The sequence below is a fragment of the Mobula birostris genome, chromosome 2 (genome assembly GCF_030028105.1).
Source record: "Mobula birostris isolate sMobBir1 chromosome 2, sMobBir1.hap1, whole genome shotgun sequence".
NCBI classification, from domain to species: Eukaryota; Metazoa; Chordata; class Chondrichthyes; order Myliobatiformes; family Myliobatidae; genus Mobula; species Mobula birostris.
The window spans coordinates 243,361,281-243,433,369 of record NC_092371.1 but is presented as its reverse complement, the minus strand read 5'-3'; positions in this window follow the sequence as shown (position 1 = coordinate 243,433,369).

Below are 72,089 nucleotides of genomic sequence, written 5' to 3'. Positions count from 1 at the left end.
TTGTGCCTTGACAGGAAGATAGTGTGAACCAACAATAGCCTTTAACAAGAATAAGAGAACAATCTAGATTAAGATTCCCCTCTCTCTGACCCTTTCCCACTCTCAGTCCACAATGGAGACCCATATCAAAATCAGGTTTATCATCACCCAAATATGTCATGAATTTATTTTTCACAGCAGCAGTACAGTGCAATACGTAAAATTACTGCAGTACAGTGCTAAAGTCTGAGGCACCCTAGCTATACATGTTTGTGTGTGTATGCTTAAGTCTTTAGCACAGTACTGTATTTGAGCAGACAGAATTTGTCTCCACCGGAGCAGACCATGCTGGGGAAGCAACTTCTCTTAAATAATCAGTCAAAATCAAATGACCATAAGAACATAAAACCATAAGACCTAAAAGCAGAATTAGCCCATTCATCCCATCTAGTCTGCTCCATCATTCCATCTGTTAGACTTGTTATCCCTCTCAAAACCATTCTCTGCCTTCTCCCTGTAACCTTTGATGTGCTGATAAATCAAGAATCTATCAATCTCCACTTTAAATATGCCCAATGATGTGGCCTCCACAGCCGTCCGTGGCAGTGAATTCTACAGATTCACCACCCTCTGGCTAAAGAAATTCCTCCTCATCTCTTTCTAAAGGGATGTCCCACACTTCTGACGCTGCGCCCTCTGGTGGAGCAGGGTCAACGTGCTGAGCGGCCTCATTCCTCTCCCAATGATCTTAAGAATCCATTCCCCCTCTAAACTGTTCCTCCGTGAAATTTGTGCTATAGTGTCTTCTTCTTAGTTTATTTCTTATTGCCTCAAATCACCTGAAAGCTCAGAATGGGTTAGTGTCAAGCTGGCAGCATGAAAGCCCAGCAATTCGCGCAGTGCTTGACAGCACCAGTGATTACTGATTGTGCTTCAATTCACGAGGCTCTCTGTGAGCAGATTGTACCTTCTCCCCTTGACCATGATTGCTTCCTCTGTAGGGCCCTTTTTCCAAAGATATATAGGTTAGGGTTAGTAAGTTGTGGGCATGCTATGTTGGCACCAGAGGCATGGTGACTCTTGCAGCTGACCCAATATAGTTCTGAAACTGTGTTGGTCCTTGATGCAAACAATTTATTCCACTGTACATTTCGATATTTTGATGTACATGTGACAAAAACTGTGAATCTTTCTTTTTTTCTAAATCTTGTGGATGATGTGGGAAAGTCAGTGCTGTCATGATGATTGGGCGTTCATTGTATCTGATGATAACATTTGGAACCTGTGCAGGATAGTTTTTAATGTAGAAAAATATTACATTGTATGCCGTGGAAGGGAACAGAAGAGACAATTGCAGTACTGTTACTGCTGTACTGAGAGTATGAAATGCTGATGGACAGTCTGCTAATGAGATTCTCTTTAATATCCCACACTGCTGATGGTTTTCAAACTGATAAGACCAAAAAATGTTTTACTAAATTTTGAAAAATGAAATCATCCAATGAAGACACCGAAAAAGTGAAGAAATCATAAATATGAGCAGATGATTTAGAGGATGTGTCCTGTGAGATATCTGAAAGGTTTAATATTAAGATGAAGATGAAGATCATCAGGACTCCCTCCACTCAGGTGACTCTCTCTTCTCACTGCTGCTATCAGGACGGTACAGGAGCCTCAGGGCTCATGCCACCAGTTTCAAGAACAGTTATTACTCCTCTTGACTTCACTTCATCATTCAACTATGATGATTAACTTTATTTGTCACACGTATATTGAAACATTCGAACACACATTGTTCGCACCAAAGATGTGCTGGGACAGCTTACAATTGCCTCCACACTTCCAGTGCCAACATAACATGCCCACACAAAATTCTCGAATTTTTGTGGGCATGTGGCCAAGTGGTTAAGGCATTCGACTAGCCACCTGAAGGTCGTGAGTTCGAGCCCCAGCCGAGGCCGCGTGTTGTGTCCTTGAGCAAGGCACTTAACCACACATTGCTCTGCGACGACACCGGTGCCAAGCTGTATCATCCCTTGCCCTTCCCTTGGACAACATCAGTGTCGTGGAGAGGGGAGACTTGCAGCATGGGCAACTGTTGGTCTTCTGTACAACCTTGCCCAGGCTTGCACCCTGGAGAGTGAAGACTTTCCAGGCGCTGATCCGTGGTCTTGCAAGACTAACGGATGCCTTACATGCCAACAACTTACTAACTCTAACTCGTGTCTCTTTGGAATGTTGCAGGAAAATGGAGCACTCAGAGATGGCTCGCACAGTCATGGGGAGAATGTATAAACTCCTTACAGGCAGCAGTGAGAACTGAACCCCAGTCTTTCAGCTGGTCCTATAAAGCATTGCACTAACTATGATGCTATCATGCTGTCTCTTCATACGTGATTTACTAAGAGGTTGATTAATTGTAAGGAGACTGGACAAGGGAAAGAAAGCAGGTTGTCCTTCTGAAACAACACACACAAAATGCTGGAGAAACTCAGTAGGTCAGGCAGCATCCATGTAAACAAATAAACAGTTAATGACAGGATCAAAATGTCAATTGTTTATTCGTTTCCATAGACACTGCCTTACCTACTGAGTTCCTCCAGCATTTTGTGTGTGTTACTCTGAATTTCCAGCATCTGCGAATCTCCTGTGTGCATGTTATGCTCCTGGAGTAGAGAAATTTGTTTCCTCCGGTCACTTGCAAGTCTAGCTTTCTGATTTGGCAACCCTAGATGAGACAAACGATTTTGTCCAGGTTAGAAGGGGAGTCAGGCGCCCTCCCCCTCCCACTTTCAAATCTCTTACTAGCTCTCCTTTTAGTTAGTCTTGATGAAGGGTCTCGGCCCGAAACGTCGACTGTACCTCTTCCAATAGATGCTGCCTGGCCTGCTGTGTTCCACCAGCAATTTTTAAGTGTGTTGCGGAGTCAGGCGAGGTTGTGTTCTCTTGCCCAACCTACTCAACCTTTATGGTGGGAAGATTCTAAGAGAAATTAACAGTATTCCAGATTTGATAGTGGGTGGATACAATCTGAGCAATCTATGATATGCAGACAACACAGTGCTGATAGTTACTTCTAAAGAGGGGCTTCAGGAAAGATGTTGAAGTCATTGAAGAACGTGCAAAGAGAGGATTGACCATCAACTGCAAGAAGATCGATTGGATGGTTATCACAAAGAAGATAGAAATACAGAAATGCAAACTGAAAGAGGGCAACAAAACAATTGAACAAACATGGAAGTTCAACTACTTGGGGAGCATGATAACATCTGATGGTAGTGCAGATGTCAGGATTGGAATAGCTAAATGCACGATTGAGCATTTGAACAAGGTACTGTGGAATAATATAGCTTCTATGGGTGACAGCGTTGGAGTGTTGCAGTGCTACGGTCTTTCTACACTAACATATGGGAGCACATGTTGGACAATATCAAATCAAAATGAGGGAAGATCTGAGGCTGCAGAAAGAGGTTTTTGGGAGGAATGGTGAAGATATCATGGAGGGACGGAGTAACAAGCTGAGGAAGTGTTGTGAAAGGCCGGAATAAGAAGAGAACTGGCATCATCAAACAGGAAAAAGCAGCTGGAATTTCTGGGAAATGTACTGAGGAAGGAGAAGCTTGAAAGTCTTGTAGTATCGGGGAAAATAGATGGAACAAAATGTCGCAGTCGACAACGCATGCATTATATTCATGTGTTACATCAAGGGATGGACAGGCAAAAGTTTTGAAGAGCTTATTTGAACTTCTCAGATTAAAAATAAATGGAAGACCATGATCACCCCTGTTACACAACATGGCACATAACGATGATGAATGACGTTTCTGAGATTCCCTCAAAATCCACTTCTCAAATTGAGAAGGATTTTTTCATTCCTAATGATTGCCAAAAGTACCATTTAAGTGCACATTAACATGGAATTTTTGGTAGAATTCTAGATTGCCTAGAAAACTGAGTGTTAACATTGTTTATATTGAAAGGGACCAAAGGACAGTTGACAATCAGCAGGGTCCTTTACATTGAGATGTATGGTAGGCCTTCCATAACACAAAGGGAGAAAAGGAGGGTTGTTATAAACAATCAAGAGTTGAATAACAGAGAACCTATTCAGTCAAGGCTAGGGAAGTGAGAATTCTACTTTCAGTCAGTCAACGTACTTATCGAAGTATGTAGGACGATGACATCTGCCGGACGATGCTGAGGATGTTCTACGAGTCTGTGGTGGCCAGTGCTATCATGTTTGTTGTTGTGTGCTGGGGTAGCAGGCTGACGGTAGCAAACACCAACAGAATCAACAAACTCATTCGTAAGGCCAGTGATGTTGTGGGGATGGAACTGGACTCTCTGACGGTGGTGTCTGAAAAGAGGATGCTGTCTAAGTTGCATGCCATCTTGGACAATGTTTCCCATCCACTACATAATGTACTGGGTGGGCACAGGAGTACATTCAGCCAGAGACTCATTCCACCGAGATGCAGCACAGAGTGTCATAGGAAGTCATTCCTGCCTGTGGCCATCAAACTTTACAACTCCTCCCTTGGAGGGTTAGACAACCTGTGCCGATAGGCTGGTTCTGGACATTTCATAATTTACTGGCATAAGTTACATATTACTATTTAACTATTTATGGTTCTATTACTATTTATTATTTATGGTGCAACTGTGACGAAAACCAATTTCCCCCGGGATCAATAAAGTATGACTATGACTATGACTAATGTACAATCATTGGCCACTTTATTAGGTACCTCCTGTACCTAGTAAAATAGCCTCAGAGTGTATGCTGCTGCCAAACTTCAAAGTTTGAAGTGTTGTGCTCTCAGAGATGTTATTCTGTACACCACTGTTGTAACCCATGTTTACTTAAATTACTGTTGTCTTCCTGTCAACTTGAACCATCTTCCCATTCAACTTTGACCTTTCTCATTCACAAGGTATTTTCGACCATAGAGCTACCACTCACTGAATGTTTTTTTTTTGTATTTCATACTAAATAAAGGCATCCATTAGTCTTGCGAGACCATGGATCTGCGCCTGGAAAGTCTTCACTCTCCAGGGTGCAGGCCTGGGCAAGGTTGTATGGAAGACCAGCAGTTGCCCATGCTGCAAGTCTCCCCTCTCCACGACACCAATGTTGTCCAAGGGAAGGGCATTAGGACCCATACAGCTTGGCACCAGTGTCGTCGCAGAGCAATGTGTGATTAAGTACCTTGCTCGAGGACACAACACGTTTCCTCGGCTGGGGCTCGAACTCACAACCTTCAGGTCGCTAGTCCAATGCCTTAACCACTTGGCCGCATGCCCACACCTTTTCATAGTATTCTCTATAAAATCTAGAGACTGTTGTGCATGAAAACCCCAGGAGATTAGTTTCTCAGATACTCAAACCACCCTGTCTGGCACCAACAAATATTTCACGGTCAAAATCACATTTCTTCCCCATTCTGATATTTGGTCTGAGCAGCAACTGAATCTCCTGACCATGTCTGCGTGTTTTTATGCATTGGGTTGCTGCTATGTGATTAGCTGATTAGATATTGGCATTAATGAGAAGGTGTACAGGTGTATCTAATGAAGTGACGTGAAAAACAAAACATTGAATGTATCTGTAGGAAGAGGTGCAGTCGACGTTTCAGGCCGAGACCCTTCGTAAGGACTGACCCTGAGTCCTGACGAAGGATCTCGGCCTGAAACGTCGACTGCACCTCTTCCTACAGATGCTGCCTGGTCTGCTGCGTTCACCAGCAACTTTGATGTGTGTTGCTTGAATTTCCAGCACCTGCAGAATTCCTGTTGTTTACATTGAATGTATGTTTGTGGTCTTTTGCTGCAGTGGCCCATCCACTTCACGGTTCGACGTGCTGCGTATTCGGAGAAGCTCTTCTGCACGCTATCAATGTAATGCATGGTTATTTGAGTTACTTTTACCTTCCTGTTAGCTTAAACCAGTCTGGCCATTCTCCTCTGACCTCTCTCATTAACAAGGCATTTTCCCCCACAGAACTACCACTAACTAGATGTTTTTTTTTCTGTTTTTCAAACCATTCTCTGTAAACTCTAGAAACTGTTGTGTGTGAAAATCCCAGGAGATCAGTAGTTTCTGAGATACTCAAGCCACCCGTCCATGGTCAAAGTCACTTAGATCACATTTCTTCTCCATCCTAATGTTTGATCTGAACAACAACTGAGTCTCTTGACCATGTCTGCATGCTTTTATGCATTGAGGTGCTGCCACGTGATTGGCTGATTAGATATTTACATTAACGAGCAGGTGCCACAGGTGTATCTAATAAGTGGCCACTCGGTGGATATGTCACCATCTATGTATTCCCTTGCAATTCGGTTTCTCAAAAGCATTTACAGGAAAATAAAGAAACATGTCACCATCTGAAACATGCTCTCTTCTCGTTACTACCATCAGGGAGAGGTTCAAGAGCCTGAAGACCCAAGCTCAATGTTTTAGTAATAGTTTCTTCTTTGTTACCATCAGATTTCTGAACGGTCCATGAAGCCATGAATCCTTCCTCATTTTCTACTACTTTGTTCTGTTTATTATTTGTTGTAATCTATAGATTGTTATGTTGTTACCCTGTAACTCTGCTGTGAAACAACAGATTTCAGGTTATACGTCAGGGAGAATAAATGTGATTCTGATTATACTGAAAATATATTAAATATCTAAATCAACCTCCCCAACCGTCCGGTATTTCCACCTCTCACCTCCCAGGTTCCCAGTTTGTCATCGCCCCTTCCCCACTCAGATAGCTTCATCTATCCTTTTTTTTCTGTTTTGAAGAGCTCATTAGCTTATTAAATACAGATGGAAGACCATGATCGCCCATGTCATATGACACAGCTCATAATGCCAACGATGATGATTGAGATTTCCCAAATAATTAATTATTGATAAATACATGCTAATGATGCCATAGTTTTGTGGACAGTAAAAGCAAGCTATGCTATTGCAGCTTGGGAGATTCTGGAGTTCATTTCTGATGCTGTTCTGAGTCCGTTCGTCTTTCCTGTGAAAAGAGTGGGTTTTCCCTGGGTGCTTTTGTTTTCTCCCACAGTCCAGAGATGTACTGGGTAGAAGGTTAATTGGTCATTGTAAACTGTCCTGTGGTTAGGTTAGGGTTAATCAGGTTTGTTGAGGGTTGCTAGGAAGGAGTGGCTCAAAGGTCTGGAAGGACTTACTCCATGCTGTATCACTAAGGAAATAAATAAGTAAGATTTATCAGCACAAAATGAATGCAGACTATTCCAATATTCTTCAGTGGATGGGTATCAGTAACTGGAGAGTACCTTAGATAAACACAAGAGATCCTGCAGATGCTGGTAACCCAGAGCAACACACACAAACTCCGGACTGGTCAGGCAGTTTCTACAGAGAGGAATTAACCGTTGATGTTTCTGGCCAACAGTCTTCATCAAGTCCCGTTGAAGGGTCTCAGCCTGAAACATCCACTGTTTAATTCCTCTCCATAGATGCTGCCTGACCTGCTGAGGTCCTCCAATGGTTTGTGGGAGAAACCTTTAAGTGTATTAAAAAATGTCTAAAATGTGAGTGGGCATTCCTGTTATTGACCAGATCTTTATTTATCTGAGTGAAACCACCAGTTTGCTATTCTGAGGCCTCTGAGGATCAGGGTAAACCATGGATATTGCATCCTAGCTGCCTAGATACGCAAGCCAGGGCAGTACAATATGGAGAGCAAATTATTTCCCACGAAGCAGGCTTCCTCTCTCGCAAATCTGATGAACCCAAAGGAACGGCAGAGACTAGAAGCATTGCAGGAGTTGCTAGTTAGCTTGGAACTGAATGTAGGACTGCCTTAGGGACTCCAGCTCCAGATTTTTCCCTTGAGGTTTACTCCTGAAGCCTTCCCCATGAGTGGGTATAGTCACAATGCAGTGGAGGTTTGAGATCAGAATTTTCCTTCTCCTAGAAGAGCTTCTCCCGTGGTCAATGAGCCCCATCCTGCCCGAAGCAATCGTTTTTAAGGTGCCAGTAATCCATCTTTACCCCTCCTCCTGTCAGTAGAAATGGTTCCACTGAATTTAGTAGCTAAGCCACATGCAAAGGCCAGGAGCTGGACTTGGTTGTCAGAGGCTACACCATTGGGAATATTTAATAGGTAGTGGGAAATTTTCCCCATTACCACCCCCACACTATAACAACCTTAAGGAACCAGTCTGCTATTAACCGTAATTGGATTACAGGTGGTTTGAAGCTATTAGCCTCCCGCAGCATGAACAACATCAGACTGAAAACTAAGAATGAATCATATAAGGAGATAATAACACAGGTAGCCAAAAGTAGTTCAAAGAGAGAAGTATTGACCAAATATTAAAGAGGTATGGGGTGGGGGAGAGACAGGAAGAATAAGCTTCTGCCAATAGTTAGAGCATGTCCCCAGTAAATTGCAGTGGATAATGAAACAAAGAGCAATTTAATGTTGCTAAAGTTCTTTTCACTGTCAAGACACGGGTCTCACGCCATCAGTGACCTTACCCCCACAAAGAGGAAGGCAGCTATTGCAAATTGACATTGGGACAGCGATCTCCTCCTGCGGCTTGCTAAACAAACGGAGCTGATTAAATGCAACACAGCCTCGGTGACATTGTAATGCAAAATAGCAGAGCATTGTTGATGTATAGAACGCACTCCGTATCAGATTCCCTGGCCTTTCAATTACATTGCTTCACAACACCCATGAAGTGATATTTGCAGATGTTTTAAAAGCGAAAGACAAGCTGTATTTCTCATGTGTATATCGAAACATTTCGTGAAATCTGTTCTTTTGCATCATTGACCAACACAGTCCCAAATGTGCTATTGGCAGCCTGCACGAAGGGTCTCAGAGCAAAACGATGACTGTTAAGTTATTTATTTTTTACTTATTTTATTTATTTAGAAATATAGCTAGGAACAGGTCCTTCTGGTCCACCGAGCTACACTGCCCGGCAGCCAACCAAATTAATCTTAGCCTAATCGCAGGACAATTTACCATGATCAATTAACCTGTTAACTTGTGTGTCTTTGGAATGTGGTGGAAACCAGAGCATTCGGAGGAAACCCACACACATAAGGGAAGAACGTACAAACTCCTAACAGGCGGTGACAGAATTGAAGTAGCATCGTGCCAACCACCATACTACCATGACGTCTTCCTTTCCTATTCCACCCCATAGATGCTGCCTGACCTGCTGAGTTCCTCTAGCATTTCGTATATGTTACTCTGGATTTCCAGCATCTGCAGAATCCCTTGAGCCTGCAGGTGTCCCCATGAATTCTAGTGCCCACAAGGCATGCTCACAACTCATGAATCCTCTCCCATATATTTTTGGAATGTGGAAGGAAACCGGAACACCCAGAGGAAGCAATTGTGGTCACAGGGAGAACTTACAAACTCAGAACAGGCACAGGCAGGAATTGAACCCTGATCTTACAGCTGGCACTGTAAAGAGTTATACTAGCCACGACACTACCTGTCATTTCAAAAATATGACCTTATTATTAATATTACCAAATATAAAATACAGGACATTCAGGTATCGCTGACCTCAATACAAGCCATGTCATTCCATTCATCAGTTAGAGATACAGTGTAGAATGGGCTTCTCCAGTCCAACGAGTCACAATGCCCAGCAACACACCTATTTAACACTAGCCTAAGGCTTTGTGTTGGGCACGTGGCCAAGTGGTTAAGGTGTTCGTCTAGTGATCTGAAGGTCGCTAGTTTGAGCCTCAGCAGTGGCAGCGTGTTTGTGCCCTTGAGCAAGGCACTTAATCACACATTGCTCTAGTGTCTGTGCGAGGGGTGGCGCCCCACACAGACTTCCAATCTGCGCCTTGTAAGGCATGAAAATGCCCGACGCAGGCCTCTCGTGGTCTGAGTTGACGTTCCCTCCCCGCCCCCCCCCCCCCCCCAAGTACAGGACAATTTACAATGACCAATTAATCTACTATCTGGTACGTCTATGATCTGTGGGAGAAAACCCATGCCACTACAGGGAGGAGGTACGGAGCTGGAACTGAATTCTGATCACCCTGAGCTCCAATAGTGTCACACCAACCATGATGCTACCACGGTGCCAATGCGTCAGTACTTTTCTTTCACATTCATTCCATGAGTGATATGGTCTGGTAGTTTTACAAAGATTCTTAAACTGTACTGCTTTCCTCGTAGGACAGGAGTTCCCAACCTTACTATTAACAGGGGTCTGTGGATCCCAGGCCAGGAAACCCTGAAGGAGAGCATTGGGCGAGCCACCCAAACTTCAGTATGGTCCTGGTCATTGGATCATGCTAGATTTCACTTTCAGTACTCGAACACACCGGAGTCCAAAGTACCTCTTTCTCTGAGTTGAGAGTTTTCATCGGCGGTTGGTACTTGAGCTGAAACTGGTGTCCGGTGCTCATCAGACTGCTGACTGACAGTGGATCCGAGCAGACAGAGAGGTTCTCAGCTCTCTAATACTCTCCTCGCTCCTGATGGGCTCTGTAAAGGGCTGGATATGCAGTGAAAAGGATAGAAGAAGAGATAATCTTATTTAAGCAACAGCATTGTATTCTCTGACTGCTGGTAAGTTTTACCCCTCTCTTCGCTCTTCTTCCATTCCACACTCTGGCTCCCTTCTTCCCTCTTCACCTGCCTATCACCTCCTCCCTATGTCCCTCCTCCTCCCTTTCTGCTTTGGTGCACTCTCCCCTCTGATCACCCGTTTTTCTTCAGCCCTTTACCTTTTCCACCCGTCACTTCCCAGCTTCTCTCCTCATCTCTCCCTCCTCCACCCACCTGGCTTCACCTATATTTCAGGTTTTTCCTCCTTCCCCTCCCCCCACTTCCCTATTCTGGTTTTTTCCCTGTTCCTTTCCAGTCCTGATGAAGGGTCTTGGCACAGATCTCCAACTGTTTGTTTATTTCCATAGATGCTACCCGACCTGCTGAGTTCCTCCAGCGTTTCGTGTGTGCTGCTCTGGATTTCCAGCATCTGCAGAATCATTTTGTGCTCATAATCTTACTTAAGTCTAGATTTGATCCAGAAACAATCTGTTTTCCAAACATTGATTGAGTTCGAATTCTTGAAGTTCCTTAAGGTTGTCATAGCCAGGGAAGTGAGGGAGGGGTGGTGGATGGTAATGGGGACGAGCTCCCACTACCTGTTAAATGCTCCCAGTGGCGTGCATCTCAGATAGCCTCTGACAACCAAGTCCAGCTCTTGCCCTTCGCGTGTGTCTTAACTACTAAGCAATAGACAATAGGTGCAGGAGTAGGCCATTTAGCCCTTCGAGCCAGCACCGCCATTCACCGTGATCATGGCCGATCATCCACAATCACTATCCAATTCCTGCTTTATCCCCATAACCTTTGATTCCTGGTGGAACTGTTTCTCCTGACAGGAGAAGAGGTGAAGGTGGGCTACTGGCACCTGAAAACTAGGCACTTCGGGCAGATGGGCTTGTCAGCCGTGGTTAGCAGCTCATCTCGGAGAAGAAAAACTCTGATCTCAAACCACCGCTGCCTTCCAGCTATACCCACTCATGGGGAAGGCTTTGGGGGTAATTCCAGAGGGAAAAATTTGGAGCTGAAGTCCTTAAGGTAGTACTACATTGAGTTCAATGCTGTCTGGCAAGTTCTGCAATGCTGCTGGTGTTAAAGTGTCTCAGTCTCTGCTTTTCTTTGGATTCAGCAGATGCGTAGAGAGGAGCAGCTTGCTACATGGACAACAGCTTGTGCTTCATGTTATAGTGCCCTAGCTTTACAAATCTGGACAGTTAGGACACAACATCCATGGTTGACGCTGGCCAGTGGAGAACCCAACAACTTTATTCTTGATGTCTGTGCAAAACAGTCAAATCCAAAACTCTGTTTGGAGAGCATGTCCTTTATCAGTATTACCTGGGGTGGTGGTGGAAACAGATACGACAGAGGATTTCAATTAGCTCTGGATAGGCACAGGAATGTGCAGAGAATGAAGGGATACGGACCATGTGCAAGGGGTTATGTGTTATTACCTTAACTAGTACAGCACGTATCCCTTGGGCCGAAGGGCCTTCCTTGCACTGTATGTTCTATGCTCTACATGTGAGGATATAGTGTGATTTGTCAACGCAAAGGGCATCAAAGGATATTGAGAGAATTATGGTCATGCTTTAGAATCAGAATCAGGTTTAATATCACCCACATATGCTGTGAAATAAGTTGTTTTGCAGTAGTGGTACATTGCAATACATATTAATAAAAGCTGTAAATTACAGTAAAATACACACACACACACACACACACACACACACACACACACACAGTGATTGATAAGTTCGTGGCCTAAGGTAGAAGGAGATGAGTTATTAACTTCAAACTTTCTGCATTATCACTCAAAGAGTTGAACTTGACGTGCATGTAATGAGAGCTGTGTAACTCATCTCCTTCTACTTTAGGCCACGAACTTATCAATCACCCCTGCTGTGGACCACTTCTGGAGGTCCGAGACACCGACTTCTACAAAGAAGGGACCTGTATGCTCCACGACCGCTGGACTAAGTGTGTAAATGCAGGAAAAATAAATGTGCCAGGTTTTCTAAAATTGACTCTTTCTATCTTAAGCCACGAACTTGTCAATCACCCCTCATGTGTGTGTGTTGTGTGTGTGTGTGTGTGTGTGTGTGTGTGTGTGTGTGTGTGTGTGTGTGTGTTGTGTGTGTGTGTGTGTGTGTGTGTGTGTTGTGTGTGTGTGTGTGTGTGTGTGTGTTGTGTGTGTGTGTGTGTGTTGTGTGTGTGTGTGTGTGTGTGTGTGTGTGTGTGTGTTTGTGAGTGTGTGTGTGTGAGTGTGTAGGCTGTCTTTAAAGAGTGAACCCTCGCAAGGCAGAAGGTCCTGATGGACTACCTGGTGAGGCGCTGAAAACTTGTGCCAACCAACTGGCAGGAGTGTTCAAGGACATTTTCAACTTCTCATTGCCACTGGTGGAAGTTCCCACTTGCTTCAAAAAGGCAACAATTATACCAGTGCCTATAAGGAATAATGTGAGCTGCCTTAATTACTATCACTCAGTGGCACTCACATCTACAGTGACGAAATGCTTCGAGAGGTTGGTCATGACTAGACTGAACTCCTGCCTCAGCAAAGACCTGGACCCATTGCAGTTTGCCTATCGCCACAATAGTTCAATGGCAGACACAATCTCAATGGCTCTTCACACAGCTTTAGATCACCTGGACAACACAAACACCTATGTCAGGGTGCTGCTCATCGACTATAGCTCAGCATTTAACATCATCATTCCCACAATTCTGATTGAGAAGTGGCTGAACCTGGGCCTCTGTACCTCCCTCTGCAATTGGATCCTTGATTTCCTAACCAGAAGACCGCAATTGTGCAGATTGGTGATAACATATTCTCCTCGCTGACGCTGGACACTGGTGCACCTCAGGGGTGTGTGCTTAGCCCCCTGCTCTATACTCTCTATACCCATGACTGTGTGGCTATGTATAGCTCAAATACCATCTATAAATTTGCTGACGATACAACCAATACTAGTAGCATCTCAGGTGGTGATGAGAGGGCGTACAGGAGTGAGATATACCAGCTAGTGGAGTGGTGCCGCAGCAACAACCTGGCACTCAATGTCAGTAAGACGAAAGAGCTGATTGTGGACTTCAGGAAGGGTAAGATGAAGGAACACATACCAATCCTCATAGAGGGATCAGAAGTGGAGAGAGTGAGCAGTTTCAAGTTCCTGGGTGTCAAGATTTCTTAGGACCTAACCTGGTCCAAACAGATCAATGCAGCTATAAAGAAGGCAAGACTGGACTTCATTAGGAATTTGAAGAGATTTGGTACGTTAACAAAAACATTCAAAAACTTTTATAGATGTATTGTGGAGAACATTCTGACAGACTGCATCACTGTCTGGTGGGGGGGGGGGGGGCGGTGAGCGCTACTGCACAGGACCGAAAGAAACTGCAGAGGGACATAAATTTAGTTGGCTCCATCTTGGGTACAAGCCTTCAAAGTACCCAGGGCATCTTCAAGGAGAGTCTATTATTAAGGAACCCAGCACCCAGGGCATGCCTTTTTCTTATTGTTACTAAGTAGGGGTACAGAAGTCTGAAGGCACACACTGAGTGATTCAGGAACAGCTGCTTCCCCTGCCATCCAATTCCTAAATGGACATTGAACCCTTGGACACTACCATACTTTTTAAAATATATATTATTTCTGTTTTTGCACATTTTTAAAAACCTATTCAATATATGTATACCGTGATTTCTTTCTTTCTTCTTCTGGATTATGTACTGCATTGAACTGCTGCTGCTAAGTTAACAAATTTCACGACACATGCCGGCGATGGTAAACCTGATTCTGATTCTGATCATTTGTTTTCTAAAGAGTTCAGTTCATCCCATGTTATCAGTAAAGACCACATTAAATCTTTCAGGAGACAATTGGATCTGTTCCCAGAAAAGGAAGGGATTCAGATCAGTGGCATTGATCTATGAATAGCGAGTCATTAATTTGAAGTTAATAGCATTTTGCTCTTGGTTCTCCTCTCCGAGAATTGGAGTCTGTTTCAGAGTGTATTGTGGTGCTGAGTTATATTACTGACTGCACATTATTAACACCAAATGATAATAAATCTACAGCTTCTTCCTGACAGGAAAGTTCCGACATAACTACATGCATTTTGTAAGGGCATGTCATTTGCAAAATCCCATTGCACCCAAAGCCAAATGTATTGTGCAGTGTAGAACAGGTATAATGGCACCATACAGCACGTAGACAAACTATAGTAGTTGTGGATCATGAGTTGTGGAGATGGGACTGAGTTCGGGAGATCAGTCAAGGTTGCCTGGAGATGTCACAGGACTGCGTTAGGTTGTTGTGGTTAGCTGCTTTGAGAGGGATTGGGTTTGTGATGTGCTTAAAGTTCAAAGTTAATAGTATATTTATTATCTTTGTCACCATTTACAAACTTGAGATTTGTTTTCCTATGGGTATTCTCAATAAATCCAAGAATCATAATAGAATCAATATGTTGGTCATTGAGGTGGGGAGGTAGTATCCCAGAATCACTCAGGTACTGTGGTGAGGGACCTAAAGGGGCATATACTTGCAGATGCTTCCGTGCTCAACTTCATACTCTCAAATTTAGGCAGGATCCTTTTCAATTTCACTGAAGTATCACATTTGAGGTGAAAGTCTGCTTATATCTGAATAACCCATAGTATCTATGAACTCCATACACTCAGTGGCCACCTTATTAGGTACCTCAACCAAGACCTCAACGGTGGAACAGGCGGACCAAGTTACTTCGAACTCAACGGCTGTGAAGGCGGATGATGGCTGCAACAAATCCATCAGCTCCAATCGTCGTGGTTTCCATGCCATTGGAATCAGTTGGTTGATTTGTGAAGTATCGTGTGCTTCTTGGAGTGCAACATCAAGTACACGTTAAACAAATACATGCACAGGTATCTTCACTCTGTGGGCCACTTCTTCAGAACGAAGACCATTATCCTCGACCCAAGGGATAGCCACGACAATTAGGTACATCTGTACATATGGTCGTTAAGACCATAAGACCTAGGAACAGAATTAGGCCATGCAGCCCCTTGAGTCTGCTTTGTCATTCCAACATGGCTGATTTATTTTCCCTCTCAACCACATTCTCCTCCCTTCTCACCGGAACCTTTGATGTCCTGGTTAATCAAGAATCTATCAATTTCAACTTTAAATATACTCAATGACTTGGCCTCCACAGCCGTCTATGGCAACGAGCTCCACAGATTCACCACCCTCTGGCTAAAGAAATTCTAAATGGATGCTCCTCTATTTTGAGCCTGTGCTCTCTGGTCCTAGGCTCACCCACTATAGGAGACACCCTCTCCACATCCACTCTGTCCAGGCCTTTCACTTTTTGATAGGTTTCAATGAGATCCCCCCTCATTCGCTCCAGAGTTTACAGGCCAAGAAACTCAAAAGTTCCTTGTACATTAATTTTTACATTCCCAGAATCATTCACATGTACCTCCTCTGGGCCCTCTCCAATGCCATCACATCTTTAATTAGATAAAGGGCCCAAAACTTTTGGCAATATTTGTAATACTGTCTGACCAGTGTCTTATAACGCCTTGGATTCCAGACCTAATCAGTTCCCCTCTACCACCACTCTGCTCCGTCTAGCGGAATTAGTCCTTACTCTTAATAATTTCTCCTTTGGCTCCTCTCACTTCCTCCAAAATAAAGGTGTAGCTATGGGCATCCGCATGGGTCCTAGCTATGCCTACCTTTTTGTTGGCTTTGTGGAACAATCTATGTTCAGTGCCTATTCTGGTATCTGTCCCCCACTTTTCCTTCGCTACATCGACGACTGCATTGGCGCTGCTTCCTGCACGCATGCAGAGCTCGTTGTCTTTATTAACTTTGCCTCCAACTTTCACCCTGCCCTCAAGTTTACTTGGTCCATTTCCGACAACTCCCTCCTCTTTCTAGATCTTTCTGTCTCTGTCTCTGGAGACAGCTTATCCACTGATGTCTACTATAAGCCTACTGACTCTCACAGCTATCTGGACTATTCCTCTTCTCACCCTGTCTCTTGCAAAAACGCCATCCCCTTCTCGCAATACCTCCGTCTCCGCCGCATCTGCTCTCAGGATGAGGCTTTTCATTCTAGGACGAGGGAGATGTCTTCCTTTTTTAAAGAAAGGGGCTTCCCTTCCTCCACTATCAACTCTGCTCTTAAACGCATCTCCCCCATTTCACGTACATCTGCTCTCACTCCATCCTCCCGCCACCCCACTAGGAATAGGGTTCCCCTGGTCCTCACCTACCACCCCACCAGCCTCCGGGTCCAACATATTATTCTCCGTAACTTCCGCCACTTCCAACGGGATCCCACCACTAAGCACATCTTTCCCTCCCCCCCTCTCTCTGCATTCCGCAGGGATCGCTCCCTACGCAACTCTCTTGTCCATTCGTCCCCCCCATCCCTCCCTACTGATCTCCCTCCTGGCACTTATCCGTGTAAGCGGAACAAGTGCTACACATGCCCTTACACTTTCTCCCTTACCACCATTCAGGGCCCCAGACAGTCCTTCCAGGTGAGGCAACACTTCACCTGTGAGTCGGCTGGGGTGATATACTGTGTCCGGTGCTCCCGATGTGGCCTTTTATATATTGGCGAGACCCGACGCAGACTGGGAGACCGCTTTGCTGAACATCTATGCTCTGTCCGCCAGAGAAAGCAGGATCTCCCAGTGGCCATACATTTTAATTCCACATCCCATTCCCATTCTGACATGTCTATCCACGGCCTCCTGTACTGTAAAGATGAAGCCACACTCAGGTTGGAGGAACAACACCTTATATTCCGTCTGGGTAGCCTCCAACCTGATGGCATGAACATCGACTTCTCTAACTTCCGCTAATGCCCCACCTTCCCCTCGTACCCCATCTGTTACTTATTTTTATACACACATTCTTTCTCTCACTCTCCTTTTTCTCCCTCTGTCCCTCTAAATATACCCCTTGCCCATCCTCGGGGTCCCCTGGACCTCCTGTCCCATGATCCTCTCGTATCCCTTTTGCCTATCACCTGTCCAGCTCTTGGCTCCATCCCTCCCCCTCCTGTCTTCTCCAATCATTTTGGATCTCCCCCTCCCCCTCCAACTTTCAAATCTCTTACTCACTCTTCTTTCAGTTAGTCCTGACGAAGGGTCTCCGCCTGAAACGTCGACTGCACCTCTTCCTAGAGATGCTGCCTGGCCTGCTGCATTCACCAGTAACTTTTATGTGTGTTTCTTATAACGCCTTAGCATTCCGTCTGTGCTCTTGAAATGAATGCTAACATCCCATTTGCCTTCACTGACACTTTATTCCCACTCTCTGCCTCTTGCCAGTCAGTCAATCTTCTATCCATGCTAGTATTTTTCCTGTAATTCAATGGGCTCTTATCTTATCAAAGGTCTTCTAAAAAAGCAATTATACAGTGTACACTGACTCTCTGTTTTTATCTTGTTTGTTATTTCCTCAAAATATTCCAACAGATTTGTCAGGCAAGATTTTCTCTTGAGTAAACCTTGAGTAGACTACGGCCTATTTTATCATGTGCCTCCAAGTACTTCAAACCATATCCTTAACAATTGACGCCAACACCTTACCAACAACTGAAGTCAGACTAACTGGCCTATTATTTCCTTTCTTTTCTCTCTCTCCCTTCTTGAACAGTGGAGTGACATTTGCAATTTTCCAGTCCTCTAGTATCATGCCAATGTCAATTGATTCTTGAAAGACCATTACCAATGCCTCCACAATGTCTTCAGCCACCTCTTTTAGAAGCCTGGGGTGTACACCATCTGGTCCAGGTGACTTATCTACCTTCAGACCTTTCAGTTTTCCAAGTACCTTCTCGATAGTAATGGCAACTTCACTCACTTCTGTCCCATAACAGTCTTAAACTGCCGGAATATTGCTAGTGTCTTCCACAGTGAAGACTGATGTAAAATACTTATTCATCTTGTCCACCATTTCCTTCTCCCCTATTACTACCAACCAGCATCACTTTCCAGTGATCCAATACCTATTCTCGACTCTCTTTTAGTCATAGTCATGGTCAGACTTTATTGATCCTGGGGTAAATTGGTTTTCATTGCAGTTCCTAATCCTCCAACATCCCTTTATTTTCTGCTCTATTATATGCCCTCTTTTTGGATTTTATGTTGGCTTTGACTTATCTTTAGAATACTTCTTCTTCTTTGGGATGTATATATCCTGTGCCTTCCAAAAAGCTGTTCTGCTGTCATCTCTGCTAGTGTTCCCTTCCAGTCAAATTTGGCTAGCTGCTCTCTCACGCTTTTCTAATTCCCTTTACTCCACTGTAATATTGACACATCTGACTTCAGCTTCTTCTCAAATTTCAGGGTGAATTCCATCATATTATGACCACTGACTCCTAAGGATTCATTTACCTTAAGCTCTCTAATCAATTCCAGTTCATTGCACAACACCCAATCCAGAATAGCTGATCCCCTCATGAAATAAGACATGAACTGATTTAAAACAAACATCTCGCAGGTATGCTAGAAATTCCCTCTCTTGTGATCCAGCACTAACTTGATTTTCACAGTTTATGTGCATATTGAAATCCTCCATGACTACTGTATCTCTGCCATTTTGACTGCATTTTCTATCTCCCATTGTAATTTGTGGACACATTTTTATTACTGTTCCAGCGTCTGTATATACAGTATCTCCTATTAGGGATTTTTTAAAAACCCTTGCAGTTCCTTAGCTTTACCCACAAAGGTTCTTCTTTCTAAGGATATGATTTAATTTTTTTACCAACAGAGCCACACCATCCCCTCTGCCTACCTGCCTGTACTTGTGTATCCTTGGATGTTAAGCTCCCAGCTATTATTTTCTTTCAGCCACAATTCATTCATGCCCACACCATCATCCATGCCAACCTGTAACTGTGCTGCAATTTCACCTTCTTTTCTCTGTATACTACGTGCATTCAAATATAACACCTTCAGTCCTGTATTCACCCGTTTCAATTTTGTCCCCCTTTAACATTGCAACTCATCCTGTTGACTGCAATTTTGCACTGTCACTCCAATTCCCATCTCCCTGCTCCAAGTGCCTCCAAGTACCTGAAGCCTTATCCTTAATAATGGACTTGAACAACTCCCCAACCACTGAAGTCAGGCTAACTGGCCTACAGTTTTCTTTCTTTTGCCTCCCTCCCTTCTTAGAGTGGAGTGACATTTGCAATTTTTCAGCCCTCCAGAACCGTTCTGGAATCTAGTGACTTATCTACCTTCAGACCTTTCTGCTTGCCAAGTTCCTTCTCCCGAGTAATAGCTACTGCACCCACTCCTGCCCTCTGATACTCTTGAAGTTCATCTTTGGGATGTATCCATCCTGCAGCTTCCAAATCGCCCCGAGAAACTCCAGCCTTTGCTGCTCTGCCATCATCCCTGCTAGTGTCACCTTCCAATCAAGGCTGTCAGCTTCTCTCTCATGCCTTTATAATTTGCTTTACTCCACTGTGATACTGATCCATCTGACTTTAGCTCCTCCCTCTTAAACTGTGAAGTGAATTCTATCTTAGTATGGTCACTGGCTCCTGAGGGTTCCATTACTTTAAGCTTCCTCATCAAGTCTGGTTCATTACACAACAGCCAATCCAGAATTACCTTTCCTGAGCAGGCTCAACCACAAGCTACTCTAAAAAGCCATCTCACAGGCATTTGACAAATTCTTTATCTTGATATCCAGCACCAACTGGATTTTCCCAATCTATCTGCAAACTGAAATCCCCCATGACTATTGTAACATAGCCCTTTTGGCATGTGTATTCTATCTCCCATTGTAACTTGTAGATCACATCTTTAATACTGTTCGGGCATCTGTATATAACTCAAATCAGGGTTTTTCACCCTTGCAATTCCTTAACTCGACCCACATGAATTCTAAATCTTCTCATCCTACATCAACTCTTTCTAAGGATTTGATTCTATATTTTACCAATAGAGACAGCTGAATCCCCTCTGCCTACCTGTGTATCCTTTTGATACCACATTTATCCTTGGACTTTAGCCTCCTAGCTATGATCTTCTTTCAGCTGCAGCTCAGTGATGCCCACACATCATACCTTCCAACCCCCAAATGCGCTGTAAGATGATCTATTTAATGCAAATATCTAATCAGCCAATCACATGGAAGCAACTCAATGCATAAAAGCATGTAGGCATGGTCACAAGGTTCAGTTATTGCCCAGAACAGACATCAGAATAGGGTAGAAATGTGATCTAAATGCCTTTGACTATGTAATGATTGTTGGTGCCAGACAGAGTGTTTTGAGTATCTCAGAAAATGCTGATCTCCTGGAATTTTCACCAGTCTGTACAATTTATAGAGAATGGTATAAAAAAAAACAAAAATATTCAGCGAGCCACAGTGCTGTGGGCAAAAATATCTTGTTAATGAGAGAGTTCAAAGGAGAATGGCCAGACTGGCTCAAGCTGACAGGAAGGCGATAGGAAGAAGCTGCTCCTGAATCATTGAATGTATCCCTTCAGGCTTCTATACTTCCTTCCTTATGGTACCAGTGAGATTGGGTGTATGGGGTGTCAGGGAGGGGTAGCACCTCTGGTGGGGGAACATGTCGCGTCCTTTTCAGGGTGGTTAGTCCACCTTTGGTCCCCACCTGGCACTCAGCTCTCACCTGTGGCTCCCCGTAGCTGTTTGCATGCGACAGCGGCCACACCCCGGGCAACGGCTTTGACAAGCCGGCTAAACCAGGTGAGGGTAGCCGACAGGTCTGAAACCCTCAGTGAGATAAGGAGTTGTCTATCCCAGCATGTGAAGACAGACTCCGGCTGATTGAGTGGACGAGACCAATGGAAGGTCCAACGGTCAAGAAGGCGGTCTCTGCAAGCGTCGTGGAACGTGTAGAACACGACAAGTCACAGAAGACGTCCTGGTCATCCACTGTGCGTAGTCCCATCTCCAGCCGTCTCGACTCTGTCTTTCTACTGGATCCAGATGGGAATTGGGAAGAGAGAGCGAGGCTGACGCTGCGCAACTCTCCCTCACTGAAATCCAAATCACGCGCTAGTCTCGACACCATCATAATGGTGTCGAGGTCCTCATCAACGTCGACGATGGACAAACACACACGAACTAGTGAGAAAGGAGCATGTCCTGGGCTATGGGGATTGTTAATGACGGATGCCGCCTTTTTGAGGTATCGCTCCTTGAAGATGTCCTGGATACTATGGAGGCTGGTGCCCATGATGGAGCTGACAAAGTCACAAGTATCTGTAGCTCATCTCAATCCCATTCAGTGGCCCCCTCGCCCATAGTAGGTGGTGATGAAGCTTGTTAGAATGCTCTCCACAGTGCATCTATAGAAATTTGCGAGTGCTTTAGTTGACATACCAGATCTCCTCAAACTCATAATGAAATATAGCCACTGTTGTGCCTTCTTTGTTGCTACATTGATATGTTGGGTCCAGGTTAGATCCTCAGAGATATTGACACCCTGGAAATTGAAATTGCTCACTTTTTCCACTTCTGATCCCTCTATGAGGATTGGTGTATGCTCCCTCATCTTACCCTTTCTCAAGTTCACAATCAGCTCTTTGGTCTTGCTGACGCTGAATGCAAAGTTATTGATGCGACACCACTCAATTCGCTGGTCTATCTCACTCCTGTTCACCCTCTCGTCACCATCTGAGATTCTGCCAACAACGGTTGTATTATCAGCAAATTTATAGAAGGCATTTGAGCTATGCTTAGCCACAGAGTCATGGGTGTAGAAGGAGTAGAGCAGTCGGCTAAGCACACATCCCTGAGGTGCACCAGTGTTGATCATAGAAACATAGAAAATAGGTGCAGGAGTAGGCCATTTGGCCCTTCGAGCCTGTACCGCCATTCAGTACGATCATGGCTGATCATCCAACTCAGAACCCTGTACCAGCCTTCCCTCCATACCCTCTGATCCCTTTAACCACAAGGGCCATATCTAACTCGCTCTTAAATATAGCCAATGAACTGGCCTCAACTGTTTCCTGTGGCAGAGAATTCCACAGATTCACCACTCTCGGTGTGAAGAAGTTTTTCCTCATCTCGGTCCTAAAAGGCTTCCCCTTTATCCTCAGACTGTGACCACACATTCTGGACTTCCCCGACATCGGGAACAATCTTCCTACATCTAGCCTATCCAATCCCTTTAGAATTTTATACGTTTCAATAAGATCCCCCCTCAACCTTCTAAATTCCAGAGAGTATAAGCCTAGCCGATCCAGTCTTTCTTCATATGAAAGTCCTGCCATCCCAGGAATCAATCTGGTGATTGTCAGTGTGCTGGAGGACTTATTTCATGTCTGTACAGATTTGACATGTCATCTAACACTTCTATAGATGCACAATTGTGATGATCCTAATTAGATGTGTCATGACCTGGTATAGAAACACCAATGCCCAAGGATGGAAAAGTCTACAAAAAGTGATGGATACAGCCCAGTCCATCACAGGCAAAGCCCTCCATATCATTGAACACTTGTACAAGGAGCATTGCCACAAGGAAGTTGCATCCATCATCAAGGACTTCCACCATCCAGATCATGCTTTCCTCTCACTATTACCATCAGATAGAAGGTGCAGGAGCCTTAAGTCCCATACCTGCAGGCTCAGCAACATCAGGGTCTTCAACCATTGTGGGCAATGTCACTCACCACCACACTAAACTGATTCCACAACCTATAGACTCACTTCCAAGGAATCTAAAACTCAGGTTCTCAGTAATTATTATTTTTTTATTATTTGCATGATTTGTCTTCTTTTGCACTTTGAATGATTGTCGGTCTTGGTTTATGTATTGCTTTTCATAAATTCTATTGTCGTTCTCATTTTTTGTAACTGCAAGAAAATGAACCTCAGGGTAGTGTAAGGTGATGTACAGTATATATACTGTACCTTCATTAACTTGACTTTGACTTTGGTTGCTTCTCAGTTTTTGTGTGTTATTTTTCAGTGACTCTATAGTATTTCTTTGTTTTCCTGTAAGTACCTTCAAGGAAATGAATCTCAGGTAGTACATAGTGAAATATATGAACTTTGATTGAACAAAACTTCATCTTTCCTCAGTGGTCGAACTGCAGATAAAAACAAGCTGTAGATTTCAGGCAGTATTTATATTTGTATGCAGAGACAGGGAAAACTGTCAGCTTTGACCTATTAGTTCACCAAAACACAGGAAGGGAAGAACTTTCCCTTCAAAATTCCCAAAAACACAGTGTCCACTAACCTGTTCCCTATTGAAGGTAGAGATTTGAGACTGGGATCTTGGGGGAAGCTGAGATGCAGCATTTTGATCTCTGATTGGCTGTGTCCAACATGTCATTGGCAATGGCCAACATGTCATTGGCAATGGCCAACATGTTACTGATGAAAGCTACTGAATAAAATTAGCAACCCAGCATCAAGGGCATCTTCAAAAGGCAGCATCCATGATTAAGGATTCCCCATGACTGGGGAAGTGCTCTCTCTTGACATATATACAATTAAATTAAATAAGCAGTGCAAAAAGAGAACAAACAAAATTGCGAAGTGTTGTCAGTGGATTCATTGCCTTTTCAGAAATCTGATGGCAGAGGGGAAAAAGCTGTTCCTAATGTGTCTTCAGGCTCTTACCTTCTCCATGATGGCAGCAATGAGAAGAGGGAATGTTTTGGGTGATGGGGATGCTTAATGATGGATGCTGCCTTTTTGAGAAATTGCCTTTTGAAGATAGCGTTGATGATGGGGAGGCTAATGCCCATGATGGGGCTGAGTTTACAACTTTCTGCGGCTTTCCCTGTGAAGTGGGACCCTCTATACTAGAAGGTGATTTCAACCAGTTAGAATGCTCTACATGGAATATCTCATTAGTTCTGTATATGTCATTAGGAGCTTGAGCAGGTTTGGTTGTCCGCTGAAACTCTTGAAAACTTCTACAGATGTTACTGTGGAGATCATTCTGACAGGCTGTATCACTGTTGGGAGGGGGGTGGTTTGGTCTACTGCACAGGATCAGAAGAAGCTATAAAAATTTGTAAGATTAGTCAGTGCCATTTTGGGTACTAGCCTCTTCAAGGAGCAATGCCTCAGAAAGGCGGCACCCATTATTAAGGACCCCCATCACGCAGGACATTGTTACCGTCAGGCGGGAGGTACAGATGCCTGAAGACTCACACTCAGCGATTCAGAAACAGTTTATTCTTTTCTGTCATCCAATTCCTAAGTGGACATTAGACCCATGAACGCAATCTCACTTTTAAAAAATACACTATTTCTGTTTTTGCACTATTTTAAATTTAGCTATTTAATAAACATATATATATATATACTGTCTGTTATTAATTTAGTTATTTATTTTTTGTTCTACATTATCATGTATTGCATTGTACTGCTGCTGCTAAGTTAACAAATTTCATGACACCTGCCAGTGATAATAAACCTGATTCCGATTCTGATTCTGATATCTGTAGAAATTTGTTAGTCTTTGATGGCATACCAAATCTCCTCAAACTCCTAATGAATTATAGCCACTGTCATACCTTCTTTGTAATTGCAATAATATATTGGGAATATTTTCTAATTGTATTTTATAGTAGTTTTTTTGATATATTGCTGCCACTAAACTACACATTTCATGACATATGTCACTGTGCAAAGGTCTTAGGCACACATTTATAGTTTGGGTGCCGAAGACTTTTGCATAGTACTGTAGTTGTCAACGTGGAGTGGAGAGTGGCTACGTAAATCCAGGAGGAGCACAGAATGCTGGGATGGAGCGCTGTGGGAAGGGCATGATACAGGTGGCAGAGAAGGAATGCCAGGGGCTGGGTGTGGCACAGGTGAGGATACATCCAGTTCTGAGACATCAGACAAGGTCATTTGATCCCAAATAAATGGTTTATTGATCATTAGAGTATGCCTTTCTAGTGCTTCCCACTCCCTCTCCTCTCCCTTCTCCTTTTCCCAACCATGATTCCCCTCCCCCTGTCCCCTTCCCACTCTCAGTCCACAATAGGGACCCATATCAGAATCAGGTTTATCATCACGCACATATGTCATAAAAAATTTTTTTTTGTGTGTGTCAGCAGCACAGTGTAACATAAAGTTACACTGTAGGTAGTAAAAAGTAGTAGGGATAGTCCGGGTAATTACAGACCAGTAAGCCTTACGTCTGTGGTGGGAAAGCTGTTGGAAAAGATTCTTAGAGATAGGATCTATAGGTATTTAGAGAATCATGGTCTGATCAGGGACAGTCAGCATGGCTTTGTGAAGGGCAGATCATGTCTAACAAGCCTGATAGGGTTCTTTAAGGAGGTGTCCAGGCATATAGATGAGGGTAGTGCAGTGGATGTGATCTATATGGATTTTAGTAAGGCATTTGACAAGGTTCCACATGGTAGACTTATTCAGAAGGTCAGAAGGCATGGGATCCAGGGAAGTTTGGCCAGGTGGATTCAGAATTGGCTTACCTGCAGTAGGCAGAAGGTGGTGGTGGAGGGAGTACATTCAAATTGGAGGATTGTAACTAGTGGTGTCCCACAAAGACCTGTTCTGGGACCTCTACTTTTCGTGATTTTTATTGATGACCTGGATATGGGGGTAGAACGGTGGGTTGGCAAGTTTGCAGACAACACAAAGGTTGGTGGTGTTGTAGATAGTGTAGAGGATTGTCAAAGATTGCAGAGAGACATTGATAGGATGCAGAAGTGGGCTGAGAAGTGGCAGATGGAGTTCAACCTGGAGAAGTGTGAGGTGGTACACTTTGGAAGGACAATCTCCAAGGCAGAGTACAAAGTAAATGGCAGGATACTTGGTAGTGTGGAGGAGCAGAGGGATCTCGGGGTACATGTCCACAGATCCCTGAAAGTTGCCTCACGGGTGGATAGGGTAGTTAAGAAAGCTTATGGGGTTTTAGCTTTCATAAGTCGAGGGATAGAGTTTAAGAGTCGCGATTTAATGATGCAGCTCTATAAAACTCTGGTTAGGCCACACTTGGAGTATTGCGTCCAGTTCTGGTCGCCTCACTATAGGAAGATGTGGAAGCATTGGAAAGGGTACAGAGGAGAATTACCAGGATGCTGCCTGGTTTAGAGAGTATGCATTATGATCAGAGATTAAGGGAGCTGGGGCTTTACTCTTTGGAGAGAAGGAGGATGAGAGGAGACATGATAGAGGTGTACAAGATAATAAGAGGAATAGATAGAGTGGATAGCCAGCGCCTCTTCCCCAGGACACCACTGCTCAATACAAGAGGACATGGCTTTAAGGTAAGGGGTGGGAAGTTCAAGGGGGATATTAGAGGAAGGTTTTTTACTCAGAGAGCGGTTGGTGCGTGGAATGCACTGCCTGAGTCAGTGGTGGAGGCAGATACACTAGTGAAATTTAAGAGACTACTAGACAGGTATATGGAGGAATTTAAGGTGGGGGCGTTATATGGGAGGCAGACTTTGAGGGTCGGCACAACATTGTGGGCCGAAGGGCCTGTACTGTGCTGTACTATCCTATGTTCTATGTTCTATGTTAATATGCAAAAGTGTATGTATGTGCCCTAGACATTGGCACAGTTCTGTATGGCAGTGAAAACAAACCCGATTCTTATTCGACTCCTGTAAACTTTGCTCCCGGAGAATCAGTGATTTTCACAATTAGTAGTCCAAGATATCCACTGCAGGAAGTGAATGCTGTAAATTTGGAAAGAGGGAATGTTTTAAATGTCTTTGGTGAAGGTAGTAAACCCCTAAAGTGAAACATCAACACCAGATCGGTTTAGAGACAATCGCATCATTAACTAATGGTTTCAGGTCATTTAGTTGAAAAGTTTAAACTTCAAAATTCATTGAGTTGTGGAAAGTGGCAGTCAATTTGCCTGAGTGCTTCAAGATTCCTTAATTGCTGTTCTTGGCAAGTCTATTACAAGGACAGAAGGGTGACTATCTTGGCTCAGTTAAGCTAATTGCTTTATAACTGTCAGATCTAAATAGATTTTAGCTTGAAATTTTCTATGACACTCAGAGTGTCAGGCAGCCAAATGCAAACTAATTTTAGTAACTCTTATCCTTGATCCTGCCAAACGTCTGAAGGAACTAATCAGCTGGAATTAATAATCCACATAAACACCAGCAATTTTTAAACAATATGGGGAGTAGTTAATAACTAATGCATTTATTTACAATGACTGATGATTGACGTTGGGCGTCACGGTAGAGTAACGGTTAGTATGATGGTATTCCAGCTCAGAGGGCTGGAGTTTGGAATTCAATTTTGACGTCGTCTGTAAGGAGTTTGTACGTTCTACCCATCATATGCATGGGTTTCCTCTGACTGCTCCAGATCCCTCCCACAGTCCAAAGACAAACCGGGTAGAAGGTTAATTGGTCATTGTAAATTGTCCTGTCATGGTGGCTAGGGTTGCTTGGTGCTGTGTCTCATTAGGCCAGAAGGGTCTGTTTCACACAGTGAGACCCTCTGTTGGTAAATGTGTCCTCGCCGTCATACATAAGCCAGTATTCAAGCCACGGCAGTACGATATGGAGAGCAAGCTGATGCCTGTGCAGCAGGCTCCCCGTCTCTACACAGCTGATGAATCCAAAAAATGGCAGAGACTGATACAGTTTGGCACCAGTGGTATCGCAGGAGTCAACCAGTCAACCTTAAACTCAACGTAGGACTGCCTTAGGGATTCCAGCTCCAGATTTATCCTCAGAGTTTACTCCCAAAGCCTTCCACATGAGTGGTGAGGCTTCAAGGCAGCGGAGGTTCCAAGGATTCTCTTTCTCCTGTATGAACTTTCAACCACAGCTAATGAGCCCCATCTGTCCAAAGCCACTGGTTTTAAAGCACCAGTAATCTGTCTTTGCCCCTTCTCCTGTCAGTAGACATGATTCTGCTAGGCTTGGTAGTTAAGCCACATGTGATAGCCAGGAGCTGGATCTATCTAAGAGATTATGTGAGATGCATGCCTTTGGGAGCAGTTAATTGGTAGTGGGAGTTTACCTCCAGAACCACTCCTGGCTATAACAACCTGAAGGAACACCATGTTGTTTCTCCAAATAAATAAATAAAGATTAGGCTAGAAATGAATGAAAGTAACTAAAATAACTTTGAAATGTGTATTATTTTCTTTGAATTATTTAAGAATACATAGAAACACTTCTGTTCAAATTCACTTAATAAAAAAGCCTCAGCGGCCTTTACTAGGTAATTGGCAATTAGGAAATTGTTTGTTACAGTCACAAATACCAAGACACAACGAAAAGTTTTTGTTAGAATATTGTGCTACATTTACAGAGAATGTGAAATGCAGGAAGACAAGTAAGATGGAAGGGCCATGAGAAGATAAATTGAGAGATCAAGGCTTAACCTTTATAGACATGAGAAAGTTTGCTGATGCTGGAAATCCAGGGCAACACACACCAAATGCTGGAGGAACTCAGCAAGTCAGGCAGCAACTATGGAAATGAATAGATGGTTGACATTTTGGGCTGAGACCCATCTTCAAGACTGAGAAGAAAGGAGGAAGATGCCAGAATAAAAAGGTGGGGGCAGGGGACAGGGGCTAGCTGGAAGGTGATAGGTGAAGCCAAGTGATTGGGAAAGGTCAAGGGCTGGAGAAGAAAGAATCTCATACAAGAGGAGAGTGGGCGACAGGAGAAAGGGAAAGAGAAGAGGACCCAGGAAGAAGTAATAAGCCGGTGAGAAGAAGGACAGTATAAGGTCAAAGTGGGAAATGGGGGGGGAGGGGGAATTTGTTCACTGGAAGGAGAAATTGATATCCCTCACAACCCTATTCCCATGCTTCCTCACATAATCTTTGATTCCTTTGCTGATCAAGAACCTATCAAACTCCACTTTAAATATACCCAATGACTTGGCCACAATAGCCCACTGTGGCAATGAATTCCACTGATTCACCACCCTCTGGCTAAAGGCATTTCCTTGTATTCTGAAGCTGTTCCCTCTGTCCCTAGGCTCGGCAAATATTGTAATCACCTCTCCGCATCTACTGTCCACTAGGCCTTTCAATATTTGGTATGTTTCAATGAGAACCACCTTCATTCCTCTAAACTCCAGTCAGAAGAGACTAGAGCCATGAAACGTTCCTCAATATATTAGCCTATTAATTCCTGAGATCATTCTCGTGTGAACTTCCTCTTGACCCTCTCCAATGACAGCACATCCTTTCTTCGATATGGGTCCAAAACTGCTCACAATACTCCAAATGCATTCTGACAATGCCTTATAAAGCATCAGCATTGCATCCTTGCTTTTATATTCTTGTTCGTCCGTTTAAGTTCCGTGTCATAGGACATGATTGATCATGGTCCTGACCATGATTGTTCTGACAAACTTAACCACAGGCTGGTGCCCAGCTCACTGCTCATGAGGTTTACCTGTCTTTGTGCTGACCTGAGGCGGTGGCCTGCAACTGATGGGCTCCTGGTCTGGCTGTGACTGGTTTGTAGCTGTACATTCACATTTTTCAGCTTCAGTTCAGAATGTTATTGTTTGCACGATTTGCTTTTTTCTCTGCACATTGGGTGTTTGACAGTCTTTTTTGATGGATTTTATTGGGTTTCTTTGTTTTGTGGCTGTCGGTAAGGAGATGGATCACGTGGTTGTACAGACTTTGATAATAAATGTACTTTGAACTTTTGAACACAAGCACTGGTTCCTTGTCACTTGCTCCATCTTTCTCCTCGGTCATTGCCTCAGGCTTTAGCTCACAGTTTACAACTTCAATATTGCACTTGGTCCAGCAATCAACTTCTGGTTTTCACTGACCATGCTTAATTCTGGAAGCATCACATGTTCTGCAATATTCAAGTCACCTCTCATCCCCCTTTGCTACAAAGAGAAAGACTCCAGCTTGCTCAACCTGGGCTTCATAAGACATGTCCAGGCAGCATAGTGATAAATCTCCTCTGCACTAAAGCTCACTAAAGCTTTCACATCCTTCCTATATTGAGGTGACTAGAATTGAACACAATATTCCTAGTGTAGTTTAACTAAAGGTTCCTTAAGGTTGTTATAGCCGGGGGTGGTAGTGGGGACAAGTTCCCACCACCTAGTAAATGTTCCAAATGGCATGCATCTCAAATATTGTAGCCTCTGACAACCAAGTCCAGCTCATGGCCTTTGCGTGTGGTTTAGGAACTAAGCCTGGTGGAACCATTTCTGTTGACAGGAGAAGGGGCAAAGGCGGGTTACTGGTGCCTTCAAACTAGTGGCTTCAGGCAGATGGGGCTTGTCAGCCGTGGTTAGTAGCTCATCCAGGGAAAGGAAAATTCTGATCTCAAACCTCTGTTGTCTTGCGGCTGTACCTACTCTTGCAGAGGGCTTCTGGAGTAAACCCCGAGAGAAAAATGCGGAGCTGGAGTCCCTAAGGCAGTCCTAAAGTGAGTTCACTGCTGACTGGCAACTCTTGTGACACTGCTGGTGCCAAACTGTATTGGTCTCTGCTGTTCCCTTGGATTCAGCAGATGTGTGGAGATGGCGAGCTTGTTGAATGGACTCTCCATATCGTACTGCCCTGGCTTGCATACCTAGACCGCTAAAACGCAACATTCGTGGTTGACCCAGACCAGTGGAGGCCTCAGCCTCGGATCTAACCAAAGTTTGATAGAGCTGCAACATTACCTTGTGGCTCTCCAACTCAATACTCCGGCTAATGAAGCCAAATTACTGTACACCTCTTAACAAACTTATTAAAGGTCCATTTATTGTCAAAGTATACAACTGTGAAATTCTTCTTCTCCAGATAGCCATGAAACCAAGAAAGAAAAGAACAACAGCACAGTCATCTCCCTCCCCCCCCCAAAATCCCCCTCCCCGCATACTAAAAAATGTGAAAGATCAGGTGAAAAACGCAAAATATAAAAACTATAAGTCCAAGTCCATACCCAAGATGCAGAAAACCGAGGTAGCATTCTCCAGGCACAGCGGCAGCCTCTCCGTCTCCAGTTGAGCAATCCCACCGGTGATCAAAAAGCAGACTCCCCTCTCTGGTCGCAGAGTGATCAAAGGTCAGGCAGCCAGTATTCACCTTCAGCTTAGATTGTTTTATTTTGTGACAGGTATTTTAAAAAAGGAAGCTGTGCTTTTTCTTAATCTGTATAATGGATGTTAAGAATAATATCCAGGAACAGCTTCTTCCCCTCTGCCATCAATTTCAGAATGGACATTGAACCCATGAACACTATCTCACTACTTTTCTAATATCCTACTTTTTGCACTACTTAATTAATTTAACTATATATATATATATATATATATATTTACTGTCAATCACAGTTTCTTCTCCATATTATCATGTATTGCATTGTACTGCTGCTGTAAAGTTAACAAATTTCATGACATATGCCAATGATGTTAAACCTGGTTCTGATTGTGATTCTGATAATGCAGGGGTGATCTGGCCAGAGATTCTATTCCAGAAGCTATCTGGTTCCAACTGAACAGCATCTCAGAGAGAATTTTATTTTAATCATTTTATTGTGATACATCATGGAATTGCCCCTTCCGGCTTTTTGAGCCACACCACCCAGCAATCCTCCAATTTATTCCTAGCCTAATCATGGGAAATTTACAATGACCAGTTAACCTACCAACTGGTGTGTCTTTGGACAGTGAAAGGAAAGCAGACCAGCCAGAGGAAACCCCTGTGGTCACAGGGAGAACATACAAACTCCGTACTGGCAGTGGTGGGAAATGAACTTGGGTCACCAATACTGTAACGTATTGTGCTAACTGCTATACCACTGTACAGCTTTAGTATGCTTTGGCAGTTATTGTAGTCTGGTATTAATATTATATTAGGTTATATTATGAGGACACAAAGTCCTCTTTTATTGTCATTTAGTAATGCATGCATTAAGAAATGATTCAATGTTTTTTCAGAATGATATCACGGAAACACATGACAAACCGACTTAAAAACTAACAAAAACCACATAATTATAACATACAGTTACAACAGTGCAAAACAATACTGTAATTTGATAAGAACAGACCATGGCACAGTAAAAGTCTCAAAGTCTCTCAAAAGTCCCATCATCTCACGCAGACGGTAAACCTCCAGCGCCGCCAACTTGCCGATGCAGCATTCTGGAGGCATCCGACCACATCCGACTCCGAGTCCATCCGAAAACTCCGAGCCTCTGACCAGCTCTCCGACACCGAGCACCGAGCACCATCTCTGCCGAGCGCCTGGACCCCGGCCCCAGCAACAGGTAATAGGCAAAGCCGAGGATTTGGGGCCTTCGTCTCCGGAGATTCTCGATTGCACAGTAGCAGCGGCAGCGAAGCAGGCATTTCAGAAGTTACTCCAGGTGTTCCTCCGTGCTTCTTCACATCTGTCTCCATCAAATCCGGATTGTGCACGGCCTCTTAGTTAACACATAATCGATATCATTCGGAACGGCCGCACGCACTGCGTCGCGCTGCCATCTTCTCCTCTCTTTTGTCACATGTTACAGTTGCTGTGCTGAACTCTTCAGACTAAGCACCTGTGTTCTATACCAGATAGATTAAATCTGCTAAAATGACTGAAAGATTGTGATCAAGTCATTCCTTCCCTAAACCTGTCACCCTTACTGCAGTGTGGTCTGCCGTCAGCAACTCGCCAGAATCCTCTGGTCTCAGCCAGTCTGCAAGTTCTCCCCAGTATAGCCCATCTTCTAGGTGTATCCTTTCTCTCCCAGGGATGAGAACTCTGGAGCTTCTGTTGGTGTCTTTGTAGCTCTGCTATGATCTTCTTATGGGCAGCAGTGGGAATTGAACCCAGGTCACCTGTACTATAAATCGTCATGCTAACCACTACACTACCAAAACAGAGCCTTCAGAAAGCAGCAACAAAATTGATGACTTGTTCATTGCACATCCAATAACAAATATATCTACACGCTGAAAGCGCTATGACCTTAAAAACACATCAATAATACCATATCATGCAAAATCAAGAGTGATTTTAAAGCATTATTCTCGGCAGTGAACCAGAAGAAAATGGATTTAGGAATTCACAATTTAGACTGCTATCACTTCTACTGATAGAATCAAGTGCAGATAAAAATTTATTTAATATAAGGTTGTAAAAATGGGTTTAAGTATTCATTTTTCTGCTGATTGATTCAAACAGAGCAAGCAAAGTTGGAACAACATTTCAATTCTGTTCAGTGGTGAAATGATTTATTTATGTGCATCTCCAGGGGGAGAGAGAAAAACCTCATGGGTGAAGAGCACAGAATAAAAAGATACCGACATTTATTTAATAATGGTCATCGGAGACTGATTAAGAAAAGAACGGAATAAATCTCCCGCTGAAATTGTGTTGTAGATCTTTTACATCCACCCGGAAGGCCGGACAGGAACTTGGTGTAACGCCTTAACTGAACACTTAGATACTCCGTCAGTAGGTAGCGCAGTAGTGTTTGGTGTCAGGAGCAGGGCTTCAAAGTTCTAGGCATATTCATTATCAAAGTACGTGTACTATATGCAACCTTGAGATTTGTCTCCTTACAGACAGCCACAAAACAAAGAAACCCAGAGGAAACCGTTAAAGTACAGAAGACAGTCAGAAACACAATGTGCAGAGAGAAGACAACCAAATCATGCAAACAATAAAAGTAAGCAAATAGAATTCAGAATGAGAGTGAGTCTAGTAGAGCAGCGAGCAGAACTGGCTGACCCTTGTCTCTTGTCCCGACACCCTGCCTGTTCAATGTATCAGACCCAGTATCTAAGTCATCCAAGCAGCAGGTCCTTCTTCACACTTGGAACCGAACACAGTCACATCGATATGTTCTGGGCCCTGACCTTGCCAAAAGGTTTCTGAACTGAGAGTTCACAATCAGGTTTATTATCACTGATACCTGTCATGAAATTTGTTGTTTTGTAGCAGCAGTGCAGTTCAATGCCTAAAAAAATCACTATAAATTACAACTGGGTGGTGGGGTGGAGATACGTCTCTACCAAAGGAGGTGCAAGGCGTTCCTTCCCTCTGCCTGCAGGTCACCCTTGGGTAAGGTGTAGACCACCCAGTAAAGGCATCCGTTAGTCTTGCGAGACCATGGATCTGTGCCTGGAAAGTCTTCACTCTCCAGGGCGCAGGCCTGGGCAAGGTTGTATGGAAGACCAGCAGTTGCCCATGCTGCAAGTCTCCCCTCTCCATGACACCAATGTTGTCCAAGGGAAAGGCATTAGGACCCATATAGCTTGGCACCAGGGTCGTAGCAGAGCAATATGTGGTTAAGTGCCTTGCTCAAGGACGTAACATGTTGCCTCAGCTGGGGCTCGAACTAGCGACCTTCAGGTTGTTAGTCCAATGCCTTAACCACTTGGCTACGTCCACTATCCAATCAGAGTCATATGAAACCATGGGAATAGATGGTGCATGGTCATTTGAGCAGCTGGTGAATATCACAAGTCCTGGTTTTACAACCACTGACGCCAGGCAGACAATCTCTGAAAGGTATTGATAATGGCTGAGGTCATCCGTCTTGTAAAGGCACTGCCCAGAAGAAGGCAATGACAAACCACTTCTGTAGAAAAAGTCTGATGGTAAAACGGAAGAAGGTCCTAAAACATTGAGTGTGGGGCTTTGTCTTCCTGTACCTTCTCCCTGATGGGCGTAATGAGAAGAGTGGTAGGGGTCCTTAATGATGGGTGCTACCTTTTGAAGATGTCCTTGGTGGGGAGGGTTCAAAGTTCAAACTAAATTTATTATCCAAGTACATACAGAATATGTCACTATATACAACCCTGAGATTCATTTTCTTGTAGGCATACTCAGTAAATCCAAGAACCAATCAATGAAAGACTGGACCCACAGGACGGACAATAATCAATGTGAAAAAGACAACATACAAAAGAGAAAAACTACAATAATAAATAAATAAGCAATAAATAAAGAGAGCATGAAATGAAGAGTCCTTGAAGGTGAATCCATAGGTTGTGGGACAGGTGTCGTGCCCGTGAAGAAGCTAGATGTGTCTACAACCATGTGTAGCCTCTTGTCATCCTGTGCACATTGGAGCCTCCATTCGAGGCTGTGATGTGGACAATCAGAATGCTCTCCACTGCAGTCCTGTAGAAATGTGTTCAAGTCTTCGGTGACACAGCAAATCTCCTCAAACTCCTCATGTGAGAATACTACAAAATGAGCCACAACTGGGCAGTTGTACAGATGTCGTCAGTAAGTTCCATTTTTCTCATCACAGATGCCACCTCGTTTACTGAGAGTTGACAGCAGTTTCTGTTTCTATTTTGGATTAGCAGGATCTTGGCAATGTATGTCGATTCATACACAATATTGGCAAAGGTATGAACACACAGATGGAAACAATAGAGCCATACCACATACTGTTCTCAGTCATACTTCCTTCTGCATGACAAACCTAATTTTGGCTTTTGAAAATGCAATTTAGACAGGAGGAAAATAGAAGCAATAGAAATGATAATCAAAATGAAAATCAGGTTGCTGATTCAGTATTCCTTCATCATCTACATTTCCACCTTTAACAGAAAAACACGCTGCATATAAATTGAAAACATTCAGGGTCCAGAACGGCTTCGTGAGAATGATCCAGGGAATGAAAGGGTTAACATACAAGGAGCATTTGATGGCTCTGAGCCTGTCTTCACTGGAGTTTAGAAAAATTGGGGTGTGGGGGGGAATCTAATTGAACCCTACCAAATATTCACCGAGACTCATTCTCGGTGAACTCTTTCCACCGAGATGCAGCTCTGAGCATCATAGGAAGTCATTCCTGCCTGTGGTCATCAAACTTGACAACTCCTCCCTTGGACGGTCAGACAACCTGAGCCAATAGGCTGGTCCTGGACATTTCGTAATTTACTGGCATAATTTACATATTACTATTTAATTATTTATGGTTTTAAATTGGTATATTTATACTCCATTCTTGGCTGGTGCAACTGTAACAAAAACCAATTTCCCTCGGGATCAATGCAGTATGACTATGACTATGACTATGGAAAGGTCTAGATAAGGTAAACGTAGAGAGGGTGTTTCCAATAGTGGTGGAGTCTCAGGCCAGAGGGCACAGACTCAGAACATACCTTTAGAACAGAGGTGAGGAGGAATTTATTTAGCCAGAGGGTAGTGAATCTGTGACATTCATTGCCACAGATGGCTGTGGATACCAAGTTCAGCATATTTAAAGCACAGGTTGATATGTTCTTGATTAGACAGGGTGGCAAAGGTTATGGGGTGCTACACCTTGCCCAAGGGTGACCTGCAGGCCAGTGGAGGGATGGAGTGCCTTACACCTCCTTTGGTAGAGATGTATCTCCACCCTGTCACTCAGAAATTAACAGGTTCAGCAAGCAGGATTTTCCCTTAAGAAGACCATGCTAACTTTGTCCTATATTGTCCTGTGTCACCAGCTGAAAATTTAAAAATGTTTTGCCTTTTGGATTATTTCTTCAGTACAATTTTTGTGAAAAGACAGGTGTGTTTCTGTGTCCATAGAAAAACAAGATTCAAGATTCAAGTGCATTAATTATGTGAACCTGCTGCCACAGTATGGTATCTACTTGCGACAGTCTCGCTCACCCTCTCACTTTCTGCTCCCGGAGAATGCTGTCTGTGTTCAAATGGTCAGAGAGACAACTGATGCAGTCAGGGGATGGTGCAGGAGCCCTGGGCCCTGGACAAGGTTTATTCAGCATACTCTGTGGATTAGATTCTGCACTTTTGGTCATGATGTGTTTCTGTTTTCTGGTTGCTATTTTGTGAGATATTGATTGGGACGATTTGGCTCCGCAACCTGAATTTAAGGAAAAAACACAGTGCTAGATGGAACTGAACTGAATATTCCTGGATTATTTCAATGACCTTGTGGGTTGGTGTTCTATATTTTATGTTTTTTCCGCTTTTTTCCCATTTGCACATTTTTTGGTTTTGTGCACTGGGGGTTTCATGTTTTTCTTTGACAGCTTCCATAGTTTTCTTTGTTTTGTGGCTGTCCCTGGGAAGACAAATCTCAGGGTTGTATACTGCATACATACTTTGACAACAAATCTACTTTGAATTTGAATTTGACTTGAACATCAAAATATACAGTTAAATGTGTCGTTTGCATTAATAACCAGCTCACCCTGGACGTGCTGGGGAGAGCACACAAGTGTCAGCACGCATTCCTGCGCCAACATAGCATGCCCACCATGCACAGAAGACAACAAGCAACAAAGCAAAAATAGCAAAGCAAACCCCATACATCACTCCCAACCAAGCACATTCATACACAATCCCCTCAACCTAAGAGAGGCCGTCTTCCTCAGCTTCTAGCCTCCAGTGAACTTGGAGTCCAACTCAGACATGCAAACGTTGGTCTTTGACATCCACAGCAGACTGGCAGAGATTTACAGACATGGGACAATGGCCAACGGGCCTTGACTTCCAGATTTTCAATTTGACTTGTGGGCGTTTGGCCTCGGTCCTCAGCATCGACTCCAAGGACTTGCCAATTGCTGAACACTAGCCCTCGAACTCCAGTATAATCAATTCATGAAACCAGTGGTCCTCGAACCTCAATCTTCATTAAACTAACCATAAATCATTTACTACAGGTACCTGTGATAAATAAAGTTAAGTTTTTGAATGGACCTCTCCTTCACTAACGTTAAACTCTTGATCTCCCAATGAGCCTTGTCACAGACGTTTAGACCTTGTATTTTGTTGGTTTACTTGCACTGCATTAATAATTAATTCATTCATTAATTTATTTATCTATCTACTCTATCTGTCTGTCTGTCTATTTATTCATTTATTATCATATTGTGGGCATGTGGCCAAGTGGAGATGACGACATGACGACAGCACGCGCAGCCTCTCTGATGATGAATATCTGTTATCTGTCAAGTAGGGGACCGTGCGCAACCCTGATTTGATGGAGACAGATGTGAGTGCATAGCTGAACATCTGGAAAACTTCTGAAATGTCTGCTTTGCTACCACTGCTACTGTGTGGTAACCGGAATCTCTGGAGCTGAAGGCCTCGAAATCCTCGGCTTTGCGTGTTTCAACGGCCGGGGAGAGGTCGAAGGCGTTCGGGAGGCTGTATCGGAGAGGCTGCTCGGAAGCTCGGAGTTTTCGGACGGATGGACTCAGGGTCAGCTGGGGTCGGCTGCTTCCAAGGTATCGGCAAGTTGACGGTGCCTGGAGGTTTATGGCAGGGAGTTTCTCCCTTTTGCCGCCGCTATCGGGGACTCGGGAGTCGATTGACTCGGGGACTTTGAGACTTTTTTTTTACTGTGCCTATGGATGTTCTTCATCAAATTATGGTATTGCTTTGCACTGCTGTAACTATATGTTATAATTATGTGGTTCTGTCAGTGTTAGTCTTTGGTTTGTCCCGTTTTCTGTCATATCATGCCAGAGAAACATTGTATCATTTCTTAATGCATGTATGCATTTCTAAATGACAATAAAAGAGGACTGAGAGTTCTCATAATCTAAGAAAAAAGTGGTTAAGGCATTCGACTAGTGATCTGAAGGTCGTGAGTTCGAGCCCCAGCCGAGGCAGCGTGTTGTGTCGTTGAACAAGGCACTTAATCACACATTGTTCTGCGACGACACTGGTACCAAGCTGTATTGGCCCTTGCCCTTCCCTTGGACAACATCGGTGTCGTGGAGAGGGGAGACTTGTAGCATGGGCAACTGCTGGTCTTCCATACAACCTTGTCCAGGCCTGCGCCCTGGAGAGTGAAGACTTTCCAGGCGCAGATCCATGGTCTCGCAAAACCAACGGATGCCTTTCTAAAAAATTATATTTGCACAGGTTGCCTTCTTTTGCTGATTGATTGTCCGTCTTTGTGTGTAATTGTTTATTGATTCTATTGTATTTCTCTGCTCTACCTTGAATGCTGGCAAGAATGTATGGATTCTGTGTGCGTCCTCCCTGTGGGTTTTCTCTGGGTTCTCCAGTTTCCTCCAGCAGTCCAGAGCGGTACCAGGTACAGTAATGCATGATTGTAAATTGTCTTGTGGATAGGTTAGGTTTAATTGGGGTTGTCGTGTTGTTGGGACGACATGGCCCGTAGGACCAAAAGGGCCTATTCCACACTTCATCGTTAAATAAAAATGAAGCTCGAGGTTGCAAATGGTAACATATACATACTTTGATCATAAATTTACTTTGACCTTTGAACTCCCTGTATAGCTGCACTCCCCATTTAGTTTTCTATTTGTGACCAGGATGCAGTGACGTGTGGCATCATCTGTAAATAAAGTTCTTCACTCTATCTCAGTGCACAGGACAATCAAGCCACATCAGATGCATACCAGTTGCATGAAAATATAGTTTTTTTCTTTCCATTGTCATGGCAGCACCTGCCATCTCTTTAGATGTCACGTACAGCCATTCAAATATTATACCAGGCAGTGGGAAATTCTCCTTTAATTACTGTCTTAAACATGATCAAAATCCAATTACATAATTAACCACATCATAGGTGACTTCCAGTGACAACCACCACTCTGAATATTCACAACAAGTTAATTGAAAGTTAATTTTCCCTATAATTTAAGCAAGTTATCTTTTTGAGACTCCAATTACTGTATTTGGGATTTTCACAAAAATAACATTTTAAGTAGGCTTTGTCCAATAATTAGAAACTTTAATAAAAACTGCTTCTTTGAAAAGGGCTAATTTACAAAATTGATTCTAGATTGGTGGTGATCTGATGAGAGCCTTTTTAGAATTTGCACATTCGGATAGATTAGCTACTGACTATTGGACATAAAGCTGTCATTGCATTGGTAGGTGGCGAGGGAATCAGCTACTCATTGTACATTCTGTATATTCTTCTCTCATTGAAACTAATTTTGCATCTTCTAATCAACATGAGAATGGCTCCAGTTTAAACCTCAGTTTGCTATAGCTTGTTTGTTCTAGTCCAGAAGTGTTTCATCTCAAATTCATAGAAAATACTAGATTAGATTCACCATCATCATCATCATTATACGTCATGTCATAAGGTGTGGGCAATCATGGTGACCACGGTTGTTCTTGGCAATTTTTCTACACAAGTGGTTTGCCATTGTCTTCTTCTGGGCAGTGTCTTTACAAGACGGGTCACCCCAGCTATTATCAATACTCTTCAGAGATTGTCTGCCTGGTATTAGTGGTCATATAACCAGGATTTGTGATATGCACCAGGTGCTCATATGACCATCCACCACCTGCTCCCATGGCTTCACGTGACCCTGATCGGAGAGAGAGGGGGCTAAGCAGGTTCTACAACTTGCACTTGATCTGCAGGCTAGCGGAGGGAAGGAGCATCTTATACCTCGTTTGGTAGAGATATATCTCTACCCCACTGCCCATAGATTAGACTAGATTGGTTTTATTTGTCACATGTACATGGACACATTGAAACATACAGTTGTTCGATTGGGGTGTGGAATTGTTGTTGCCTTTGTATTTTTTCTTGTAGATTAACTTTTCCAAGCTTGCTTGTACTTTTGTATAATTACCTACGTTTTGTATCTGTAACTGCTCATTGGATTTTCCAGTACTATAATTTTTTCTGGAAGCTTCTTAGTTTTCTGTATCAAGTGTCACGCCTTTTGAATCTGGCTATTTTATAGGTAAATTGCTATCAGTGGAATGTTGTCCATTGCTAGTCTGAGTCTGACAGAACCACAGCTTCTTTTCTTTTGTTTATTTTCTTTGTTCACTTTTTTTATTCTACTTCCTTGAAATACTTAATAAAATGATTGTAAGCAACAAGTTTTGTGCTTCATTCTTGATTTCCAGAGATCTGGATCTGGATCACAAAAACACTAGGATTCAACACAGTGAATGGCGCCAATGACTAAAAGTATCAGAATCAGATTTAATGTCACCAGCATATGCCATAAGATTAGTTGTTCTTGTGGCAGCAGTACGATGCAATACATAATAATGGGAAAAAAAACTATGAATTACAGTAAACACAAAATAATCTGCAGATGCTGTAAAAGGTCAAAGCAACACTTTCAGTTCGCTGGATGAACTCAGCAGGTCGGGCAGCATCAGTCAGAAACGATGAGTCGACGTTTCGGGCCGGAACCCTTCGTCAGGACTGAAGAATGAAAGATGGGGAAGGATTTGAAGAATGCTTCTAGCCTCAGTTGATAGTTGGTGTGAACATAGAACTCTCCAACTTCCAGTAATTCCCTCCCCCTCCCTTCCTCTATCCCTATTTCACTCTACCCCCTCCCCCAGATCCCTCATGGTTCCGCCTCCTTCTTCTACTACCCACAGTTTTCAGGGCTATGACATCAATGCTTCCCCTCGCCCACCCCTTTGTCTTTCAAATTACTGGTCTTTCAACTGAAGCTACAAGCATTCTTCATATCCTTCCCCATCTTTCATTCTTCAGTCCTGACGAAGGGTTCCGGCCTGAAACGTCGACTCATCGTTTCTGACTGATGCTGCCTGACCTGCTGAGTTCATCCAGCGTACTGAAAGTGTTGCTATGAATTACAGTAAATATATATATTGTATAGAATTGAAAAAACACGTGGACTAAGATATTAACTGTCCTGTGCTATCACCAGTGGGATCATCAGTTGGTCTGCCACCTGTCTTCAGGAGTTTTGGCCCGCTTATGATCAAGACTCCCTCGAGGTGGTGGGCCAGCAGGGCTACAGCACCACCTCCCACTGGTGAGCTTAAATATTATATATTAAATAGCTAAATTAAATAAGTAGTGCAAAATTAGAAATTAAAAAATGTCTCCGAGACTTCAGTTCTTTACAGCAGTGAGACCTGCTTCTGGGCTCACCGACCGGCCGTTTTTCGATATTCCACGGACATGGTCTGGAAGATGAGCACACCTTCGGGGTTCCAAGGTTTCACGAGCCTGTGGATGAGCTGATTCTATGCCAGTTCTGCTGACTGAAGCGTCGCAGGAGAACATGGAACAGTTATCGGGGGCTGTGTACTTGGCAAATCGCACGCTCGCGCCCGTTCTCTCAGTGGGGGAGAGTCTGCTGCCAATCCTCGAGTTGCTGCCTGTGCGTGGGTTCAATGTCCATTCAGGAATCAGAATACCACCACATAGCAAATGATTATGCAGCCAGTTAGAATGTTCTCCAGGATATATTTGTAGAAATTTGCGAGAGTCTTTGGTGACAGACTAAATTTCCTCAAACTCCTAATGAAATTTAGCCACTGTCAAATCTTCTTTATATCTGCATTGATAAGTTGGGTCCAAGACAGATCCTCAGAGATCTAGGTACCCAGGAATTTAAAGTTGCTCACTCTTTCACAGACTGAGGATGTGCAGACGCAAGTGTCGCCATGCTTCTGGCACTGACATAGCATGCCCACTACTTACTAACCCAACCCCAACCCACGTCTTTGGAATGTGGTGGGAAACAGGAGCATTGGGAGGAAACCCATGCAGTCACAGGGAGAAAGTCACATCATTGTTGGTGCTGAGACTCACCGTTGTCATGTTATCAGCAAACTTGACAATTCTAGTTCAAAAGCATTTTATCTTTAATTTATTGATCGCAAGTTACATCAAGTCTTTCCGTATAATAATGGAAAATAAGGAATTATCATTAACAGGAAAAAGATGAAGTTGCCTCCCAGTGCTGATTATTCTAAATGTTAATTCTGTTCCAAATTTGGAAATGATGGTGTTTTAAATTCTTGTTGGAATATGCTGAATGCCTTCTTTAGGAACCAGGTGCTAATTTCAGTTTCAGATTTAGATTTATTTATCACATGTACATTGAAACACGCAGTGAAATGCTTCATTTGTGTTAACAACCTGCACATCAAGAAAAAAGTTTGGGGCCACCCGCAGGTATCGTCGTACATTCTGGTGGTGACGGAGCATGCCCACAATGTTCAGCAGAACAAAACAGGCAACAACAGCAATGGAACAAGATGAGACAACAGGAAAACAAGCCCTTTTCCCACCCACAAAGTCTCACACACAGACCCTGTCCCAGCCTTCACGCCTCCATTCCTTGGATTGGGGTCGGCACCATAGCCATCTGAGGTGACAAACAGAGGCTCACGTTTGGATGATGGTGACGTTGGCAGAACAGTAATTAATTCTGGAAAGGAATAATTAATACACTCTTGCAAAAGTTATCAATCTCCTCAGGGGCTATTCTTTCCTCACATATAGTATAAAAAAGATCTTGGAATTTCCAAAGAAGATTTAAGAATGCACTATGTGCCTAACTCGGCACCACAGAGGAATAGAGGTTAGCATGGTGCAAGTTCCGAGTTCAATTCTGGCATCATCTGTAATGGGTTTGAACATTCTCCCCGTGGGATGTGCGTGTTTTCTCTGGGTGCTCTGGTTTCCTACCACAGTCCAAGGAGTTACGAGTTAGTAGTGATCGCAAATTGTCCCACAATTAGATTAGGGTTAAACGGATTTTATAAACACAAAACAATCTGCAGTTGCTGGGATCAAAGCAACACTCACAACACAGCAGGTCGGGCAGCATCCGTGGAAACGATGAGTCGACGTTTCGGGCCGGAACCCTTCATCAGGACTGAAGAGGGAAGGGGCAGAGCCCCTATAAAGAAGGTGGGGGGAGGGTGGGAAGGAGAAAGCTGGTAGGTTCCAGGTGAAAAACCAGAAAGGGGAAAGATAAAGGGGTGGGGGAGGGGAAGCAGGGAGGTGATAGGCAGGAAAGGTGAAGAAGGAATAGAGGAAAACACAATGGGTAGTAGAAGGAGGCAGAACCATGAGGGAGGTGATAGGCAGCTGGGGGAGGGGTCAGAGTGAAATAGAGATAGGGGAAGGGAGGGGGAGGGAATTACTGGAAGTTGGAGAAGTTGGAGAATAAACTGGTTTGTCGGGGGTTGCTGAGCCGGCATGGCTCGATGGGCCGGAAAGACCTACTCTGCGCTGTATCACCAATTAGGTGTTATATTTACTGGTTCCTAAGGCTGTCAGAACCGGGGGTGGTAGTGGGGATAAGCTGCCACTATCTATAAAGTGCTCCAATGGCAGGAGTCTCTAACAGCCTCTGACAACCAAGTCCAACTTCTTGGCCTAGCTACTAGACCCAGTGGAACTGTTTCTATTGACAAGAGAAGGGTCAAAGGTGGACCACTGACGCCTCAAAACCAGTTGCTTCAGGTAGGTGGGGCTCATCTGAGAAGGAAAACTCTGATTTTAAACCTCTGCTGCCTTGCGGCCATACCCACCCATGGGAATGGCTTCAGGAGTAAACCCCGAGGAAGAAATCCGGAGCTGGGGTCCCTAAGGCAGTTTGATGTTGTTTACAACTTCACTCTGGCAACCTCTGCGACGACACTGGTGCCAAGCTGTATCAATACTTGCCCTTCCCTTGGACTACATCAGTGACGTGGAGAGGGGGTCCTGCCACATGGGCAACAGCCGGTTCTTCAAATCTTCCCGCCCTGTAGAGGACAGAGTCCACCAGACGCACAAACCCATGATCCCCTGGGGTCGACAGCTGCCTACTACTATTATATTTACTGTAGCACAATATAAGTATTATATTTACTTACTTCACGCTGTATCGCTAAATAAATAAATAAGTAAATGAGATTGGTCATCTGATGGGATTTGCAAAGTTGACTAGGAACACCTGTTTACATTTATCTTACGTTGGCTGTGGGTTTAGGTGGAAGGTACATCAGAGTGTATCATTTCACATCATGTTTTCTTAACACTGCATATAAGGAATTGCTGGTTTTATCTATTTCGAGATACAGTGCAGAATAGGCTCTTCAAACTGCACTGCCCCAGCAACCCCCGACAAACACAATTTACCATAACCCAGTCACAGGACAACTTACAATGATCAATTAACCTACTCAGTATGTCTTTGGACTGTGGGGGGAAACTGGAGCACCCAGAGAAAACTCACACATTCCACAGGGAGAACGTACAGAGACCCCTTACAGAAAGTGCCGGAATTGGACTCCGAAATCCGATGCCCCGAGCTGTAATAGCATTGTACTAACTGTACGCTACCATGGTGACCAGTAAATTCATAGAGTCATAGAGTGATACAGCACGGAAACAAGCCCTTTGGACTAACACATCCGTGAATGGTCCCTTTTGCCTGCACTTTATCAACATTTCAAAGTTCAAAAAGTTCAAAGTAAATTTATTATCAAAGTACCTATATGTCACCATATACTACCCTGAGATTTATTTTCCTGCAGGCATTCTCAGTAGAACATGGAAATACAATAGAATTATTGGAAAACTACACACAATGGCTGATAAACATTCAATGTTCAAAAGAAGTCAAACTGCAAATACGATAATAATAATAAATAGGTAAATAAATAAATATTAGTGAGAATATGAGCTGTAGAATCTTCTATAACCCTTTCAAGTTCAAAGTTCAAACTATGTAGATATACCTCATCATGAACAACCCTAAGATTAATTTTCTCCCGGCCATTCAAAGTAAATACAAAGAAACACAATAGAATCAATGGCAAATTGTACACAGCAAAGTCAGACGAACAACCAATGTGCAAAAGGCGACAAATTGTGCAAAATAAATAAATAACCACACACTGAGAACTTGAGTTGTGGAGTCCTTGAAAGTGAGTCCACAAGTTGTGGAATCAGTTCAGATTTAAGATGAGTGAAGTTATCTACACTGGTGGAGCCTGATGGTTGAAGGATAATAACTTTTCCTGAACCTGGTAGTGTGGGACCTTAGTCTTTCCTAACCCTTTCCTCGTTTGTCCTCATGTCTTTTAAACATTGTAATTGTACGCACCTCTATGTCCAATGTACATCCTAAATAATTTCTATGCCTGCAGTTGAATTGCCCAGATTGTTACTACTTCATCCCAAGAAATTGCTCTTCCAGATGAAAAGGCAACCACTGCGTTATGAACTCTGCTGTCTGTGACGTCATACGAAAGATTTTAGAATTACACAACATAGAAGGCCCTCAGCCCTTTATTTGTATGATGACTATTCTCTGGCCCTCGATCAAAAGCCTTTTCTGCCTAGATAATCCGTGTGCTAATCAAGGTGATTATTTTGGAAGTACCTGCCTCCAACACTGACTCAGGAACTACTTTTCAAATAGCAACCATCGTCCAGGTGAGAACATTCTTCTTTAGATTCCTTCTAATTGGCAAATGGTAATTGGCTTATGATTGTCATAGGTACACAGGTAGAAAAATGAATCGCAGTAGGCAGTGGATGCAATAAGTACATTAAGTGGCCAGTTTATTTGGTAAATCCTGATCTTCTGCTGTTGCAACCTATCCACTTCCAAGTTCGACGTGTTGTGCATTCAGAGATGCCCTTCTGCACACCACTGTTGTAATGTGTGGTTATTTGAGTTACTGTTGCCTTCCTGTCAGCTTGAACCAGTTTGGCCATTTTCTTTTGACCTTTCTCATTAACCCACAGAACTGTTACTCACTACTTGTTTTTTGCACCATTCTCTGCAAACTCAAGAGATTACTGCGTGCGAGAATCCCAGGAGATCAGCAATCATTCCACAGTCAAAGTCAGTTAGATGACATTTCTTCCCCAATCTGATGTTTGGTCTGAACAACAACTGAACCTCTTGACCATGTCTGCAAGCTTTTATGTATTGAGTTGCTGCCACATGATTGGCTGATTAGATATTTACATTAATGAACAGGCGTACAGATGTACCTAATAAGTTGGCCACTGAGTGTATAATAACAGCTTTAGTTTTGCGTGCCATTCAGACAGATAGAACACTGAGGTATTACAACAAAAGAGAACATAATGTAGAACATTGTGTTACAGTTGCAGGGAAAGCGTAATACAAATAAAGTGCATGTGTGCCGAGAGGCCCAGGTGAGGATGTAATGGACCTAAGTACTGGAGTACCCGAGACGAGAATCGAGACATGATGTCGAGACAGACGAGAACAGAGTTCTTGACTAATCGATAAACAAGAACCTGACAAGACTAGACGAGAATCCAGATGAGACGGAATTCCTAATCGCAGGCTGAACCAAAGTTGAGCTGATGATTGAACACTGAATCTGAGTTCAGGTGTGCTAGCCGGTGGTGTAGTGCCATCCGCACTGGACTTTGAGGCGAGTGGTCCTGGGTTCAAATCCGGTGGTTCTTGCACCCTTTCCATCTGTACTGCGTTGAACATCAAGCTAGGAACTCAGCCTCTTAAAAACCAGACAAATACTAAAGAAACAGCAAAGTTGCTGCCCGATGTGTCACAGTGTGTGGAAAGGAGCAACAACAACTGAGCTAAGGTGCTTTTTAAATATCCAAATCTTGGTGCCAAAACATGGCTGCTGATTAGCAGAACAGGCCAGAACTAGCAGACCGTGCCAGCTGGTCAACCTCTGGGAAAATCAGAGCATGTAAATGGCAGAGGCTGGCGCAGTTGGGTGAGTCCCATTACAGCAAGACCATGATGAGTTGATAGAAAGACTGAACATTCATCTTTATTTTCTATTCTGAAGTTTTATAACATGGATTCAGCAGCCACCTATGCACACACAACAGAACTGCACAAATCTAACTGTTATGGTCAGATACCGATCAGTCATGGAATCTATGCATGGAACATTGCTGTTGAATTTACTTGGGGAATAGGGCATAGTTAATCCAAATTACATAATTTTCAGTGGCATATTAATAACTTATTACAGAGGCATATATACTTTCTTTCCAAGCCATGATTATGGGAATATTTTATGGTAAACATTTAGTAAAATAGCATGAAGTGCGTGTTTGACAAAAATTCCTCTTCTACAGAACCAGAAGGAACAGTGGGTGATGGCCATAGACAAATTCCCAGTCATCAGCATTTTAATTGAGCAAACACGCAGGGACCCAATGTAAGTCCATAATGATACCAAATCCTTTTTATTTTAAATTCAAGAGGTTCGCTGGGACTGGAAATCAACAAACACGGAATGCTGGAAGGACTCATTATGTCAAGCAGCACCTATCAAGGGATAGACAGAGTGGACAGAGAATATCTGTTTCCCAGAGTTGAAATGTCTACTACCAGAGGGCATGCATTGAAGGTGAGAGGGGGTACGTTCAAGGGGGATGTGAGGGCTAAGTTTGTTACTCAGAGAGTGGTGGATGACTGGAATGCGCTGCCTGGTATTGTGGTAGAGGCAAGTACATTAGAGGCTTTTAAGAGGCATTTAGATAGGAGATGTTGATGTTTGGATGGTTTTGATTTGCTTTTCAGTAGGTTCAGCATAATGTAGTGAGCTGAATGGCATTTGGTGCACTTGGTGACATGATGACGTATGCCATTCATGTACTTTTACATATAACCCATAATGATTTATGGGAAGAATAAAGAATGTTTAATTAAACAATATATTTACAAGATTACTCAAATGTTATTGAAATATTAACTACCTAGCACTCCTCCCTGCTTAACTGTAAACTCCAACTCAGTATAAAATGCATCTCAACTATATGCACCGTGTACTATATAATACAACTACTATACGGACACTCACAGCATGGTAAATTTTAAATTGTCACATTCATAGCTAAAGATTCAATTGCTGTGGAGGATTTCTTATTCTTGAGGGATAATGTCTTTCCTGATGGTGGTGGTGGGGTGGTGGGATTGTTCTGCTTGTCAGGTGAGACTTGTGACTGTGAAATAATCTCAGGTTCTGGGGTCTCCTCCACGCTGAGTATAGGAGTTGACACTGGGGCTGCGTGAAGTGGTTCTGACAGCTCTGGGCTCCTTTCTTCTGGACGTACGGGCATCCCAATCAGTGCATGGCGAGCTGCTCGACCTGCTGATCTATCCCAAGCCACCAGACAATGCTCTTAGCCAACGCTTTCATCTTGACCAGGCCTAGATGACCAGCATGTAGCCCCTCCAACACTTAAGCTCTGAGCTTTGATGGTGCAAAAACTCTCAATCCCCATATATAGCAACCTCCATCAAGGGCAAGTTCATCCAGGCACTGGGAAAAATAGGTGATTCTATTGCACATTCCAGCTATTTTGGGCAGGCATGTAATTTGAGACAGTGTGGGGTCTTTTCTGGTTTTCTTTGGATCATTCCTGACATAATAGAGAGATTTTCAATTTGCATTTGAGAGAATACATCAGGAGGAGTGGTTCTCTTTGAAAATATTTGAGGTAATGTATTTCCTTTTCGATAGGTAAATGGGGCAATTCATCAGCATTTCCATACTTAGTTGTCCTCATGAATTTGAGCCCACCTTTGCATTCGTGCTGTTGGTAGAGCACCCTTCTGTGGACTGAAAATGGACACCAGTGGTTGGTGATCAGTAATGAGGATAAATTCTCTGCCATGTACATACTGGTTGAAGCACTTTACACCCCAAACTAGACTTAAGGCCCCTCTATCAATCTGTGCATATCTTTTCTCTGCAGCCATAAGGGAACATGATGCAAAGACTGTGGGGCATGCACTTCCATCACTCATAACATGTGACATGACTGCACCTACACCATAAGGCGAGGCGTCAGAGGCAAGCTTCACTGGACAATGTGGATCGTAATGTGTGAGTACAGTGTTTCCCCTTTTTAAAGCCATCTTACACTGCTTTATTCATTGCCATTTCTTCCCAGTCTGTAGTAATGAGTTCAAGGGGTGGAGCACAGCAGGAACCTGTTATTGTAACTGACGAATCCTAAAAAGGACCACAACTGTTACGTCCTTTCTCAGCACACATGTGTAAAGTGGCAATGGTGTGACCAGGGTAAGTGATGCTTGGTTTAAAGAATTCACACTTGGTGCGTCATGCTCTGAGCCCATAATCTTCCAGTCTTTTCTACACCGTCTTTAGATTCTGGAGATGTTCCTAGTCACCCTTACCAGTAACAAATATGTCATTCGGGTAACACTGAGCACCTGGTCCTTAGCTTTCTGCCAGAAAGCAGGTGCACATGCTACTCCAAAAATAACCCTATTATAGCAATAAGGCCATTTGTAAGTGTTTCTGCTGAGAAGCAATTTGGACACTTCTTCCATTTCTTTTTGTAGTTAGGCCTCAGCTAAGTCCACTTTACTGAAGTGTTTCCCTCCAGAAAGATTTGCAAAGATGTCCTCTATCCTGGGCAGCGAGCATTGATCTACTTTCAGATCTGGGTTGATGGTAATCTTAAAATCACCACAGAGCATTCTTCTTGGCTACAGGAACCATGGGCATTGTCCATGGGCTCCACTCAACCATGGAAAGAATTCCTTCAGCCTCCATGTGATCTAGCTCACTGGTTACATTATTATGGATAGTATAAAGAAACAGAGGGGCTTTGTAAAACTTGGTTGTGGCATTTTCATTTAACACTATTTTACCCTTGATATATTTCAGTTTTCTGATGCCATTATTGAATACTGCTGTGGCATAATCCAGTACTTTTCTTAATTAGCTTTCAGTCGACTCTATTGCACAGGATGTGCCATACAAATGGTGGATGCATCTCCTATCAAGTTGTAGTTGACTCAGCCACTCATGGCCCCACAATGCTGGCCTTCCTGTTTTTACCCCATATAAGCCCAATGTGGCTTGTTGGTTGTTGTATTTCACTGTTATGAATGTCATTCCTACAGGAGTTGTCTTTTCTTCAGTACAAGATCTTAGTCAGATATCTGCAGTTTAGTATCCTTGAAATGCCTCTCAGACTCACTTTGTGGAACGACTGAGACAGTCGAGCCAGTGTTCAATTCTATTTTAATTAACTAGCTATTCACTTCTGGTGTAAGCCATATTGCCTGTCTCTTGTGAGTTTTCATAATGTAAGTTGTAAGGCTACTCAGTCCTTTATCAAAGTTTTCATCAACAGCATGCAGAACAGTGCTCTTTTTGAAACTGCAACTTGACTTTTTTTCTTTTTCTCTTCCCTGTGCAGTTTGTTTATTATTGTCTGCTGACATGCTCTTTGTTTGTATCCTACTTTGCTGCATTTTCTGCAATTTTCACCTTTAACCCTGCTTTGCTCTAGTGTATGTGGGTCCCTGCCACAATGGTAACATAATTTGCTCATTGCAATTTTGTTCACACTCACATTCATTCCTGATTGCAACTCTGTCTGCTGTTTTTATTGATACAGAGATTTCAACTGCTCTCTTAAATGTGAGTTGTTCTTCAGTTAGGAGGATTTTATAAATACCTTCTTGTAGATTCCACAAACTAAATAATCTGTCAGTGCATCATTAAGCCCATCACTGAATTGATAATGCTTGGACAATCAATTCAATTCCGCCATGTAAACTGAAAAGGACTCTGCTTCCTTTTGATTCTGCTTATGAAACCTAAGGCATTCTTCAATCAACAATGGTTTTGTCTGAAATTTTCCTGAATTGCTTTCATGATGTCAGCAAAGCTCATTTTGGCTGGTTTGGTTGGAACAATTAAACTTCTAAGCAAACTGTGTACACTTTCACCAATTACACTCAGCAGAACAGCTTTCATTGGCTATTTCATTTGCTTCAAACTACTGCTCAGTTTGCTCTGTAACATCAGCCAGTGCTCTGTATCATCAGCTGGTTCTCTGTTGTGTGATCGAATGAGCCTATCTTTCCTATGTAACCAGCGATTTCTGCTCTTATTTTTATTTGTAGTTATTATTACCTGGAACTCACTGCTTATGAAACTGCGAATTTGTCCAATTTTTGATTTTATTAACTCGAATGCCTCGCTGTGCTTTTTTTTAAAGCTCAAATGTCTTGCTGTGCTTCAACATCAGGGTCATGTTCAGCTGGATGTAAAACTACCTCAGCACCACTGATACGTTTTCTAACTCCAAAACATGAAACCAATTGAAAGAAAAAGATGGGAGCCCGGAAGAACATGTACATTTTGATTTTTACTTTAGTAAGATGGACACTTATGACAAGGTGGTGTAATGACATTCACTATCCGTGTACTTTTACATATAAGACCATAAGACATAGAAGCAGAATTAGGCCATTTGGCCCATCAAGTCTGCTCCACCCTTCAGTCATGAATGATCCTTCTTTCCCCTCCACAGCCTCACACCCCAGGCTTCTCCCTGTAACCTTTGATGATATGTCCAAACAAGAACCTATCAATCTCAACCTTAAATACACCCAATGATATGGGCTCCATAGCCGCCTGTGGCAACAAATTCCATAAATTCACCACCCTCTGGTTAAACAAATTTCTCCGTATCTCTGTTTTAAATGGACGCCCCTCTATCCTGAGGCTGTGTCCTCTTGTCCTAGACTCTCCCACCATGGGAAACATCCTTTCCACATCTACACTGTCTGGGCCTTTGAACATTCAAAAGGTTTCAATGAGATCCCCCCCATCATCCTTCTAAATCCCAGTGAGTACAGATCCCAAGCTATCAAACATTCCTCATATTCCTTCCTTCAGTTAGTCCTGACGAAGGGTCTCGGCCTGAAATGTCGACTGTACCTCTTCCTAGAGATGCTGCCTGGCCTGCTGCGTTCACCAGCAACTTTGATGTGTGTTGCTTGAATTTCCAGCATCTGCAGAATTCCTGTTGTTTCCTCATATGATAACCCTTTCATTCCTGGAATCATCCTTGTGAACCTCCTCTGAAACCTCTCCAATGTCAGCACATCTTTTCTTAGATGAGTAGCCCAAAACTGTTCACAATACTCAAGGTGAGGCCTCACCAGTGCCTTATAAAGCCTCAGCATCACATCCCTGCTCTTATATTGTAGACCTCTTGAAATGTATGCTAACATGGCATTTGCCTTCCTCACCACAGACTCCACCTGCAAGTTCACCTTTAGGGTGTTTTGCACAAGGACTCCTAAGTCCCTTTGCATCTCAGATTCTCCCCGTTTAGAAAGTAGTTCACACATTTATTCTCCTAATCTGTCTAAATCCTTCTGCATCCTACCTGCTTCCTCAACATTACCTGTCCCCCGGCAATCTTTGTAATATCTGCAAGCTTAGCAGCAAAGCCATCTATTCCATCATCTAAACGTTCCACCCAACCTCAGCAGAAAAAGCCTGCTTGCATTTACCTTATCTATACCCCTCATAATTTTGTATACCTCTATCAAATCTCCTCTCAATCTTCTATATTCTAAGGAACAAAATCCTAACCTATTCAATGTTTCCTTATCACTCAGGTCCTCCAAATGCAGCAAAATGTTCTTGGTACTCTTACAACCTTATTTACACCCTTCCTGTAGGTAGGTGACCAAAATTGCATGGAGTACTACAAGTTAGGCCTCATCAACATCTTATACAATTTCAACATAACATCCCATCGACTGTACTCAATAAATTGATATATGAAGGTAAAAGTGCTAAAAGCTTTCTTTACAACCCTATCTACCTGTGACACCACCTTCAATGAAAATGGACCAGTAGTCCAAGATCACCTTGTTTTACCACACTCCTCAGTGCTTTCTCGTTCACTAACGTGTCACACTCGTTTGTATTAAATTCCCTTCACCATTTATTAGCTAGTCCAGATCCCACTGCAAGCCAGGATAGTCTTCCTCAATGTCCACTACACCCCCAGTCTTAGTGTCATCTATAAATCTGGTGATCCAGTTAACCACATTATTATCCAGATCATTGATATAGATAACGAACAACAAAAGACCCAGCACCGATCCCTACAGCACACGACTAGTCACTAGTCTCTATCTACTACCACTCTCTGGCTGACCATCCCTAATCAGTCTATGTCTATCTAAATATTTATATATCAGGTCTTCTTAGAATACCTTCCAATAGCTTCCCCACCATTGATGTCAGGCTCACCGACCTATAATTTCCTGGTTTATTTTTAGAGCCTTTCTTAAATAACGGAACAACATTGTCTATCCTCACCTATCACTAAGTATGATTTAAGTATCTCTGCTCAGACCCCAGCAATTTCTGCACTTGCCTCCTGCAGGTCCGAGGGAACACCTGGTCGGGCCCTGGGGATTCAGCCTAATTTGCCTCAAGACAGCAAACACCTTCTCCTCTTTAATCTGTGTAGAGTCCATAAAGTTGATGCAGCTTTGTCTCAATTCTTTAGGCTCTGTGTCCACCTCCTGAGTAAATACAGATGCAAAATATTCATTTAAGATCTTCCCTATCTCTTTTGGCTCTATGCATGGATTACCATTCTGATTTTCCGGAGGACCAATTTTGTCCTTTGCAATTCTTTTATTCTTAATATATCTGTTGAATCCCATAGGATTGTCCTTCACCTTGTCTGCTATGGCAACCTTGTGTCTTCTTTTAGCCTTCCTGATTTCTTTCTTAAGTGTTCTTTTGCATTTGTTATACTCCATAAGCACCTCTGCCTGCCTGCCTATACCTGCTATACACCTCCTTTTGCTTTTCTTAATGTGGGCCTCAGTATCACTTGGCTCCCGACACCTGTATCTTTATCTTTTATTCTTTTATCCAACCCCGGCTCCCGCACAGACAGACCAGTGTCTGCCCCCTCCTGGGTACACTTCATCATGGATGAGTAGCTTGAGAAAAACCAATTAGAAGTGTGAAGAGAAGAACACCTGCTATCCAAAATAACATTCTGACAAACTTTCACTCCCAAAATTTCACTTTTTTAAGGCCTCCCACTTACCAAGTGCACCTTTGCCAGAAAACAGTTTGTCCCAATCCACACTTGCCACATCTTTTCTGATACCACTGGCCTTTCACCAACTTATTATCTCAACCCACGGACCAGACCTGTCTTTTTGCATATTACTTTGAAAATAATGGCATTGTGGTCACTGGATGCCAAGTGTTGCCCGACACAAACTTTTGTCACCTGTGCTGTCTCATTCCCTAATAGCAGATCAGGTATCACACACTCTCTCATCGGGTTATTTTATATATTGTAAGGGGATTTTGTCTTTTATGTTACTGCGTAGGCTAATTAAAATGGCTTCTTTGTTATGTTATACTTGGGAATGCTTCTTTGTTATGTTAAACGCTGAGAAAGTTCTTGGGTTAGAGTGTGATAAGAAATTGTTACGAACCTATTGGGATAGTTGTTATGGTTTTAGTGTATTTGAAGATACTGTATGCGCGGGGTTTTGAGGCAGAAGGCGGGAGAGAGAGACAGAGGATGGACCAGGTGCTGTGAGGTCCGCTAACGGGGTCGGACACCGAGCAGGGCATTCGGCGAGGAGAGGAGACGGAGACGGACTCGTGTGGAGCATCTGGTTGACCACTGTTGTTGGTCCCAGGTGGCCGGTCGAGGTGGTCCGAGGGGTCGCAGGGTGAAGAAGGAGGGTCCTGAGCTCCAACTGCTTGTGCATGAAGAGATTGAACTTTGATAAGTGTGGTGCCTTTTATTTTCCTTTTATATTTTATTCTCTATTAATTATATAGTTCCAGTAATATCTATAAACTGTATATCATTTAATTGCATCTGGTGTATTGTCTGTTATTTGGGCGGGGTGGGGTACCTCACACAGCATTCACACAAACTAATTAGCCCGTTTGGCAGGGCCGAGGGCTGTTTCCCCAGACGACAGCGAGCCAAGCAACCTTGAGGGTGACCAGGGGAGGTTACATATTATTTAATTTATTTATTATTTGTTATTTTTTGTACAATTTGCTCGGTTTCAAAATGGTTGTGATGTGTAGGTAGTGACAGCATCCACCATTGGCTAGCAATCTTGCAAAAAGGAGAGCTGAATGTGTAAGACACTCCCTGCTAGAACATAGCCTCTGCAACAGCAAGCCTCATGCAGTGCCTCTTCTCTGGCGACACACGGAAATGGAACTCCTTTTAGACAGGCTGAACTACAGAGGACAAGGAGGAGGTCTGGCCCCTGCACACATAGCATGCAAGCCCACCAGCGTGTGGACACACCCTGGTGCTCGCGAACCAGATCCCCAGCTATGGGTAAATAGCCCCATTGCCTTATGGACAGCCTCGGGAGAGATGAAGTTTACAGGAGTAAATCCAGACAGCAGATCTGGAGCGGAGACCCGGAGATATCTAGACGTTATTGAACATCCTTCCGGCAGCTTCTGCAGCCAAGCTGGTGCCAAATGTATTGCTTCATAAGCTTTCCTTTGGACTACACTGGTGAGGCAGAGAGGGGGAACTTGATGACTGGGGATCTCAGGATCTCCATACCTTCTGCCCAGGCCTGTGATGATGATCATCATGACCCACTGTCCTTCGACACAGATGGATGCCAACTGTGGTTTATCTACTTTTGTATGTTGGTAGCTTGTCAGTCTTTGTGTGTAGATTTTCATTGATTCAATTGTATTTCTTTGCTCTACTATGAATGCCTGAAAGGAAATAAATATCAGTGTAGTATGAAGTGACATATGTATTTTAATAATAAATTTAATTTTAACTTTGTACCATTTTCACCTCTTATTTTTCAATTTTTTGATGTCAGCCCATGTATTTCCAAATTTCATCTCATTCTAAGTATGTCATTTTGCAAATGATTTCTTTGTGCAATCTCATTCCGTAGTCACAGGGGATAGATGGCAAGAAGATCCATTTCGTCACACACATTTATATTCAACTCGTGCATTCACATTCTCACACAGAATCTTTGGTTCTTCTTCGGTATACTCAATCAACAACTGAGAGAATTGTTTCAGTGTTGGAAACTATTTTCTTTAGCATCGCTGTTTAGAATGAACACACAACAATCTGTTTCATCCTTGTATTTATTATTGTAACAGCCTGTAAGATACAGTAAAAGCTGCAGGAAAACTTGGAAGCTGGATTCCAGCTAAGATCTTTAAGTACATACATTGGGAAAAGCTATATTGATATTAGAAGGAAGTGAGCCATAGTTAAAATCTGTAAAAAGAAAATAGAATTAAGATGCATGTTGCTTGAGGTATTTTCATGGTTGTAATTTATTCCTGATATACTGCAATCAATTGCTACAGTACTGCCTGATTATACTATGGCCCTTATATAATCAATATTGTTTATCATTTGCTTGTTAATAATGTATACCTGGTTCCTCAAGGTTGTTATAGCTGGGTGTGGTAATGGGGATAAATTCCCACTCCCAATGAAATACACCCAATGGCATGTGTCTCAAATAGCTTCTGACAACCAAGTCCAGCTCCTGGCCTTCACGTGTGGCTTAACTACTAAGCCCAGCAGAACCGTTTCTACTGACAGGAGAAGGGGCAAAGGTGGGTTATTGATTCCCTAAAACCAGTCACTTTGGTCAGAGGGGGCTCTTTGGACATGGTTGCCAGCTTATCTAGGAGGAGGAAAATGCTGGTTGCAAACTTCCACTGCCTTGTGGCTATATGCTCTCATGGGAAAGGCTTCGGGAGTAAACCCCAAGGGAGAATTCCAGAGCTGGAGACCCTAAGGCAGTCTGACATTGTGTTCAACACTGACTGGCAGGTCCTGTGAGACCTCTGGTGCAAAACTATATCAGCCTCTGCTGTCCCTATGGATTCATCAGCTGCGTGGAGAGGGGGAGCCTGTTGCATGGGCTTCAGCTTGTTCTCCATATTGTAGTGCCCTGGCTTGTGTATCTAAGCAACTAGGATGCAACATCCATGGTTGACCCTGACCGGCGGAGGCATCAGAAAGAATGTACATTAATGATATGAGCTTCATATTGCTACCAATGAAAGAATAATAAAACAGAGCTTTTGAAATTAGTACTGATATGATTTTGCTTAATGGCGACAATCTGATAAATGGGATGATTTCATTTCCTCAGCGACATCCTAATAAATAGTTTTCTGACCTTTTTCCCCTGAGTCACTGAACATTACTAACAGCATACATATATGGAAGTATTAGAATCTATTTTTGGTGAACTTTCTATTGGGGCCAAATTTAATTAAAAGTGAACTAACTAAACTATCTGAGATAGGATCGATATGCCATATATTTGAATCATAATTCTGCACTAATTATATTAAAATTTCATATCAATATCTGAGCCATCAATGACAATCATATCAGTTCCTATAGAAACTGCCATTTGCATCATATCTGTTAGTCTTGCCGAATTTTTACCGAAACCTTTTATGAAGTCAAATAAGAAGCAAAATAAACCAAATCAATTTGATACCAGATCTTCTAACCATGCATGAGAATTTTTTTTGGATGTGTTTTCTGATTATAAGTTAATGATATCTCTTCTGTAGCCGTTAAGAACTATCTAATCTTCAAAACATTATTGATTTCTGACTCCAGTAAATCAATAGAGATTGTCCCCTGAGCATCAGTAAATTGTAATCCCTCTGGTTTAATGTATCATCTTCCCTGCAGATTGATTAAAATATTCTGATCCTTCGACAGTACTCTGCCTGCTGAAAAGGTTGGGCCACTTGTCATTCTGTGAAATTAATCTGTCAGGCTTTGAAAAGCATTCCTTCCTCATTTATTCCTCCCATCGGTGTGGTAAACTTTGTACAGAAGCCCAAGATTTATTGAAATACAGCACAAAATAGGCCCTCTCAGTCCTTCGACCCATGCTGCCTAGTAATACCCCCAATTTAATCCTACCCTAATCACGGGACAAGTTACAATGACCAAGTAACGCACCAACTGGTGCGTTTTTTTGACTGTGCAAGGAAACTGGAGCACCCAGAGGAAATCTACATGTTTGTGGGGAGAGTGGGCAAATTCCTCACTGGCTGCAGCAGGAATTGGATCCAGATTTCTGGCACTGTAAAGCGTTGTGCTGGCCACTATGTTACTGTGCTGCCCCTATGACAAACGCTCCCACGTTTTGCAGATAATTGACCATGGGCTGCAGCAAGATAATTGGCTCCGGTGCATAAGTACTTGGGGTTTGATGATTTTTGTCATTTTCACCCATTGGATGTGCTTCCGCTTTGAGGACTCTCCGATTCATGGGCGGCCATAATCCTATTACAATGATTGTTCTTGGAAAATTTTTCTGTAGAAATGTTTTGCCATTGCCTTCTTCTGGGCAGTGTCCTTACAAGATGGGTGACCCCAGCCATTATCAATACTCTTCAGAGATTGTCTGCACAGTGTCCGTGTTCACAGAAGTAGGACTTGAGATATGCACCAGCTGCTCGTACGACCACCCACCACCTGCTTCCATGGCTTCTAACAGGTGCTACACCTTGCCCATGCAGGCTAGCAGATGGAAGGAGTACCTTACACCTCCTTTGGTAGAGACTTACTGTATCTCCTCCCCGCCAAACAGCTCTCCAATAACTTAGGTCAAAATCCAACTACTGTCCAACTTATGAGGGGTCAAATTTCACACTGAACTTTGAGAAGGAGAAGCTAAGGTTAGATGTATCAGTATCACACTGAGGAAAGGGAATTACAGAGACATGAGAGAGGAGTTGGCCATAATTCATTGGAAAAGAACACTGGCAGGGATGATGGCAGAGCAGCAGTGGCTGAAATTTCTGGAGGCAATTTGGAAAGCATAGGATGTATACATCTCAAAGAGGAAGAAGTGCTTTAAAGGTAAGATGACACAACCATGGCTAACAAGAGAAGTCAAAGCTAACATCATAACAAAAGAGGCAGCATATAATAGAGAAAAGATTAGTGGGAAGTTAGAGGATTGTGAAGCTTTTAAAAACCAAAAAAGGCAACTAAAAAAGTCACTAAGAAGGTAAAGAGGGAATACGAAAGCAAGCTAACCAGTAATATTAAAGAGGATACCAAAAGTTTTTTCAGATACATAAAGTATAAAAGAGAGGTGAACGTAGACTTGGACCACTGAAAATCGATGCTGGAGAGGTAGTAGTGGGGGATAAGGAAATGGTGGATGAACTGAATAAGTATTTTGTATCAGTCTTCACTGTGGAAGACACTAGCAGTATGGTGGAATTTCCAGGTGTCAGGGGTCATGAAGTGTGTGAAGTTACCATTACTAGAGAGAAGGTTCTTAGGAAACTGAAAGCTCTGGAGGTAGGTAAATCACTGGGACCAGATGGCGTACACCCCTGGGTTCTGAAAGAGGTGCACCAAGAGGAGGCATTAGTATTGATCTTTCAAGAATCACTAGATTCTGGAATGGTTCCAGAAGACTGGAGAATTGTAAATATCACTCCACTCTTTAAGAAGGGAGAGAAGCAGAAGAGGGAAACTATAGGGCAGTTGGTCTGACCTCAATAGTTGGGAAGATGTTGGAGTCGATTATTAAGGATGAAGTCTCAGGATACATGGAGGCAAATGAAAAAATGCCATAGCCAGCATAGTTTCCTCAAGGGAAAGTCTTGCCTAACAAGCAGGATATACAAAGAAGAATCAGTTGATGTTGTGTACTTGAATTTTCAGTATGCCTTTGACAAGATGTAACACATGAGGCTGTTTAACAAGCTACGAGCCCATGATATTACAGAAAAGATTCCAGCAAGAATAGGGCAGTGGCTGATTGGCAGGAGGCCAAGAGTGGGAATAAAGGGAGCCTTTTCTGGTTGGCTGCAGGTGACTAGTGGTGTTCCACAGAGGTTGGTGTTAGGACTGATTTTTCACATTATATATCAATGATTTGAATGATGGAATTGATGGCTTTGTTGCAAAGTTTGCAGACAATATGAAGATAGGTGGAGGGGCAGGTAGTTTTGAGGAAGTCGAGAGACTACAGAAGGACTTAGACAGATTAGGAGAATGGGCAAAGAAATGGCAGGTGGAATACAGTGTTAGGAAGTGCATGGTCATGCACCTTGTGTGTAGAAATGACTTTGTTAGTTGTTTAAGGCTGAAGTAGATAGATTCTTGATAGGAAATACGAGAGCAACATTACTGTGACCATCAGAGATATGCTGTCAGATTACCTATTACTTCAAGGACATAGAAGAGGACATACCCTTGTCTCAATTCTGCCATTAGATAGGAGGTTCAGGAGACTGAAGTATATTTTATGTATTGTACCATATCACTGCTGCAAATCAACGAATTTCATGACATACGGTATGGCAGTGATTGTGATTGCAATTCAATGCAGTCATAGGCCCGTGTGAGTGAGTGACCAACTCCAATCCTATCTTTTTCAAATGCATGAGTATATTGACTGCATCGCATGGAAGTTTCAAACATGCTTGAACATGGGCAGTAACACTGGGGTAAATTTTTTGCTATGATGTATTCAGATTTGTCGACAGGATAATTATAACTAGCAAGACACCATTGGACATTGGTAATACAAGGTACCTCAAGTCTGGTTCATTGGTTCATTGGAGAGACCAACTGTGGGGGGGGGGGTGCTGCATGGCCTCAGTCATTGCACAGTCCAGGCCCTCGTGACATGGTGGCACCTGTTACAGCCACCTAGGGTGCTCAAGGCAGTATGGGATAGAACAGAGACGCAGTGGGCGCGATAGATTCTGGCCAGCTCTCTGGTTGTTGCTGCTCCCCAGTGTTCTCTCCCTGGTAGACAATCTGGATTGCCCTTGGCAGAGCCAGCATGAGACAAAATGGTTTGCCTGCATCTGCTGAATGAGCACGAGGTGTGGCTCCAGGCCAACATCCCATGCACCATCAGACTTTCGGCCATTCCACTCAGGGACTTCTGCTAATGTTATTTTTGTGACTATATGTGCGATCATAATTATACAGGTTTCCCCTGCCATCTGAAGGTAGAGCGTTCCTATGAAACAGTTCGTAAGCTGGAATGTCGTAAAGTGAAGAAGCAATTACCATCTATTTATATGGAAAAAATTTGTGAGCGTTCGCAGACCCAAAAAATAACCTACCAGATCATGTCAAATAACACATCAAACCTAAAATAACAGTAACATATAGTAAAAGCAGGAATGATATGACAAATACACAGCCTAGATAAAGTAGAACTACTTTTCTACAATCATTGCCGCACTGTCCACCGTAGCGAAAATCTCACGCAAGTGCTCTCGGCAGGAACACTCTCTCCAGTAACCTTTAAGCTATGAAGCTGCCAAATCATACCAAATAACACATAAAAATACACAGCCTATATAAAGTAGAAATAATGTATGTACAGCAGTGGTCCCCAACCACCGGGCCGCAAAGCATGCACTACCGGGCCGCGAGGAAACGATATGATTTGGCGATATGAGCCAGCTGCACCTTTCCTCATTCCCTGTCATGCCCACTGTTGAGCTTGAACGCACGCGCGGTCATTACCCGCGCGTCATCCATGTCAGCACGGGAAGGAGATCAACTCCTCGAGCTTGCAAATGACGGCGGGCTGAAAAGTATGTTTAATATAACATCTCTGCCGGCATTCTGGATCAAAGTCAAGGCTAAGTATCATGAGACAGCCATGAAAGCACTGAAAACGTTGCTTCCATTTCCAACATATCTCTGCGATGAATGCAGTGAAAACTAAATTGCAGAATAGACTGGACATAAGAACCCCCTTCGAGTATCGCTGTCTCCCATCACCCTTTGATAGGACCACCTCATTGTAGGAAAACAAGCCCAGGGCTCCTACTGATTCAACGATATTGGTGTGTTGCAATGATTTTATATGTTCATATGGGGAAATATGTGCTGTGTGTTTAATAGCCAACCGTTATTTTGCCAACACAGGCAAAAATATCCTGCCTGTGGCCATCGAACATGCAACTCCTCCCATGGAGGGTCAGACACCTTGAGCCAATAGACTGGTCCTGGACTTATTTTCCATCTGACATAGTTTGCATTTTGTTGTTTGATTGTTGGGGGGTTTTGTATTGCTATATTTACACTCTATTCTTGGTTGGTGCGGCTGTAACGAAACCAAATTTCCCTCGGGATTAATAAAGTATATCTATCTATCTATCTGCTTAAAGTGTTTTGATGCTATTGACTTATATAACCATATAACAATTACAGCACGGGAACAGGCCATCTCTGCCCTTCTAGTCCGTGCCGAACACTACTCTCACCTAGTCCCACCAACCTGCACTCAGCCCATAACCCTCCATTCCTTTCCTGTCCATATACCTATCCAATTTTCTTTAAATGATAATATCGAACCTGTTTCTGCCACTTCTACTGGAAGTTCGTTCAACACTTACTTCAAGCTCCCCTGTCCTCCCCTGATAATTGACTTATCACTATATTCATGCGAGGAAAATATGCACTGTGTGTTTAATATTAAATTCGTTGGATAAACCCTTTTAGAAACGAAATTGATTGTATTAGCCACTTATCACCTATATTCTGTTCGTGATTAACAGCCCCCTGAACAGAAACGCCAAAAAAGATTTTTTGAAAAGAATCAGCAGGTACACGCATGCGCCAGTTGTGCATGCGTACACAGGTGCCCGCACAAGGCTTCATGGTCATTGTAATCTTTCTCGGGGTAAATACAACATATTTGACTGCTACTCTTGTCCGTGGGCAACTCTACTCCCCCCGCCCCACCCCCCGGGTTGGCCAGTCCGCAAGAATATTGTCAATATTAAACCGGTCCGCAGTGCAAAAAAGGTTGCGGACCCCTGATGTACGGCGTAGTATCACTTACTGGAATTGGGAAGACAGCGCCGAGCACATTGATGATGGTGTGTTAGGCTGAGTCGTTGGAGGTTGGGGTGGTGCAGTGGTCCCCAACCTCCAGGCCGCCAACCGATACCGATCCGCGAAGCATGCAGGGGTACAGCGGTGGCTGGGATGCACCCAGCACATCTTTAAGAAAAAAGCTGAAATAAACAAGCTAATTAATTAGGTGCCTCCCAATCGGCAACCGCCTCTGATCTGGGCTGACCTTTACGTGCCAGGCGGCACCTAATTAATTAGCTTGTTTATTTCGGCTTTTTTTCTTAAAGATGTGCTGGGTGTGTCCCAGCCACTGCTGCACCACTGCATTCTTCATGACAATGTATCGGAGGTTGGGGAACATTGGGGTGGTGGGACACTGGGGTGTCATCTCATTGTCGTCTGTTTCCTTCAGGGCAGGCAGGTCATCTTCTTCTATGTCTGCCTGCCTCGATGTCGAAGATCAGGGTTCGTCATCTGCTGTGGCTGATGTGAAAGGCTTGAAAAATGACAATATGCTTGACTGCTTGGCCTCACGCATTTTTCTATCATACAGTTCTTTGTAAGCATTCAAACCATCCTGCAAATACGCCCTAAACCTATGTACCCTTTCAAAATTAAAGTCGTACTTTTCTGCAATCATTGCAGCGAAAATCTCAGGCAGTTGCTTCACATTCAGTTCCTGGATGACTTCACTTTCTGTCTGTTCACTACTGCATTCGGTTTCGATTGTTATCCTTTCCTCTTCCAATTGCATCAGCTCTTCATCTATCAGTTCTTGGTCATGGGATACCAAAACCTCTTCAACATCATCTTTGTCAACTTCCACAAGTCAAACTCACTTTGTCCTTACTTCATGCACCACGATCGAAATGCTTAATTATGTCTCATTTTATGCTAAGTGTAACACCCTTACGAGCTCTTTTAGGCTTTTCTGATACCTTAGAACTCATCTTGCAAATGGATGCTCAAAATAAATCGACATAAAGCACAGATGCTCACAGGCACGTGTTTAAGCAATGCCGGCTAGAATGCAGTTCCGGGGGAGGAGCAGCTGCTTGGGGCGCGCGCTGCCTTCTTTTGTAACAGTGAAAACACCTTCTGTTAGCGAAAACAGGTAACTAATGTAGGTCTTTCGTAACAGTGAGGTGTCGAAAAGTGAACGTTCAAAAAGCGGTGGACTTCTGTATCAGAATCAGGTTTAATATCACTGGCATAGGTCATGATATTTGTTGTTCTGCAGCAATACCTAATAATGAAAACTCTAACAAACAAGAGAAAATTTGCAGATGCTGGAAATCTGAGCAACACACACAAAATGCTGGAGGAAGGCCAGGAAGCATCTATGGAAAAGAGTACAGTCGACATTTCAGGCCGAGATCCTTCAGCGGAAATAAAAACTATGAACTAGAAATCTGATGGTAGGGAGGAAAAAGCTATACCTGAATTATTGAGTGTGTGCCTTCAGGCTTCTGTACCTCCTTCTAGATGGTAACAATGAGAAGAGGGGATGTCCTGCGGGACGATAGTCGTTAATGATGGATGCCGTCTCTTTGAGACGTTGCTCCTCGAAGATGTCCTTGATGCTGGGGAGACTAGTGCCCATGATGGAGCTGACTTTGATTACAAATTATCCTTCGATCCTGTGCAGTGCCCCTCACACCCACACCAGATGATGATACAAACAGTTAAAATGCTCTCCACAGTACATCTGTAGAAATTTGCAGATGTCTTTGGGGTCATACCAAATCTCTTCCAACTCCTAATGAAGTACAACTGCTGTGATGCCTGTATGTGTTGTAAGTGACTGTATGTACTGTACTTTGCAGCTTGGCCTGGAAGAAACGCTGTTTCATTTAGCTGTATACATGTGTATTGTTGAATAACAATTAAATTTGAATGTGAACATATTCCTGAATCTGCCTGAATCACAGCCTTCTAATTCTGTTGAACTTCAGGATCACTGCATCTGCCCTATGCTATTGTGATTTGTTTTCTGCAGAAAGCTTCTGCAAAGCTGTCACATTATGTGTATTCTGTAACGGGTATCTGTGTCATTTCATGGACGAAGAACAGCAGCACAGGGCAGGGAGATGGGGAGAACTGAAGGATTTGTGTTGGCTGGGAAGATTGCTGCTATTAGTTAAAGCAATCAACATCAAGAACAGTAGGGTGCCTAATTTCCCCAGCAATGGGAAATCTCTGCTGCCACTGTAAATTGTTACATTGTTATGTAAACGATGTCTCAGTGGTTCAGCGGAGAACCGAGGCAGTTTCAGTTCCACAAAATCATTTCATAATCCAACCAAATTATCCCTCCGCATTACATTATTGCACAGTCCCTCAAAAAATTATAAAACATGGCATTATAGCAATTATTAACAAAGTTTATAAAGCATTAGAAGCTCTGTAATGTAGAAAGCATTTATTATCCGTAATATATAGAGTGCGCGCGTGGGCACACACACTCACACACTCACACACATTACCCATTATTTGCACGATTTAATCAAGGCACTTCAGCACTGAACTGACTCTGGGCTCCTGGACCTGTTTCACTCACCTCATTGGCTCTGTGCCCGCAGACTCACTTTTGGGTTCTGCGGTTTGATGTTTAATGTTCTGTGTTCTACTTCTTTATTCACTGTTTGACGATTTGTTCTTCCTTTTTTCACACATTGGGTGTTTGATTGTCTTTGTTGTGTTGGGTTCTATTGTGGTTTTTTGCTCTGTGGCTGCATGCAAGTAGATGGATCTCAAGGCTGTTAATGGTGTATGTACTTTGATAATAAATGTATTTTGACTTTGAACTCCGGACATTTACAGTATTGTGAAAAAGTCTTAAACTATATACAGCTAGGGTGCTCAAGACATTTGCACAGTAGTGTAGTAATTTTATGTATTGCATTTAACTGTTGCCAAAATAAAAACACATTTCATGACATATGTGAGTGATGATAAGCCTGATTCTGATATGGGTCTCTATTGTGGACTGAGAGTGGGAAGGGGGCAGGGAGAGGGGAAACTAGGTTGGGAAAAGGGGAAGGGAGAAGGGAGGGAACAGGAAGCAACAGAGACATTCTGTAATGATCAATAAACCTATTATTTGGAATCAAGTGACCTTGTCTGGTGTCTCAGGGCTGGGTGTGTCTACACCCGTGCCAAATTCCGCCCCTGGCACTCCTCTCTACCATCTGTCCCACAGCCCTCCCATGGCAGTCCACCCTCGCCATTCCCAAAATCTTTTGCTCCTGCTAGATTAACAAACTGCCCCTTTCCTCACCTTATTGACATTTACAGTGTTGTGCAGAAGTCTTAGGCACCCTAGCGATATATACTGTACAGTATATGGTTAAGACTTTTGCACAGTACTGTATATATACATATACAGTATATGAGGACCTCCATTGGTCTGGGTCGACCATGGATGTTGCTTCCTCGCTATCTACGTGATAAGCTGGTGCACAAGCCTAGGTAGTACAATCTGGAACTGTTGCCCATGTAGCAGGCTTCCTCTCTCCATGCAACTGATGAATCTAAAGGAACGACAGAGACCGATACATTTTGGCACCAATGTAGTGATTCCCACTCCAGATTTTTATTCGGAGTTTACTCCTGAAGCCTGCCCCATGGACAGGTGTAGTTGGAAGGCAGCGCAGGTTTGAGATCAGAGTTTTTCTTCTCCTGGATGAGCTGCCAACCACAGCTGATGAGCCCCATCTGCCTGAAGCAACTGGTTTTAAGTTGCCAGTAACCCCTCTTTGCCCTTCTATTAGTAGATACGGTTCAGCCAGGTTTCGTAGCTAAGCTCCATGTGGAAGCCCAGGAGCTGGAATTGTTTATCAGAAGCTGTTTGAGAGTATTGTGTGCAGTTTTGGTCTCCAGGGTTAAGGAAGGACATCCTGGCTATGGAGGAGGTGCAGTGTAGATTCACTAGGTTAATTCCTGGGATGTCCGGACTGTCTTACGCAGAGTGGTTAGAGAGACTGGGCTTGTACACGCTGGAATTAAGGAGATTGAGGAGGGATCTGATTGAGACATATAAGATTATTAAGGGATTGGACAAGATGGAGGCAGGAAATATGTTCCAGATGCTGGGAGAGTCCAGTACCAGAGGGCATGGTTTAAGAATAAGGGGTAGGTCATTTAGGACAGAGTTGAGGAGGAACTTCTTCTCCCAGAGAGTTGTGGAGGTGTGGAACGTGCTGCCTCAGAAGGCAGTGGAGGCCAATTCTCTGGATGCTTTCAAGAAGGAGCCAGATAGGTATCTTATGGATAGAGGAATCAAGGGTTATGGGGACAAGGCAGGAACCGGATATTGATAGTAGATGGTCAGCCATGATCTCAGAATGGCGGTGCAGGCTCGAAGGGCCGAATGGTCTACTTCTGTACCTATTGTCTATTGTCTATAAGTACACTGCTGGAAGCATTTAACAGGCAGTGGGGGATGTCCCCATTACCACCCCCGGTTGTAACAACTTGAAGGAACCTGTCAATTGTAGGGTTGCAGTAAAAAGAATGCATTTTCTTGAACATGGCCTTGATAAATCTAGGCAAATGAACCAAGGTCTAATTTCCCTTGGCTTGATGAATGGCACCATTCCATGCATGTCTGACCCAGGAGAAGTCCAGAGTAGGCAAACGCCACATCCATTAGTAACAGATAGAATTTAAAAATAACAGGAACTCCACAATTGTTTTAAAGCTTAACTTTTATTTGCCATATGTACATTGAAACATTCAGTGAAATGTATCATTGGTTTCAAATCATATCAGAGATGATTGTGCTGGGAAGTCTACGATTCCGGTGGTAGAGGCCCAAAGATCAGGTCTTGGAGCCCGGGCCAACAACTGGAGGTTGCAGGCCCAATGTCTGTGAGTCTGAGAAACTGGAACATCTCGAGGAAACCCACACAGTCACAGGGAGAACATACAACTCTTTACAGGCAGAGGCAGGAATTGAACCTCCACTCGGTGATCACTGGGGCTGTGAAGCAAATGTGCTAACCACTATTCTACTGTGCTGTGTTGTTCTTGACGTTGGTGCGACCTCCTCACTGAAAGCACTCGGTGGCGTGATGCTGAGGACCAGAACGCCACCTATGGTAGTGTAGCGATTAGCGCGAGACTGTTATGTCAGAGTTCAGAGTTCAATTCTGACACTGTCTGTAAGAAGTTTGTATCATTGGATTTTCTTCCAGTGTCCTCCCACAGTCCAAAGACCAACCAATTGGTAAGCTAGTTGGTCATTTAAATTGTTCTGTGATTAGGCTAGGGTGAGTTAATAGGTGAGTTGCCGGGTGGCTTGGCTCGTTTGGGCTGGAAGAGTCTGTTCTGCACTGTATCTCTAAATAAAATAAATACAATTTTTAAAAGTTCGTTTTCTATACAAGGCATCTCAGACATTAATTAGGCCTTATCAATAACATATTTTCTCTTTCAGAAATTCCCAGTTTTCCTCTTTATTTTAGTTCAGTCTACATGAAATGTCTTTATTTTTCTTAGAAATCCGCCTTCAGCTCAGAGGAATGGGCAGACATGCCATGCCTCCAAAGATAATGGAGTATTGCACACTGCACGAGCTGTTTCACGACACAGTAACTCCATCCCTGAGGCGCAGTCTCCAGGAGGAAGCTGAATTTGGCTGCACCTCTTTTAATTTACACAGGTGGAAAACTGAGTATGTGGGGCACACGCCCCAAATCCAGGACAACTGCTGTGTGGTATATCAATTTGGCAAACTGTTCAGTGTCTTATTTTTAACCATTTTAAAATAAGGCTACACTTTGTTGCATGGCTACATTAATGTCCCAAATACTGAACAGGAAATGATGACTTAAGATAATGAAACATTAAAATGATCATTTTAATGAATATTTTCATTAAAAGCATACTTTTATTCATAATTCCTACAATGGCATGCTTTATAAAGGGGTGGCCCAGTAGCCTAGTGGCTAGCACAATGCTTTAGAGTACAGGTAACTTGGGTTCAATTCCCGCCCCTGTCTGTAAGGAGTTTGTATGTTCTCTCTGTGACTACATGGGTTTTCTCCTACAGTCCAAAGATGTACCGGTCGGTAAGTCAATTGGTTATTGTAAATTGTCCCGTGATTCGGCTGGGATGAAAAATTGGGGGATTGCTGGATTGTATGGCTTAAAGGGCTGGAAGGCCCTATTCCACTCTGTATCCCAATAAATAAATAACATATAAGTGTTATAATGCATTATAATGTATTATACCTTGTGTGGTGGGTGGAGATACATTTCTACCAAGGCGTTTCTTCCCTCCGCTAGCCTGCAGGTCACCCTTGGGCAAGGTGGAGCACCTGCTTAGCCTCCCCCCCAATCAGGGTCACATGGAGCAACTGGGGCAGGTGGTGGATGGTCGTACGAGCAGCTGGGGCATATCACAAGTCCTGGTTATGTGACCACTGACACCAGGCAGACAATCTCTGAAGAGTATTCATAGTGGCTGGGAACATCCGTCTTGTAAAGACATTGCCCAGGAGAAGGCAATGGCAAACAACTTCTGTAGAAAAATTTGCCAAGAACAATCATAGTCATGGAAAGACCATGACTGCCCACTTTATACGGCATGGCATATAACGATGTTGTTGACTGTAAACTACATAATGTTTATAATGCATTAAAGGCTTTAAATATGACATAAATTATATATTAATGCTTTATACACTGAATGGGCACTATATTTGGCACCTCCTGTATGTAATAAATGGCCACTCAGTGTATGCTCGTGGTCTTCTGCTGCTGTAGCCCATCCACTTCAAGGTTGGACATGTTATGCATTCAGAGATGCTCTTCTGCACACCACTGTTGTAATGTGTGGTTATTTGAGTTACTGTTGCCTTTCTCTCAGCTTGAACCAGTTCGGCTGTGGTCTGAACTCTCTCATTAACAAGACATTTTCACCCACTCACTGGATGCTTTTTGTGTCTCACACCATTCTCTGTAAACTCTCGAGACTGTTGTGCGTGAAAATCCCAGGAGATCAGCAGCTTCTGAGATACCCAAACTACCCCAACAATCATTCCATGGTCTACATCAGTTAGATTTCATTTCTTCCCCATTCTGATGTTTGGTCCGAACAACAACTGAACCTCTTGACCGTGTCTAGATGTTTTTACGCATTGAGTTGCTGCCACATGAATGGCCAGTTAGATATTTGCATTCCCGAGCAGGTGTACAGATGTACCGAATAAAGTGGCCACTGAGTGTACAAGCTGGTGATATTTCATGAGCTCCTCAGAAGTATTTACTGCAACCACTGTTTACCATGATTCACTTTTCTACCCAGACAGCTTGTTTTCAATTTACTCTGTGTTGAATCATTGTTCTGCCTTTCCCTGAGGCAGTATCATCTCTTTCATGTTTTTCCTGTAAACTTTGAGGTTATTGTTACTCAGGTAAATAATGGCAAAGAATGACTTTAATTGAAGGCAGTCAATTTGAATAAATGGGAATGGCTGGCACAATAGTGGATCAAACATGATAGCTCTCAGTATAATAAAGGTACACTTACATTTAAAGGACAATACTTTCCTTCGTGTGTGTTGTTCAAGATTTCCAGCATCTGCAGGGTCTCTTGGTCTGAAATCTGGGTCTGAAATGGCAGGGCAACAGAGTAGTGTAGCAGTTAGCACCATCGTTTTACAGCAACCACAGATCCGGGTTCGATTTAGATTATGAGAACACTCAGTCCTCTTTTATTGTCATTTAGAAATGCATACATGCATTAAGAAATATTTCTCCAGAGTGATATCACAGAAAACAAGACAGACCAAGGACTAACACTGACAGAACCACATAATTATAACATATAGTTACAGCAGTGCAAAGCAATACCATAATTTGATAAAGAACAGACCATAGTCACAGTAAAAAAAAGTCACAAAGTCCCGAGTCGATTGACTCCCGAGTCCCCGATAACAGGCAGCAAAAGGGAGAAACTCCCTGCCATAAACCTCCAGGCACCGTCAACTTGCCGATACCTTGGAAGCAGCCGACCCCAGCTGACCCTGAGTCCATCCGTCCAAAAACTCTGAGCTTCCGAGCAGCCTCTCCAATACAGCCTCCCGAGCGCCATCCTCTGCCGAGCGCCTTCGACCTCTCCTCGGCTGCTGAAACACGCAAAGCCGAGGATTTCAGGACCTTCAGCTCCAGAGATTCCGGTTACCA